This window comes from Lygodium microphyllum, chromosome 1, assembly GCF_053477565.2.
Source record: "Lygodium microphyllum isolate KBCC chromosome 1, Lygodium_microphyllum_v1.1.10, whole genome shotgun sequence".
Classification (NCBI taxonomy): domain Eukaryota; kingdom Viridiplantae; phylum Streptophyta; class Polypodiopsida; order Schizaeales; family Lygodiaceae; genus Lygodium; species Lygodium microphyllum.
Window position 1 is genome coordinate 156,220,161 of NC_141135.1, and position 72,089 is coordinate 156,292,249.

Here is a 72,089-nt window from a genome sequence, read left to right on the forward strand (position 1 = left end):
AGGGGGTTCATATAGTTAGGGGGGGAGATAGCTACCCACGTGGCTTCACATGCCTCCTCCCTCCCTCATGCACTCCACCACTCTAGCTTCACTCCCTCTCACACTCCTCTCCCCTGCCATGCATCGGCTAAGGGGGAGGGGTTATTAATAATAAAAATTTCCACAACTTTAACCATTTTTCCGTTTTTTTCCCCATGGAGGGTGTTCGTGTATGGGCTTACGGGCTTCAAACCACAGCCTCTTATGCACGTCACGAAGCCGGATTTTATCAATGCAAGCGGAGTAAGCACTTAACCACCACATTTACCGATGCGGGGGAATTATTTTAGTTTGCTCTTTGCGCAGATTACGTGTCTTCAATATTTCGAGGTGGAAATATTACATTCTCTCCCCCTTAGAGGAATCAAGATGTCCTCATCTCAAGAAGAGCTGGGGGTATTGTTGGTTGAGAGTACTTTCATCCATCCAAGTGGCATCCTCTTCGGGATAATCTTTCCACTGGACAAGGTATTCCTTCAAGGTTCTGGATCTCAAATGCCTCTCCCTAACATCTAAGATCCTGTCAGGCCGTAGCTTAAGGACTCCTTGGCTAGGCATTACAACTTGTTGATCATCAAGCATGTGACTAGGGTTAGGCACATACTTTTTCAATAGACTGATATGGAATACATTATGGATTTTTAGGTTTTCAGGGAGTTGGAGTCTATAGGCATTAGGCCCTGAGCACTTGAGAATCTTGTAAGGTCCACAATACCTTGGACTTAGCTTTTTGCATTCACCCAAGGATAGGGAACTCTTCTTTGGACGTACGCGAATGAAGACCATGTCACCTTCAACGAAGGATCTATCTTGACGTTTCAGATCCACGTAAGCCTTCTGTCTATCCTTGGATGCTTGGATGCCCTGTCTTATTGACTTGATTTGGTCATCCATATCTTCCAGCATCTGCTTTGAAGGTTCAACCCTCAAGGTTGGATCCGAAAAGTTTAAAGGACTGAAACAGAGTTGAGTCCGAATGGCTTCGAAGATAGCCGTCCAGAAGTGTGATGTGAAGAGAGAGTCACGATCACTAATGATTCTTCTAGGTAACCCATGTAGTTTAAATACCTCCTTGATGAATAACCTTGCAATGTCTGAGGCTTTATAGTTTGTCTTAACAGGGATAAGATGTGCAACCTTGGTAAGCATATCTACCACAACCATAATGGAGTTGTATCTCCCTGAACTTGGTGTAGGCCAACAACAAAGTCCACACTAATGAATTCCCATTCCATTTGGGGAATGTCAAGTGGTTACAACTTCCTTGGCATTTTGACATGTTCGACCTTAATGCATTGTCAAGACAAACAATTAGTGACATATTTGAGAACGTCACCTTTAAGCCTCTCCCAATAATAGCTCTTTTTGACTGCATTGAGGGTCTTGGCATAGCCAGGATGTCCTGAGATAGGGGAGTCATGGGCTTCCCAAAGTATCTTCTGCTTGAGTGACTAGCTTGCTGGTATACATAATCTCCTTCTATAGTAGACAAGTCCACTATTGATTAAGAATTCTTGATACTTTGCCTGTAGCTTCGGGTCTTGATCCTTGATGGGGATCTCCCTTAGCAATTTCTCGTAGGTTGGATCATGGCATGCCTCTTCTCTAGCTAGCTCAATAATTGGGTTGTTTGGCATGGATACCTTTGTGGCTAAAGATCTAGCTGTTGATGGATCTTGTAAAATCACAGAATTCAGAAATGCCTTGCGATTGAGTGCATTGGCAACTACATTCTCCTTTCCATGCTGGTATTTGATTTCGAAATCATATTCCTCCAGCACTTCAATCCATCCACGTTGCCTCATGTTGAGCTCATTCTGGGTAAAAATCCATTTGAGACTTTTATGATCCATCACTAAGGTAAACTTGTTACCCAGCAAGTAGTGTCTCCAAAGCTTGAGAGCATGGATGACATCTAACAACTCCAGATCATGGGTAGCATAGTTCCTTTCATGGCTCTTCAATTTCTTTGAAGAGTATGCTACAGGATGACCTTCTTGCATAAGCACACATCCCAAGGCAAGTGTGCTAGCATCAGTTATTGCTTCAGACTTCTTACTAAGGTCTGAAAGTTTTAGGATAGGTGCTGATACCAAGCTTTGCTTTAGTTTATCAAAGCTAGATTGTTCAGTAGTTGGCCATACAATTCGTGTCTGCTTCTTCAGCAGATCCATCAGAGGTGCTGCAATCAAGGCATAGTTTTTTATAAAGACCCTGTACCATCGTGTCAATCCAAGAAAACTACGTATTTCTTTGACAGTTGTTGGTGTTGGCCACTCAAGAACATCTCTGACCTTGGTCGGATCCACTAAGATTCCTTCTGCTGATACGATGAATCCCAGATATTCAATCTGTCGCTTGAAAAATGCACACTTCTTCTTCTTGGCATAAAGCTTGTGTGCCCTCATTGTTTCAAGAACAATGCAAAGCTGGGGTTCATGATCTTCTTCCTATTTCGAGTAGACTAGGGTAACGTCAAAGAAGACGAGTATAAAGTCATCAAGATATGGCCTAAAGATATCCTGCATTAGCCTATTGAAGGTAGCAAGTGCATTTGTCAGCCGGAATGACATGACTAGGAACTCAAAGTGCCCATACCTTGTACTGAATGCCGTATTAGAGATATCTTTTTCCTTGATTCTTATCTGGTAAAGACGGTCAAGAAGTTCATCTATTCTTGGAATGGGGTATTTGTTCTTAATGGTTGATTGATTCAACCCTCTGTAGTCAATACATAGACGAAGCATCCCATCTTTCTTCTTCTGGAATAGCACTGGAGCTCCCCATGGTGAATTGCTAGGATGGATGTAGCCTTGATCTAACAGTTTCTTGAGTTGCTCCTTCAGCTCAATCTCTTTCGGGATGGACATTCTGTATGGCCTCTTTGCGATTGGTGCAGGTCCTGGCGCTAGCTTGATTTCATGATCAACTTCCCTTTGAGGAGGAAGTTCTGTCAACTCTTCAGGAAATACGTCTGCATACTCCTTTAGCCATGAAGGTTCTTCCCTAGACTCGTGATTCTTATCTAGCTTATTTAGCTTAATCAAATAGACAGGTAGCCCCTTCCTAACTCCTTTTATTATCCGAGATGCTTTGGCTAGTTGAATTTTTGGCTTCCCAGCCTCTCCTTGAGTTGTGACCAATTCCCCTTCAAAATTTTGAAAGGAAACTTGGCCCTTTCCACAGTGAATGTGGGCATCATTAGGTTTAAGCGAATCCATTCTGAGCAAACACTCGTGGATACCTAGGTTCATAACCCTGAATCTGATGAAAGTCGACTCACCTTAGCACTTTGCCTGGTACAAGTGACCTCACGACCATTCGCTAATTCCACAAGTAAGGTAGGTGCATCTATTGTGGCTATTCCTAATCTTTTTCACAAGCTGGTGAAATAAAGGAATGTGTACTCCCACAATCAATCAAGGTTTTGAAGCTTTTATCTTGATAATCCGATGGGATTTGAATCACCGAAAATTGGCAATTCGGGCCTTTCTTGTGAAGAGCGGCATGAATTGTTGCCCTCTCAAAGTTAGCTTCCATGGTTGGGTCTTCTCCATCATACAGTTCCTTGTTGGCAACGCTAGAGGTTCTTCCTCTAGCCATGACGGCGGCTCCTTGGCCACGGACGGTTTCCTGGGATGGTCCTTGACGTTGTCCTTCATTAATCTTGGGACACTACCTTTTAAAATGACCGGGCTCGTTGCAATGGAAGAAACAGAGATTGCGGCCATTACCTTGGGTAGGAACAAAATTGTTGACAGTGTTAGCCCTGGCTTTCTTCCTTTGTCCAGGATTTTGGCCTTGCACTCTCTTCGCTTGGGACCTATACTCTCCCTTGTTTTGATCCTTATAAGACCAAGTCTTGTTATTTGTTGGCCTGGTTTGCACCTCCTATATTATGGGTGTAGCTCGAATGAGCGCATCCTGAAGGTATATTGGGCACATTCATTCGAGACAGGTGTTTATAGGTGGGTTTAATCCGGCACAAAACTTCGACACATGTTGTGTCGTATGCATTTGTGACGCATTTCAAAAGAGAGATGAATTTTGAATAGTAAGCATCAAGAGATAGACCAAGCTGCTTCAAATCACAGAACTTGTTCATCTTCTGCGTGCGGTAGGCAGGTGGTAGATATCTTCCTCGCACAGCTCTTTTTAGCTTCTCCCAAGTAATAGACCCTTCCGAGATTCCTTGGTCTGTGCACCATTGCTTCCACCAAAGTCTTGCTTCGCCGGTAAGCTTCAATTTGGTGAGCATCACTTGATTAGCGGGTGCAGTACCTGCTGCTTTGAAATAATCCTCCATGGATTCGATCCAAATCTCAGTATCAGTTTGGACGGTCCTTCCCTTGCCATCAAATTCTGGTGGCTTGATTTGCTTGAGAAGAAACTTCTTCTCCTGAATCACGGCCATACTTGGTGTAGGGGTCGAACTAGGAATTTGCACTTGAGGTTGTGCCTGGGTATTTAAAATTCTTTACATTAAAAACTTGCTAAACGTTTCCCACACTACTTTACATGCCCAGTTCAGCTTTCAGCCAAGTGACCTAATCACTTAACTTCTTTATCAATACTCAGAGTCAAGACAATCATTGATAAAAAGTCTATTTCATTCATATGGGCATAGCCCTTTCGAATACAATTATTTTTTTGGGAAAATGGAACAAGCTAATACATTAATTTGGGGAGAATAATATTGTGTTACATTTAGCTATGGCAACTGAGTAATAATATGGATTGGGATCATGGATTTTTAGGAATCGATAGGTCATAGGAAGATTAGGGTATCCTTTCCTTTGATGCCCGTTCTTTTCATAGTGTCCCAACACCTTGATTCTGTCGACAGGGATTATTCGAGTCACTTCCTTGTACACATACGTCTTCTGCTTGACCTTTCGACCGCCGACATGTAGTGTTGTGTTTGCGTGAGCCTCAACAAAGATGAACAACTTCACGATCTTTAAGTCTTCCATCCACTGGATACTCTTCAAGTTGGTCTGAAGGTATGCAAGTCCGTGGGGCAACTATGTAGTAAATTCCTGAATCACTCGTCCATCTCTATTCCACGTAGAGGGGTGAAGGATTGTAGATATGGTCTAGGATATTCATCATATTGAGCCTTCATCGATAATTCCAAGCACGCATCGCAGTCATAAACATAACTTGGAGCACCAAAAATATGTTCCATGCTTCGCGACTCTGTAGGTCAGCATCGATAAGTAAGTAAGGAAATGTTCTTAATAACAACATTTGCTCTATTTCTCCTTATTAAGTTTCCTTGTAAAAGAAAAATCCTTCATTGGTTCGCTCTGATACCAACTGTAACGTGTCCACCTGTTCACTTGTAGGACACGTCTTAGTAGCCCATTGAGAAGAGAGTCCAGAAAGCGCTGCCCAGCACTCCCACGGAATGTCACGGTGTTTACGATCTAGGTCTTCCCGAGTCTACCACGAAGCAGAAGCATTCCATCCGTTCCCACTTAGGACCAACCTGAATCAGGGTTTCTCTAGTGGTCAAATTCCTAGAACGATAGCTTGCGTCGAGAACTACTTTACGCAGAAATGTCAGGGTCAAAGCGGATCCATGATGCACTTCGTTCAAGCAGAATGGAAAACAAGAGGAATGCAAAGCTCGACCTCTCTGCCCATAAGGCATGGTCCCATTCCATTCCCCTAAAATAGCATAAATTGGGACTCTAGTACTCTAGATTCTAGGTCATCGTACGTTGCTGTCAATTTCCTTCGAGAAAAATTCCTGGCCAGCTTGGACCACCCTTTCGTAGGACGGACCCATGGTCACATCCACTGCACTTTCCTCGGGGTTGCTTTAGTTATCTAATTACCTATCACAATTAGTTTGATACGCAAAAATAACTTCTTTAATTAGCCAATTATTCACCAGCTCCTTCACTTAATCTTAGCACTGACATAGAAAAACAATGTCAAACAAGTTTCTTTTCAACAATTGATCTTATTTATCAGTCTTTGAAATACATCATATAATCCAGCCTGAAGGCTAATCCATAATCCGCTTGAAGGCAATTCATAATCTGCCCAAAGTTAATCCAATAATCCTCAAGGATTAGTAATCCAAGTTTCCGCCCGTAGACTAGTATGCGGGCCTTGAGATCCAATCCCGAGTCACGTTGGCCTCTTGTGCAGGATCCGGAGGCAAGGGATTTATGGCTAGAGGCCCCCCTAGCACCCAAGCTTCCTTCTGCTTCAAGTAGCACCCACGGAGAGACCTCTCGCGGTGGGTTCGGTCCATGTACTTGGCGCGGCTAACAACCCCCTTGGATAGGGTCAGGCAGATAGTCCGGGGTAACTGAGGCTGCCTCTCCCTCCAGGCCTTCAACCTGAAGCATTAATTATTTTTTCAGCTTTAATTCCTTGAGCAAAGAAGTACAAATAGTACTCCTCACTATACAAACACAATCAATCCAATGACCAACTGGTAAGGTGTGAATCTTCTTCTCCGAATGCATCCAACATTCAATTCGGGATCAATTGTGACTTGGCAAGTTCCCCAAGGGTTTTGTTGTTTGTTTACCCTTTTATCCTTGGGTTAGGGGTTATACCATGTTAACCCAAATTAACAAACACCTTATCTTCCTTACACTAAGACAGTATATCTTGGGCAACCTCGTGGCCCTAACTTGATTGGTCAATTGCTTGCTAGGCAATTCATAGTTACCCTAACTTGGCAACTCAGCCTCATAGAAGGGTGATGTAACAGGATGACTACTCATCCTCTTGCAAATTAAGCTTGTACTTAGAACCTGCTAACCTTGTTCCAAGGGGTGGCAAATCTATCTTGTGTTTTAAAAACAAAGCCATGCGACGTTGCAACTTGTTGCATAAGACAAATATCGCACCTAACTTGTGGGATCATTTCTCCCATCAAATGGCATTCGTTGGTCAAGAAATACATTTGGTCAAGATGTAGGGGTTGGGATGTCTTCTTGACCCAACGCAACCCTAACCATACTCGGCCGACGACGTTTGGCCCTAGGGTTTCTAATTTCAAATGGAAGTCTAGTATTTGGCCAATCGATCCTTAGGGTAAGAACCCTAGATCGTTCTTGCATTTAGCTAACCCTAATATTCCATGAATGTGGGTAGGATCCTTAGGAATTGGAAGTCTTGACTTGGCATCCCAAGTGCGATACTAGGCAGAATTTTTGACGTAACTAACCCTGCCTAGAACTTTGAGGTGTTCGTCGTACTAACTATTTATGATTTTATGAATCCCATGTGGATTATGCTGTTACAAGTGATTTACCTAAATTGATCTACTTGTCTTGCGATAAGAAACGATCTTTTCTTAGAGACGCTAATATTTGTCCAAAAAGGTGTAAATAGTTGCAAGACATAAGATTACGTGCAAATATGCGATTCATTGACTTTTTCCTTCTATGCAACTATAAAATGTAAAATGACCATTTCTTTTCCTTACCTAAACTATAATGATTGTCAATTTATGGCTAACTTGTATAAAACCTATGTTAAATTTCATCAAGAACTAAGCTCATAACCCTTCGCTTACTGCATTGAATTCAAGCTTTAATATGAAATTGCATTCTTTCCTAAAATACAATCTTTGATGGAAAGACTCCATGCATGAACGAATACCATGAGACCATTATCAATTCAATTCATCCTTTGACACTCAGCCCAACCTAGGATGTAATTATCACCGCATGCCATTTGCAAGGTACTTAAATCCCCTTCATGCAATGTGACTACTTAGACAACATTTAATGGACGTCAATGATTAACTCATATGAATCACAACTAGGAAATTATTGCCTAGATGCATTATACGCTTTTCTTTTTCATGAGGTAATCAAGGATGCATTTAGACAAGTCCACCTTTTAACCTATGCAATAGTATTGCACTTGGAAATGCAACCAATTTCAAAATGCACATCATACAACTAATTCTTGTACATCAACGACCAATTAAAATTTCCACACATGATTAAACTTACCTATGAGAATTGGATATTCCTAGTGCATTATCCCATGTGAAAATTCTTTTAAGAACCTGGGCATTGAGGTTCGGGGTGTTATCCACACGCGAACTTGGAGTAGAAGCTCCCGCGTGTGTGCCTCGCGTCTTTTGTTTGGGGGCCATGTGACATAGTAATTTCGTTCCAGCAACTCTCCTCTGAGTCACTCCATGTATCAAATCGACGTCTCTCCGTTATCTCCCTCTCCCGTGCAGGATTGGGGCCTTGGAGACTTAGTTTTAAATTTCCCGTGGAAGCACGGGGAAAGCAGGCCTATGGAGCCTTAAGATTAGAAGCTTCTAAGCTTCTGTCTCTGTTAGAAAACGTGAACAGAGAATGAGGAGATGATGATGAGGATAATGATGGAGATGATGATAATAATGATGATGATGGTGGTCATAGCGATGAAGGCGGCGTGGCGCCTGACGGCAATGGGTTGGGGGTGATAACAGCACGACGTGAAGGCAGCGATGGCAGGCAGCACGACAACTTCCTTCTCTCTCTTCTCTCCCCTTCTCAAGCTAGAGAGAGGGGGTTCATATAGTTAGGGGGGGGGAGATAGCCACCCACGTGGCTTCACATGCCTCCTCCCTCCCTCATGCACTCCACCACTCTAGCTTCACTCCCTCTCACACTCCTCTCCCCTGCCATGCATCGACTGAGGGGGAGGGGTTATTAATTAAAAAATTTGCCACAACTTTAACCGTTTTCCCTTTTTTTTCCCCGTGGAGGGTGTTCATGTGTGGGCTTACGGGCTTCAAGCTATAGCCTCTTATGCACGTCACGGAGCCAGAATTTATCAATATGCGTGGAGTAAGAACTTAACCACCACATTTATCGATGTGGGGGGATTATTTTAGTTTTCTCTTTGCACGGATTACGGGTCTTCAATATTTTGAGGCGGAAATATTACATCTATTAAGGTCTTGATCTTGCCTTGATGGGGTCCCTTCCCACCCACCCATCCTATTTTCACCACGTCCTAGGTCCGTTCCTTGTTTGTTTGTCTTTATCCTTTATTTTGTCGCTTTTCCATGTGAATGCATCCTACATTCCCTATAATTAAAATCTAACCTTATAGCCTTATTTGTCCCTTCAAATTAGCCACTATTCCTTTTTACAACCTTGAGTTTCAAGCCATAGATCATGAGTTATTAATTTTTGAAGAATTTTCTCCCAATTTAACGTGTTTCCATGTGAATGTTCTTTTTCACTTAAAAACAATGATCTGATATGAGAGACCTGACCCACATCTTTCCCTTGATATTTTTTCTTTTTACTATTCATCATTTTGATGTACAATTTGTCCATTGTTAATTTTTATGTATCTTCGGGTATTTTCATACATGATTTTGGTTCTTTTTCCATGTAAACTTGCGCGATTCACTTGAAATTCAATTCTCATTAGATAGCCTTGTTCAACTTGCTCTCTTTCACAATTTTCTTTTTCTCCATCTTAATCTATCCCACCGATTTTATGTTAATAATTTTATGTGTGTTTTCATGCTAATTTTTTCTATTTTTCCATGTGAACCCTCCCTAATGCCACCAAAAATGCATTCTAGTCTGATAGCCCTATCCCACAGATTTCCCATGACATTTTTCTTTTTTTTGCCTCCCATTCTAATTTACGGATCTTCTCGTATTAATTTGAATATCTGTTTTCATTGGTATTTTTGTCGTTTTTTCCATGCAAGTGCGCTCTACTACCCACCCATCCTGTCCTCCCTACAGACTTTTTTTTTTCATTCTTCTTCTATTTGACTACCTAATTTTTTTATATTAATTTTTTTGTCCATTTTCAAGTGTGTTTTGTCCTTTTTTCCCATGCAAATGGGCCTTATCCCTTTGTCAGAATTGTGTTCTGATGTGCCAGGCCTATCGACATATCATTTCGAATATTTTTCCTTCTAACTATCCTTCGTTTTGGTCGACATATTTTCCAGTATTAGTTTTCATGTATATTTACAAGCCAAAATTTTTCCTTTTTTTCATGTGAACGCCCTTCAATGTCACATTCAAGCCTTCATCAAACAAACAAAAAGCATTCCTCTTCAATTCTTAATCTCTCTCATCCATCCAATTTCTAACCTTCTTCCAGTTCATTGAGAGGTTAAAGAATTGTAAAATTTCTATCAAATTTTAGCCAATCATTGTTTAAATCCACCAATTCATGGAATGCATTGTTTACTTGATGCATATTGGATCCAATCAGTGAATTAGAAGCTTTTGATTGAAGTTTCAGCATTACATTCAATCTAATTGATTCAACCCAATTGATTTATAATATTACTTACTCTAATTCACTGATTTTCCGATGACTATTCATTCATGGCAAAGACATATCATAATCATTCTAAGAGGGTAAGTCCGTAGTGAGTCACTACATGGTAAGACCCTCTTCCCATTCATTTTGCCAAATCTCAATTTTCTTGCATTTCATGTAAAGGACAATGAAATTTTTTAGTAATGCATATTGTGTTGATTGTTTAGAGTATCATGCCACTACCATGTTGATATTCCCATTGAGAAAAAAAGTATATGCCAGGGAAGATAGTGGGACAATAGAGAAGTGACCCTCCCCCACTATTAAAGATCCCAAAGGGGTACAACCAACTAACCCAAGAGAAACTTTGCCCACCTTCCGGTGATTCGCAGCCCATATAGTGAGCTTGTCCTACCATTTTATCCCTCACACAAGTACAATGAGTGGAGAATTGAAGATTGAAGCACTTTCAAAGACTCAGTATCTTGAAGATCAAAACAAGGTGAAACAAGGGATTTACAGGATACTATAGGGTATATACAAGTTATAACAAGTACCATCTTCATCACTTAAGTATAGGTGCATATGTACTACAAGGTACAATGAGTGGAGAATTGACTATTGAAGCACTTTCAAAGTCTTAGGTACCTTAAAGATCAAAATAGGGTGAAATAGGAAATTTACAAGACACTGAAGGGTATATACAGGTTATTACAAGTACCATCTTCATCACTGAAGTATAGATGTAGATACTACAGGGTGCCCAACGATCCTATCTAGCTTTTTAAAGGGTTTGACAGCCATTAAGCACTACCATTTTGCTATCACAAGTGGAAACATGATACTTATAATTTTAAACAGGGTGCAGGCCTAAACAGTTCAGCCTTAAATATTGAATTGGAAAATTTTATGTCCTAAACTTGTTATGATGTACTATAGGTTATCTTGAAGAGGGCATTTTTGGCTCCAATTTGAATTTAAAAATTTAGGAATCATGGTTTCCTAGCTCAAGTTATAGCCAATTTTTTGATATGGAATAATGCAAGACTACACTACTATGCTAGGTCATAAGGGAAAGAATAAGGCCTAGGATGAGTATGCTCGGCAAATCAGAGGATCTATACTAGAAAATACACCTCAAGAGAGTCTTGAAAAGCCTCAAATGCAAGTAGAAATCAATGCACTAAATAATACCATGTGTGAACATGAGAATATCAATACTCAAAGACATATGGAGCTATTATCTAGAGTGGAACAACTGCTATTGTCTACTAATCAAACAAAGTCTTCCATTGAGAAATTGGTAGATTCCACTACCCAAAGAAAGACTTCAATTGACAAATTAGTAGAATCCAATGCTCAAATAATGGCTCAATTATCCCAATGGATGAAAAGGCAAATGGGAACCAAGGAAGCTAAGGAGAAAGCTCATTCAAATAGTGATCCTTCAAGTTCCATTTCAGCTACCTAAACAAAATGACAAGGTTATGGTATCATTGGACAAAGGGGTATTCAAAATAATCAATATAAATTAGGTGAGACTCCACAAAGGCATGATGACTATTTGGCAGGCTTGAATGGTGCTGATTCCCAAGCTTATGGGCTGAATTCCCAACCCCCTAAGGTCCTCTACCATCGAGAAGATTTCATACTAGTTCTCAATCACCTATTTGGAGGAGTACAATCTTATTTTGGAGATTCCATACTTACTAACCATGAGTAGCCTATTTTGGGACAACAACCCTGTCATGAGAGGGAGTTGAAGAATAAGATCATTTGGGCAAAGTACAACGGGCTTTCATCTTTACTATCTGATCTAGAGGGATGGATTTCAAAATTCGAATCCTATTTTGATATATTCCCTAAAACAAATTATATGAAGATTTATTTTGTATCTTTACATTTGAAAGGACTTGTGTATACTTGGTGGAGATACATAAAGAAAGAAAACATACTTGTAGAGAACTTAGATGTATTTAAGACACTTATGGCTGAGGTCTTTGTCTCACCTCTTGAAAAGGAGAAATTGGCACAGAGATGGTATGGATTAGAGCAAAGAGGCCTAAGTGTATGGGATTATATATACCAATTTCTCAACATTACCATGTATGTAGAGAGCATTAATGATGAAGCTAAACTCCACAAGTATATGCATGGTTTAGAATCTTCTTTATCCATTGATGTGATGCCACAAAACCCTACCAATCTTTTCAAAGCTATTGAGCTTGTGGAACATTATGGAAGGAAGTGTAGAAAGGAGTCCTTATTTCAGCCTAGTTATGGATAACCAAGGATAGACTGGCAATATTTTTGGCAACAATCATGCACCAAGTGGGAGCCTAAGAGTACCTTATCCATCATTCAATGCCTCAAGACCTCAAAGCAATTTCAAGATAGCAAACAATCTAAGAGTTGATCTTAAACAAGGGGACAACATGTTTAAATCCACTTTTGCCAATGTAAATCTAAAGTCTATTCCTATGGACCTCTACAAAGAAAGGAAGAAAAAGGACTTATGCATCAAATGTGGAGAACAGTATATAGCTGATCATGCAAGAAAGTGTGTATATAAAAATGCAAAAGCCAAGATTCATAGTATGTTAGTCCTTAAAGATTCAGACGATGACATTGATGAGGACAATGTGTTTGTGACTACCATTGAAAATGAGGATATTGAGGAGGAAGCTAGGCAAGAACGCTTTTATGATTCTGTCGACACTTTCCCTTTTGATCTAGGCAGTAGTGTTCCTTTTGATCTTTGAGAAACTCATGATGAGCTGCTTCCTGCTACTTTTAATTGTTCCATTTTCATAAATGCTTGGATAGGTTCTAAGAGCCCTAATACACTTTGTATAAAGGGCAATATTCATGGTGGGAAGGATGTTTTTATCTTGATAGATAGTGATAGTACACAATTTTCATTCACTCCATTATGGATAAATTGAATTGTCTTCCCATTGATTTACAATAGTCCATAAGAGTTCAAGTAGCTAATGGTGAAGAAGAAATCAACACTCAAATATGCCCACATGTTTCTTTACTCACCTGGCTGAAAATTATGAAGCAACTGATAACTTTTGGATTGGGACCCATAGATGTTATACTTGGGTGTGATTGGCATCATGATGACATTGGGCAAAATTACTGCAGATTTCTCACTACTATATATGGAGTTTATCTTTGATGGATAGCTCATCCATTTACATGGAAACTCTAGTAAATTAAATTTTTAGCTTATCACCATTCAACAACTCAAGAAGGAGTACAAGAGGCACTCACAAATTTTTGTTTTGCACCTGAATAAAGAGGTTGAAGATCTATCCAAAAATTCAATAAATCATCCATCTTTGAAAGATCTTCTTAATGAGTACATGGATTTGTTTGAAGTACCTACTTCATTGCCTCCTAAGAGAGCAGTAGATCATCCGAATGATTTGGAGCCCAACTCAAAGTCATTTAATTAATAATACATCCTATAGATTTTGAGTTGAACCTAGTTCTTCACCTTATGCATCTCAGTCTTATTAGTGAAGAAGAAAGATTGAGCTTTCAAGATGTGTATTGATTACAGGGATCTAAACAATATCATACTGAAAAATAGGTACCTAATATCCAAAATTGATGATTTGCTTGATGAGCTCAAGGGGGCTAGATTTTTTACAAAGATTGATTTGAGGTCAAGGTATCATCTAATATGTATGCAAGAGGGTGATAAAATCAAGACTGCCTTTAGGACTGATCTGTTGAGAAACACGGACCTAGAACTAGATCGGCTATGGTGGATGCAAGTCAAACACATGATACATTATCAAAATAAGGAATTGTAACTCAAGTGAATTAGGTTCCAAGATAGATTAGCTTGGACTCATAAACACAATCTTGAGGGACTCAATTGATAGTACCATTACGTTGAAATGAGTGTCAAGTACATGCCTTTATAGCCTTTTGAATAGTACCACCCTCCTCACTGTGCATATGGGATTCTGAACCCTCTTCCTAGGGCATACATCATTTTTCTATCTTCTAGCCTCTTCAAGGCATACATCTAGCCTCTATGGGAGATCATCATTTGCTATTCTCAACACCCCCCCTGAAATGATGAGTCTCTATCCTTGCTGGCTTTTTCCCCCCCCTTCATGTGAACATGGACCAGGAGACTAGCTCTTTGGCAGCCTAGTCAAGTTAAGGCTTGAAACTTTACATCTTGGTAGGGTTTTTACATCCACTATGGGAAGCAGATCCACTCAGGGAATTCGAGATCCTCTATGGGAAATTTTTGTAAAACATTTTGTTGGTTTGTAGCAGCAGAAAATATTTTCTTCATTCTTTTTGTTTTGTTGCTTCTTTGGCAACCTTTGATCTTCTTCGTCTTTTTGGACTTCTTTATCTTCATGCTCCTTGGCTTTTGTTGTGCTCCTTATCCCTTTTGTCGATGTGTGGTACGTGCTTTTTACTCCAGTCTTCTTGACACGTTCTTTCTGCTTCATGCTTTTACAAATGGATACACTGATGGGTATATGGGCTTGGTTTGACAAACTTTCATACATTGAAGTTCGGGATATATGAATTTCTTGGATTTTAATGGATAGACAATCACTGAAAGGGCTTGACATGGCAATGGATTTTGGAGAACTGCAGGTGTGAATAAGTAAGTGTGGGAGAGAAAGGATGAGCTAGTGTGAATGGACTTTAAGGCTAGGGTTTTTTTTTTCAACCTAAAGTTTAGACTTTAGGATGAAAGGAAACAAGGATAACGTCGAGTAGTAGGTGACGAATATGGCGAGCTGCTTCATTAGGCATGGCACTATGCTCTAGCACCATGTTGTGATGCCTCTTTGCCACATAGTCTTCACCTCTCCCACTCACACTCCCATTCCCCTTCTGTCATAAGAATATATGTTAATGGCTATGGAGGAGAGAGAAAGATTACATTTTTGGAGAGAGAATGATTGAAATTTTAGATTTGAAAATACTAAAAAACAACCCATAACAGTGGTATCATTGCATAGAGGGTGACAAGTTGACTACATTTCTATATTCACATGCTTGATTTGTATAGTATTGGAGGAGAAGAAGTGAAATATGATCTCTCTCTTTTTCTCTTTCATGTTATTTATCTTGCTATTCCTCTTCTTCCTCATGCCATTCTTCCTCTTTTTAGGTACTCCTTTAGTCCTATTCCTTTTCAATTTTGGCCAAAATTGGGAATTTAAATGTCCTATAGGCTATCCCATTGCTTTTCCCATAAATGAAGGTTATTTTAGCATCAACTTTGATCTAAAAAATAGGCTTTGACTCAAAATTGATGATTGGACTACCCAAGACTTCTCCTAATGTAAACTTTATGCTTGCTTTGTCTTTAGCTTTAAAATGTCCCATTATATCTTGTGCCTTAGTCACCTTGCAAAACGAGTTACATTTGAGCCTTAAATCTTCATTTTTCCCATCAAATGGCTTACAAATCTGCTTGAAATGCTAAAATCCTACAAAATGTGCCTTTTAACTCTACTCTCATTGGCAATCACAAGATAGGGTGACCCAACCTATCAAATCTATAATCAAAATATGCCAAAAGAAAATGCTACGTAAAGTATATTGACAGAAGGAATAGGGCTATAAATCAAATAGAAAATGAAACACTCATCCCCACAATATAGATTTAAAATCCAAGACTAGAACTAAGAAATGAGGGTTCCCCTAAGGCAATCATATCGAATAACTATCTTTACTATCAAATGATCACGACGTGACCCAAGGATATCCTAGCCTAGTTGGACATACACTTAGGGAAGAACCCACCCTCTCATAAGACTCATGAGCACAAGAAATGGTCCCAGGCCAACACCCTGCCACTTAGAAACCCCTAGTGCAAAAGATAGTAAGACTAGTATACCCTTTAATTTTTCCAGTCCATTAAGTGATATAGTCACTTGTATTTATTAGTGGGGGTGGTTCGTTGACCATTTCTTTTCTATAATGCCCTAAGGAGATCAAGGCATCACCACTCATACCCAATAACCTATTAGAACCTTGCATTTTATTTCTCATTTTTTATTTGCTTGATATCCCACCGCTAGGTTTCATCCCAAGAGGGCAATGCATCAACAAGGGACCTCATCACTCAAACCTGGAAACCTACCTAGCCCTCACAAGCTGACAAGTATCTTCTAGTACTTATACTTTTACTTTTTTCATGATGGGACTCTGAATTAATTTTAAAGCCCATACGTTGCACTCAAAACTAAGCCCCTCACTCACCAAGGGACTTTATCATGTCAAAAAATCAAGTTGTAAACTCTTATCTAGGCTTACAGCCTCAAAGAAGGAAGGTGAGCCACCTATTGACCATCAAACTAAGGAGAATCACTTGCAAGATCTACCTATGAGCACCCTCAAGTAAGAAACTAGTGATTGAGGCACCCCTTTGTGAGACATGATAGGGTAGTGCTCATGCTACCCACCATGACTTGCAGGGAAGCAAAGAATTCTTCTACTTTAGTTGTTCATCATAACATTTCACAAAAAATAGAAGCTTCTTTTGTAAGACATGATAGGGTGGCTTGTTTGATGCCTTTTCTGGTCACTCAATGTTGTATGAGAGTTTTGAATCCACTATGTCCTTCGAGGTCTTAAGCAGTCATGTATCCACAATGGCAAACTTTAATCCATTTGCAAGTCATTGTGGTGTCTAAAGCCTTAAGTGCCCATGCTACCTATAGTGGCCAACTTTAGGTCCTAATGCTATCCAATGTTGCAAAATTTTAGCATGCTTCTCTCTAAAATAATCCCATTTTGATTTTGTTATTCTTATGTCATACTATAGGCCTACCTTTTCAAAATCCTAAGCCTGTGCCTCCCTAGAACAAACTCTTTGGCCTTAATCCTAATATTCTAAACCCTAGTTATGAAGCTCTTAGAAGCTTGTTTCTTAAAACCTTATCTAATACTTTGATATCTCATCAACTAAACCATGCCCCTCCAAGCCTTAACTACTCATACTACCAACCATGGCAACATGAAAGCCTAATGCTATCCACCATTGCAAACTCTTAGTGTGCTCCTCTCTATAATATCTTGTTGCATGCCATTGTGTGCTTATTTTATGAGACATGACAGGATGGTTTGTCTAATGCCTTTTTTTGTCACTCAATGTTGTACATGAGTTTTGAAGTCCACTATGTCCTTTGAGGTCTTAAGTACTCACGTATCCACCATGGCAATTTTTAATCCATTTGTATGTCATTGTGGTATCTCTACTTTTTTAAAGATGATTTTGTAGATTCATTATCAATAGCTATCAATAATAAAATGTTTAATGGAATTTTAAAATGAAATGAATGCATTGTCTTAAGATTTCCTCAAACTCCAATCAATATGGGATTACCATATCAAAGAACTTGTAGAGAGTATATATATGTTGCATGTCCATAAACAAGTGCTCAATCCTACAAGGTTTAGACAAAGACAAATCGCTAGACTTAGGGTCTCAAATGGTTAGATTGCAAATAGAAAATGCCAAGTGTAAGCAAGCAAAGAACTCTTTTGCTACCATTGCTCAAAATAACATTTCACAAAGAAGAGAAGCTTCTTCAATGAGACATGATAGAATGGTTTTTATGATTCCTTTTTCTACCACTCAATATCATATGGTAGTTACTTATTTGGGGAAAAATGTTCAAAATGTTATTTCTCATGTGAAAATTTCTAATGGAAATAACAAAGTAGATGTCCTTATGCATGAAGCTCCAACGTGATTGATAGATGGCAATGGTGGAAATGGGTAGATTCAAGAGAATCTTTTAGTAAATGGCTTCCATATTTCTCTTACATTTAACCCTCAAAATGGTGGATTTTTCTCTATTTTATATGCTCTACCTGCAATGGATTTTCATCCTGCAAATGTAACATTATTATTTTAAGACCTGAATGTGCATTCCATTGGGGGGGTCTTTCTGAGTTTTGTTAGCGATGCTTAGCCAAACCTTGGAGATGTAAAACACAAATGCATTAATTATTTTTGTATGGAAAATATTGTTATCAAAATGGAAAAGTAATGTTAGAACCATTGCAGCATCCATTGCAACCCCTGCATGATCTATTGCATGGTGTGCACCCTCAGAGTAAAGTGTTCAAAAATAATATATCGAGCATATAATAGTGCTCTTGTATTTGTGTTTCTTGGTGCCAATATTGATGAGCTTTTAAGTGTTGCTAGAACTACTTATACCTTTAGAGTGCATGGCTTCATTTATCATCGTATAGGTATTGTCTTACCAAATATGTAGTGGCAAGAAAAGCCAAAGTTGGCACAACTTTATGTTTATGACATCGAGCATGATCTAAGCTATCTAATCACTTGGGGAGCTTTTAGATCTGTATGTATGCAATTGCAACATAGTTCTTTAACCAGAATTGAGAGTAGCCATCTTTATTGTTTTACAAACTAACAATATGCAATACTCAATTCCAATAGGAATTGAGGTTGCAGCTATCATGCTAGGTCAAGGTGATGAGGATATTTTTAATCATTGAGATATTCATGTTTATACTTCAAAAGGTCATTGTGTTTCATTTCAAACTTGCATAGAACATATATGCTAATGTTATATGTCTTTCTTTTCCCCTAAGGTGATGATGGGTAGCATATCAAAATTCCTTATAGTTATGTGGATATTTTTGTGCATGCATATGAAATGCCGAATAAATATTATGTTACTCAAATGCAATTTCATGCATTTCAACTTCAAGTGCATGAAGACATTGTGTATATTACATGGTGGTTGACCACTACAACTATTTATTGTTGATGTTTATTGTAGCATAAAGTAGTGTAGGTTGGCTTGGTGTCTTCAAAATCAAGTCGTATTATATACATAAGTATATAAAGGGTTGATAGATATAGTAGAGTGATGGATAACCAAAAAACACATTTTATTGGTGCCTTTGTGGATAAAAGGGTGGTTTTACCATGTTCCATTTATTGATGGACCAAGGCATATGTACTAGCGATATCAAGATGCGATGGCCATAGTGCAAAGTAAGGTAAAACTTGATCTTTTCATAACAATGATGTGCAACCACTACAAGGGAATGGGGCGATAGTGATGGCTAACACTGACCAAAAATTAGTGATGTCACTATTAGCATCCCTAATAGAGTCACTATTTGTGTTGCTAGCCATGTTAATAGCGACGCCTCTCTAAGAAAGAAATGCAACAAAAATCCAAGCACAGCATATATATATATATATATATACATATATATATATATATATATATATATATATATATAGAGAGAGAGAGAGAGAGAGAGAGAGAGAGCTCATCGCCGCTGCTACCGACACCAGTAAGATACGTGAAGAAGAAGGAGAAGTGAGGGAAGCCACAAAAGGGAGGCACAAAGGGTTTCATCTTTGAGTCTTTGAGATAGGCACATTACCTCTTCCTGCTTTGTTTTTGTGTTTTCTTCTTTTCTCTCTTTGTTTTTGTTTGTGGAGAGATGCATTGAGAGAGAGGAAGAGAGGAAAGGAGAGAGGGAGAATAAGGAAAGGAGAGGAAGAGAGAGAGAAAGGGGAGAAATGATTCAAAGAGGGAGGGGAAGAGAGAAATAGAGAGATGAAGAGAGGGAGAGAGGAGGGTGAGTAATAGAAACAATGAGGGAGAGAGAGGGGGGAGGTATAAATAAAGAGAGAGGAAACAAAGCGAAAAAGAGAGAAATAGAGGGGTGGGGAGAGATAGAGAGGGAGGCGAGATAAAAATAGAGAGGAGGAGAGAAAAGGAAGTGAGACAGAGGGAAGGGAGAGACAAGGAAGGAAGAGAGAGGGAGGTGGTAAAAAGAAGGGCAAGGGAAAGAGAGGAAGGGGAGTGAAAAGAAGAGAGGAAGAGGGAGAGAAAAATAAAGACACACACACACACACATGTAAGAAACAATAAAAATAGAGAGAAAGAGAGAGAGAGAGAGGGAGAGAGAAATACTAAAAACAATGAGAAAATGAGAGAAAGGGGAAAGAGAGAAAAGTAGAGGAAAAGGGGGGAGAGAGATCAAGAGAGGAAAGGAGACATTACTTTTCATTTTTTTGTTTTTTAAGTTTCTTGTTTTCGCTCTTTAATTTTGTTTATGGAGAGATGCGTTGAGTGAGAGAGGGGAGAAGGAAAGGAGAGAGAAGAGGAGAGAGAAACAAAGAAAGAAAAAGAGGGAGAGAGTAGAGAGATAGGAGAGATAAAAATAGAGAGAGGGAAGAGAAAGAGGAAAGTAGAGAGATGGAGGAAAAGAGAATATATATATATATATATATATATATATATATATATATATATATATATATAGAGAGAGAGAGAGAAGGGGGAAAGAGAGTTATAGAGAGATGAAAGGAGATAGAAAAAGAGAGATGGAAAGGAAAAACAAAAACAATAAGAGATAGAGGGAGGGAGGGAGGGACAGGGAAAGAGAGATGGAGATAAAGAGCAAGATAAAGAGAGGGAGGGAGACCTTGCTTCACATTTCTTTGTTTCGAAAGCTTTTTATTTTTTCTATTTAGGTCGATAAACCCATTGGAAGGCATGCTACTAACTACGCCCTCGATACCAAAAGACATGGTGGGCCTTTCAAACCTTTCTCGAATCTTGGAGCTTGAGATGGAGACAATGATCGATACATTACTTCCCATGGATGTGGAGTTATCTAATCTATTGAGAGAGGAGGTGCCCCTACCATTATATGATGGGTGCCGATATCTCACTTAAGGATGCTACTTGCAATCCTAAGTGTATAGGCAAAGTATGGATGACGCAATGCGAGTGTGACCGAGTTGTTCAGGTATATACTATGGTCCTTTATCTTTGACTTCATTATTAAAAAAATTTCATGCTCTTCAAAGGTACTTGATTTTTTTTTCAAGTTGCTAAAACATGACATGTTGCCACCTAGAAATGCAATGCTTGACTCTCGTGAAGATGCACGATTGGTGCTACTTACGAATTATTGGTATAGACTACAACAACATCCATGCATGTGTCAATGATTGTGTGTTGTTTTGAGGAGACTATGAGACTATGGAGACATGCCCAAAGTGTGGTGCTCACAGCTACCATCGATAGGACTTGTAAGGGCAAACCATCTCTCAGAAGGTTCTCAGACACTTTTCACTTATACTGCATATATGTCACATGTTTTGTATATTAGGCATGGTAAGCTTAACAATATGACATACACAAAATAGATCCACACATTGAGTCCAATGAATATCATCACATTCATGTGCATGGAGCCACATTGACTCCACCTTTCCACTCTTTGTTTGAGAGCCGAGAAATCTTTGGCTCGATCTTGCTATGGATGTGTGAATGCATTTGGTCTCTGCTCAATGTCTTACAGTTTGTGGCCTATAGTCCTTGTAAACTACATCTCACCATGGCTTTCTATGAAGAAAGAATACCTAATCATTAGCTTGCTCATTCCTAGAGGTGCTATAAAGTCAAGAACATGGACATCTATCTCCATCCATTAGTTGATAAGCTCATGATTTTGTGAGAGGAGGGGGTCATTGTGGAAGACACTAGTAAGCATAACGGTCGGTGGTCTGCTAATATACAAGCCATTCTTATGTGGACCATGCATGAATTTCCAGGATTCAGGGAGTGCTCAGGTAAGTGGACTTCCATTCTTGTTTCTGATATCTAATATAGCTTGTTCAAGTTTGTGTTGACTAGATAGGGATATTGTGACACGTCTAGTTACCTCAAGTTATCATGCATGTCCATTGTGTAGGCAACATTTAGACTCTCGAAGGTCACAAACCATGAAGAACTCATGATATATCAAGGACTCATGTAAGTTTGATAGTTTTTACTCTAGAAATACGCTTGGCAATTTATAATTTGTCAAATTTAATGCAATGAATCTCAGAGAAGGAGATCAATATATCCTCTATTGAATCTGCAAGGTGAGGAGTGATGGAGATGGTCTCTCTCCTTGAGAAGTACTTACTCACAAGCATAATCATGATACAAACTTACCTCCTGGTACATCTCTTGGATGAAGTGGACATTGTAGGACCTATCCATATGCCATGGATATTCTTCTTGGAGTGCTTTTCATGAAAACCATCGCGGCGAAAAGGTAGCATGGCTAAAGTTTTGACTAGTACTATCGAAGGCATTAGTGCATATTTCAGAGTGGCCACCACCAATGGTAGATTCAAATAACAGTATGCTATGGACAATGAATGATGATGATAGATTGGCAAGAGATGTGGTGATTGGAAATGAGATAGAAAAGTGGATGGACAATGCTATGAAGGAGAAAGTGAATTGTTTCTGTAATTTGCATCATGCATCCATGGAGAAGTGGCTCAGTAAGTATGAGCAGGGAAAAAGAGAGGGAGAGGGAGCATGATCAAAATTTTGACATAGTACACACCATCGACTTGTTTGATATTCCAAGGGCATGGAGGATATACAATGGTTTATGCCTATGAGGTGGTTGCATAAATCTTTGACCATAGTACTTACGCACATGCAAAGGGGTAGAGGTCTCTAGGGAGGAGCTAAAATTCTCGAGGGGATGTAATCCAAAGATGACCGTATGCATTCTTTGTCCTTATATCTAGATTTTATACACAATAACTAACCTAACTATTTTGAGATACATTACAAAATCTATAGTGTAGCAAGGTGGCATGGGCAATATTTTCAAGTTGAGCACATCGACAAAATATGCTCCTCCACAATGGACTGTGGTGTCAGGACAAAGTTTGAGCAAGAGAGCCAGCTACAGACCACGAATCTGAATACTCTAGTAGATGAGATGGAGTATTTTGGCAACTTGTAAAGTATTATCTCAGTGGATTACCATAGCTTCTCCATGATCATATTCGATGTACAATGGTTTTAAGTGGTATTAGAAGGAGTTGGGGCAATTGTACAGTGAGGTCCATCTAGATTTCTAGAGGTAGATTTTGAGAAAATATGGAATGATCTATACAACATGTTTGTCCTATTGAGTCGTTGTGAGCATGTGCATTACATTTTTTATTAATTTTTTCATTGTATGGAATAGTCACAAATGTTGATTCAGTCTTTGTAACACACTTATATGTGATATTGAACTTGTAGTCTTCTATCCAAATCCTTGGCAACCTTGATGGTGGCATGTTGTGCCATCAACACCTCAAAGTGCATGAGTGTATGATGAAATCAATGTCCCCAGCATGGACAAGGAGAGTATGAAGGTAGAGGGGTTGGTGTTGCAGGGGGTGGACGGCAAGGAGGGCTTAGAGCATGCAAATGAGACAAGCACGGGTAATGCAGATGAAGAGACAACATGCCAAGAATAATTTGAGAATGAAGTAGAATCCTCTTTCTTTGGAGACCTATATATAGACCTTCTAGTGTACGCCGAGCGATGCCAAGAGTTTGACATGGAGCCATAGGTCCAGTCCTATTTGCATTCACTTGCTCAATTCATTGATAATTTGCTTTTAAGGATTATTTAGTGTATGTGTTTTAATTAACATACTTTTTTGCATAGTTATATTATTGTGCTTTACCTAAATCCTTATATTGATTATTCTAACATCATTTTCTAACTTTGCAAGTTACCTTTGATGATATCCACAAAAAAGAGTAGGATGAGTTGAGGGATGATAGATGAGGAGCTATAAGATATCTTCACATGTATATCTCTAGATTAAATGGTCTACTTTAAAGATATGGTAGGCCATGAGTTGTCTTTGTCATCATCTAGTCATTGTACATGGTCTACCTTAATATGCTATGATGCTTTGATCTCCACTAGATAGAGTCAATGCTCTAGTCTGGCCCCGAAGGGAGGGAGTGGTTCTAGGATGTACTACGAAGATGCAGATTTGTGACCGGTGGTTGCTACTCCTCACTCTTGTAAGAGAAAGGCTCGTGTGGGTGTTGTGGAGGCACCGATACAGTTTCCCTGCCTCCTTGGTCTAGTGAATACTTGTTACCTCTAGGGTTTGTCACACATGTAAGGATATCTATTCTCGTGACTCCAGGTTTTGCCCAATCGCCCAGCACTTGTGGTACCCCTTACGGGTGCTATTCGGAGAGATACCACCCCTCCAGGTATGTAAGATATATAAGAATCCCATGGCTATGCCCAAGAGCATGGTTGTAGGTGAAAGAGAGTGTACCTTAGACATATCTCAGTAGGGTACAGATACCTCATAGATGAGAAAACAAAGTGTTGTAATCATGAATGTTGAGGGGAGAAGGATAATGGCTTGCATGATAAAGTTGCGCCTCGGGGAAGTTACTATATGTATATCCTCTACATCACGTACGTTCAAGGCCTATTTATAGATATCCTTATATATGAAATTTTTCTAAAGAAAATATAACCATTTTTATTAAATATGTGAATAGCCCCTTTATATTACATCCTTTTGTATATAAAAAATGTATAAAAATGGTATTTGAAAAACACCTTATTTTGAACCCACGTGATGCACACATATATTCATGAGTAACTTACCCGAGAGTTACACCAACAAGTATTTAGGCACAAATTTTTAGACTATTGAAAGAATATACCAAAGGGGAGCAAGGACTATATTGTAGCATCCTTGCATAAGGAGTTTTCAATACCTACGATGACAGAGGTTTTCCACGGAATGGATGATGGATTGTATGTGTGCATATATGTCACATAGACAAACTAATGCATGCAAGGCAATCAAGAGTGGCACCTCAAAGCGTGAGTAGTTAGACATAGAGGATTAGTGGAGACTATGGGAGAGGCCATAGACTCTCCAAGACAATGGTGACAGCAGACGAGAGGCAGTGAGGGTATGATTGGAGGCAAGGGTCATATATCATCTGGGGAGTGGCGACCATAGAACACAATATTAGTGAGTTTGGGTATCTCCCAGTTCCCATTTTTTGAATACTAAAAATATGGCACCTTGATAACATGCCCATAAGTTTCTCAAAATCATATGACGTGACCTATCATTGGTTGAAAAATGGAATCTATTGAGCTATGGAATACTTGATTTGGAGTTAAGTGTTCAAGTTATGACAAATCCAAAGATTTGACCACGTGTCCCAAACTTATGGGAAATTCCCATATTCCCCAATATGATTTTATAGCACTTATTTAGAGGATTTTGTAAGTTTTCTTTTGGTTCTTCTCACTTTCTTATTTGGAATATCACTTGTACTAACAACCTTATTTCTAACAATGCTACTTTGTTTTATTTGCAATACTCCGCTACAAACCACGATTCTACAGGTTTGGAGATTCTGTATGCAAAGAGATACGGTCTCACTGCACTTATCGATAAATTGTATGAGCACAACATCCTAGTAAGTTAAGCCACTTTCTTGTTTGCATTCATTAGCTTTTTTATGATGCATTATGTATTGTGGATTAATCTTTGGTTGTTTATATTGTACAATATATTCAATGCTCCATTGCATCAGGACAAGCTTTCAAATAGTGAGGAGCTATAAGATTTGCTTGGATTCATGGAGTGCACATCGTTTTCTTTTTTGGCCCCATGATCCATGCAGGCTCTTTCCATGTATCATTTCTTAGATATGATTTCTCATCCTTTATATAAACTTGCATTTGGTGATATTTATAGATACATTTCCATGTTTGTTTTGGACTCTCCTCTCTATGGTTCCATGTAGTTCTATGATTTGTCATAATCAATCTTGTACTTATTTAAATATTGAATCAATGTACTTACTTAAATATTGAATTAGTGACCTTTTTTTTCAATATCTCATGATGCACTTGTCTTAATGACGATTGTGTATTCAATATGTAATTGCTTCATAGAACATTATTCAACACACATGGTGCTGGAGGTCACAGGGCATCATGCCACCTAATTTTTTTCTCTACAAACTGTGCCTATTCATGTTGCTAATTTACTGCACGTTGTCGTGCTGCTGCGCATCCGAGTCGTATATACCTCCATTTCTTTTGTTGTGCATTTGTGTTATTTTCTGCGTGTGATTCATTGTGTGTGTGATGCATTTCGATAATCCGCATCCAATGTATATATTCCCTTAGTGCAAGTGTTCGATTTTGTTTGGATGCATAATGTGTGTGTGTTAGAAAAAGATGAAAAACTGATGCCAAAGGATAATGATCTCTAAGAAAAGTGCAAGGAATTATGGAATCAAAGAGAAGGTTTATCCCGAAGGAATCCATTTGATGATTCTTTGGGTCGACAGACCGATTATCTTTGATGTCAGAGACCTTGGGTACCAATTACAATGAAAGAGTTTTTCCGTCCATAATTTATGAGACCTTGAAGGCAGCTATAGCACAGTGTAATGCAACCAGCTCATAACACAACGTGAGGCTGTTAGCAGAGAGATAAGGAAAATTCTTACCCAGCGGGCTGCAAATTTCAATATTGCACTTGATGATGTTTCAATTATTAACCTTACTTTTAGTAAAGAGTTTACAACTGCTATTGAAGCAAAACAGGTGGCTGCTCAGAAAGCTGAGAGAGCTAAATTCAGAGTGGAGAAAGGGGAACAAGATAAAAGAAGGGCCATTGTTCGAGCAAAAGGGGAGGCGAAAAGTGCTCAACTTATTGGGAAAAGCTATATTCAACAATCCTTCTTTTCATTACACGGAGAAAAAGATGGAGGCTAGCACAAAAAAATAGCGGGCAATATATCCAATTCAAAAAAAACAGAGTCTTGGAGAGAAGAGGGAGGGAATCTTTTGATCGTGGGAGGAAAAATCCAAATATTTTTGGCAGGATATCTTCTCTCTCGAAGGCGGCATTGCTTTGCTCATGAATCATTACGGTTTGCGCAGGTCTAGTGAAATACCGAGAGGGGCAATCAATCGGTATTATACCCCCTGGTGTTGATGCCAATGAAAAGCCTCACAAACTTCGACTCTATTCTATTTCTAGCAGTGCACCAGGAGATTTTGGTGATTACAAAACTCTGCGGCATCAACGGAATTGGGCGAGACATCTGTTCTCTTCGCCTTAGGAAAAATACTCGACAGACCTGAATGGACCTTCAAAACAAGTATTGGATGCTTCGTCACGGTCGGAGCATTCCCAATCAGAACCTGATTGAGTCACATCTGAGAAACGGTATCCTAGAAGAGCTTGGGATCGCTCCCCAGGGTGTGGAATAAGCTTGAGTAGCAGGTCAACTCTTTAAACAAGCAATTGAAGGAGAAAGCATCTCCTTGGACAAAGTGCGAATTTTTTTTGCTCCCCCTTCATCAGAACGAGAGACACGAATGAGTGACACAGGAAAAGAAGTCGTGGATGTCTTGAAGATTGATCCTGGCAATGTGCAATTTGTGGAGGTTTTACGAGAATGTATCCAGAAATATGGGCACGATGTTTACTGTAAAAGAGCGACAAACTTGAAGTCAACGAAGGCGAGCTTGGAGGAATATATCATTGACAGATGCTGTGGCCAGTATTCGCTGTAGATGAAGAAAGCCGAGGAGGAGACAGACAAAAGAATAGCACTGATAGAGATGGCGTCCTCGAGCTCTTCCTGTACGTTCGGCTTCTCCAGCCCTATGGGAAGTCCCACGGCTAGATCTTCCTGGCTCTGCCCATGTTTCCGTTGATCAGCAGACCATCGTCGCCCCTGACCTTTACTTCGATGAGCACGTCGTCATCCACGGCATCTTCTGAGCTCTTAACCCGGACTTTTACATGTTCCCTTCGTCCTCGGCTGTCAGAACTTCACCCTTTCCAGAAAATTAAGCTTTCACTGTGCGTGTACGGAAGAAGAGTTTGGGAGTCTGGAAAAGTTATGAGTCCGTAAGGATTGTATAGCTTCACTTAGATGTCTTGTTATGGGGATTGTATTACAGTGATTAAGATAGTGCAGAGTGAAGGCACCGCAGGCAGATCTTTCGTGGTCTGATGTGATGCTGAATGTGCAAACTAGACAATATTGTGGGTGGAACTATGTCGTGTCCTAAAACCGACAACATACTGTCCACCAGTAGGAGAATTAATCAACCAAACAGTGCATGCCTTCATTCAGTCAGCCTTGAACATTGGTAGAAGGAGAGAAGACAACAATGTTGCTGTTTGCGCTGCTAAGGAAGAAAGTTTGATGCTTTTGACGGTGCTTTAAGCTCCACAGTAGCTTTGCAGAACAGGCTTCTTCAAGTGTGCTGGCTACTGATCCTGGTTTATTTTGAAAATCCTAAAACACAACATTGGATTGCTGTTATTTCTGGGTGTGATTGACAGCATATTGCACTCTTCAGAGGTCTTATCATGATTATGAAAGAAGCTCACATGCATTAGCTAAAGAGAAAATAAATCAGATTTTCCTGAGACAAAAAGGAGGGACTTATCAAGTATGGTTATGTTGTTTTGATAAAGCAGATTACTATGTTCATTCAGACCATTATCATTCTGAGTTTCATGTAACTCATTTGACCTGAAATATAATGTATTTTGGCATCAACATTTCAAAGTTTCTTCTTGGTAGTCTCTTCCATTGCTGTATCTAGAACCCCGTGTTCTGCAGCCCTTGCGTGAACTCTACGACATTTCTGGTGAACCTGACGTGAAAGTGCTACGTCATTTTTCAGCAAGATGGGAGACTCGCAAGAAGAGATGACAGATGATAATGTCATGAAGAACCTGTTTCAGTCATTTACCATGTATATGCAGCAACAAGCTCATGCAAAACGAGACAGTGATGCTATGGATGCCTTGAAAGCTGTCCAACAGGAGTTGAAGCAGTTTAATGGCCAGCAAGTGTCCACTTATCTGCATTTGTATGAAGAAAAGATGAAGTTTTTTGGGGTTTCTCAAGATGTTTGGAGCCGCTACTTCTTGCGGATCGTGGTGCGCGCTCTTGAAGGTCGAATTGCAGAAATTCAAGAGGCACATGCAGGTTGGGCTGAATTTAAGAAGGCATTAAAAGATGAATATTTCCTGGAAGATACAGGTCTTATGAATCGCAGGAATTTTTTAGCATGGGTTTCTATGCCTAATAAGGGACTTTCTGTTACCGCTCTTCTGCGAGAGTTTGAAAGCCGTTATGATCAGTTGGATGGGACTGAACATCAAGCTTTGGAAATGCGAAAAGTGGAGTTATTTTTGCAAGCTGTAGATGCTGATTTATAGAAAAAGTTGGATGATCTTTTGGAAGATCAAGCTACTGATTCAGGTTTAAAGACTGAGTGGAGACATGTCATTGATGCTGTGAATGCTCTTGTTAAGAAGCAGCGCAGGAGAGTCAGATTGCATCGAAATACAGGATCAGTTCCTGAAAAATCCTTGGAGACTTCTTCTTCTACCCCTGCTGCAACTTCTTTGCCTAAGCCTACTCCTCCTGTTGTGAATCCACCAGTTCCTGCTGCTCCAGTGCCCTTATCTGTAGATGATGTTTTTAAAGGCTTGGCGGATTTGACGATTGAAGCAGTCAAAGCTGAAGTTGGTAAGTTAAAGGAGCAACTTATGTCAGTACCTGTTGTAGCACCTGCTCCAGCGACTACTTTTCCAGCTGGTCAAAGAAAAGGGCGACGATGTATTTGGCGTGATAGTACAGAGCACCAACACTGCAGAGATTGTGATGCTTTTTAGGAAGCACGTAAGAAGAATGTAGTGTTCTGGGGACAAGATGGGAATATATGGCTGACAGAGACTGGCGCTCCTCTTGACACGAACTTCGGTAAGGGAGGTATGAAGAAGCTTGTTGATGATATGGCTGCGCGATCAGCTTATGTGAGTGTTAGAGGAGATGCTTCAGCTTTTGGAGTCCAGGTTGAGCAAAAATCTGATGGAGACTCTGCTTTATGGTCTTCTACCTTGGAGATAGCGAGAAGAGGGAAAGTTCAGGTATCTACTATGACTTGTGTGGGCTCTAGCATCCGAGGAGTAACAGGATGGGATTCTCCTGTTGACAGGTATTCTATTTTTGCTTATATGGCTAAAACGCAGGGTTTAGATGCCATGGTTGAGGAAAAGAGAAGAAGAGATGAGGAGGGTCCCAGCACCTCCAAAAAGACTAGAGGGGGTGACTTTGTTTCACCACCTGTTACAGCTCCACCTATGTCAAGTTCTCCAGCTCAATCAGGTCCTGATCAACCAATGGGAGACAAGCAGAAAGAAAAGAGGCAACCAAGAAAAGAGCTAGAATTCAAGCTCTTGTCAGATCTTGAAATGCAAACGGATATGAGTAAGATTTTTCATGAAAGAATTTTGAATAGTGAAGTTACTTTTACTGTTGGCGAAGCTCTTGGGATTGCTAGAAGAGAAATACAGGATCAGATGCAGGATCTTTTGCGGAGGAAACGACATGCGATGGAAGGACCTGCTTTACAGGGATTGTGGCATGGAGCTCTTGGGGAAGAGCATGATGATGCAGTGATGGTTGAGAATGCTTCTGTTAATCCGCAATTGGAGAAAATAGTGCAGCCTATGCAGTATGAAGATGATGAGACCCCTATTCTCATTCCTTGCAGCCATTTTTCACGAAGTCATTGGGCTAGAGCAACCACTGAGACAGTGGTAAGGATTGGAGAGAAAAAAATTCCCTTGGTCGCTTTAGTTGATCATGGTTCAGAGATTAATCTTATTGCTCGAGGTGTTTATGAGAGTGGCAAGTGGCCTATGGATGCAGAGCATGGCTAGCGCATGAGAGCCGCCAATAATACTTCTGGTGATATGTATGCTGCTTGTCCGAGTATCAGAATTTCTATTGGTAATGTTGAAGAGGATTATCATTGCTTTGTTCAGGATTCATGCTCTTATCCGATTATTCTTGGGCAGCCTTTCATTACAGAAGCAAGAATGGAAACAAAAGTGATGGATGACGGGTCAGCTTATGCGCGGATACGAAGTAAAGATGGTATGCAAGCTGTTCAGTTTATGACTGTTGGGGTAAATCATCCGAGAAACAGGGACTCCTTGCGTGAGGCACCACTACCTGCGAAGGAGTTGGATTTTCATTAGGTACCGCTGTCTTGCGAGACGCCAGTGGTACGGAGCGGAGAAAAGAGGAGATCTCGCCTCCTGGCAACTAGTCTTTCTCCAATAATTTTGTTGGTTTTTCTTCAGATAGTTCAGTGAGTTATCAGAAAATTTCAGATTTGCCTAGAGCTGCCAGGCAGTACATTGGTCGTAAGGAGAAAGAGTTGAAGAATGCAGGTATTTTGCAAGTAGAAGAGCATGTGGATGGATTGTATGAAGGAATGTCTTATGCAGATACTTTGTTTGAGATGAGAGCAATGCTGAAAACTGATGTATGTAAGGGTTCAAAGATCATACCTGTGCAAACCTTGGATATGTTTCAGGAAATTTCTGGTTTTATGCTGCAAACAGAGTTAGAGGCTGAGAGAACTCAGCAAACTGAATTTATGGCTGATCTTGATCAGCTAACAGAATTGCAGAGGGCTGAATCCATTCAGCCAACAGAGTTGAATGCAGAAAAATTTCTGCATATAGAGTTTCAGGATGCATCTATGCAGTCCATAGAGCCGAGGGCTGAATCCATTCAGCCAACAGAGTTGAATGCAGAAAAAATTTCTGCATACAGAGTTTCAGGCTGCACCCATGCAGTCCATAGAGCGAAAGGCTGAAATTTTTCAGCCAACAGAGTTGAAAGATGCTGAAAATTTACAGAAATTGCAGCAAAGAAAAGAGTGCTTGAATGATGCCAAGGTTGACACAAAATATAAAACAGTTGATAAGAAGGTTAAGCCGGTTGCAGGCCCGCTTCCTTCTGATAGTGATGAACAGATTGAAAAAGCTATGAAGCAGCCTATGTTGAGGGACCCTGCGAATATTGAACATAAGTTTACAGCTGAAACTCTTGCAGAATTGAAGATTGGAAATGATGATTTTTTGCTTCTAGTGGAAAAAGAATGTTTTAGAGAGATGCTTGGACGTCATGGTAAGGCATTTGCTTTCTTTCCACATGAAATTGGCTGCATTAGTCCCGAATTGGTTGCACCTATGGTCATCTTCACTGTTCCTCATGTAGCATGGAATATACGTCCTATACCTGTGCCTAAAGCACACTTGCCAAAGCTGATAGAGTTGCTGAATGAGAAGATTAAAATGGGGATTTTGGAACCCTCTTCTGCACCCTACTCTAACAGGTGGTTTACTGTACCAAAGAAGAATGGTACTTTGAGATTTATTCAGGATATGCAGCCCGTGAACAAAGTGACAATCAGGAATGTGGGAACAGGTCCAGTTGTGGATGAATTTGCTGAGGCTTTTGCAGGACGAGCCATCTATTCTCTAGGTGACTTGTATTCAGGTTATGATCAGTTTCAGCTTGCCTTGGAAAGCAGGGATATTACTACTATGCGGACACCTATTGGTCTTGTGAGGATGTGTACCTTGCCTCAAGGTGCCACAAACTCAGTTGCTCATATGATGAATGCTATGCATAGAGTTCTACGAGACTATATTCCACAGTATACCATGCCTTTTCTAGATGATGTGCCTATTAAGGGTTGTGCAGAGGAAGAAAAGAATGAAAGTCTTGATTTGCGTGGATGTAGACAGTTTGTGGCTGACCACTTGATTGCTTGTGAGCAAATATTGACACGATTAGAGGAGGTAAATTTGACACTTTCAGGGCTGAAATCTGTCTTTGGTGTTAATGAAGTTATCATAGTTGGGCATATGGTTGGATATTATGGCAGAAAGCCTTCTCCTGCAAAGGTGGATGCCATAAATAGGATTGCAGAGTATTGCTCGACTACTTCAGAGGTGCGGAGATTTGTGGGAGCTTGTGTATTTTACATGATTTGGATTCCTCATTTTGCTCATATAGCAGATGTTCTTTATCAGCTGCTTCGAAAGGGGCAGAAATTTCATTGGGATGAGAAGCATTCAAAAACCATGCGTAAGCTCAAGAAGCTGTTGCAATCAGCTCCTACTCTACGCAAGGCGGATTATCAGTGTGGACGGCCGATCATGTTGACAGTTGATACTAGCCCTATCGGCATAGGTTGGGCTATGGGATAGGATGATGCTGATGGAAATAGGTATGCTATCCGCTTTGGAGCTAAAGTTCTTAATGAGCGACAAAGGAGATACCCGTAGATCAAAAGAGAGTTGTGGGGAGTAGTCACTGCACTGAAGTGTGACAAAGGGTATTTTATTGGAGCTTCAGTTGTTGTGGAAACAGATTGTTTGCCTTTGCGTGGCATGATTACTAGTTGCTCGACTCCAGATATAGCGATGCTTCGGTGGATTGCCTATATTAAATCATTGAATCCAGAATTTCGACACATAGCAGGGAAAGATAATCCAGTTGCTGACATGCTATCTAGAGCGAGATATGAGGATGAGGAGTCAATGCTTGCAGAAGATGATGAGACAGAGTTTGCTGCTTCTGTCCTTGTTCATGATTGTCATGTATCTACTGTTGAAGCCTTTATTGAAGAACTTTATGTTGATGAGTGGCTGCAAATTGGACAGTATCTAAATTCATTGACTCGAAGAGCTGATTGGACTGATGATGAATTCAAGAAAATCAGAAGGAAGGCTTATGGGCATTTCTTAAAAAATGGTTTTCTTTGGAAGCATCCAAGAAAGAGAGGAGGCTTGCCCCTGAGAGTAGTTTGTGATGTAGCGATGCAGATACAGATTATGCGAGAGTTTCATGAGAGCTCATGGGCTGGACATAGAGGTGTGTGGGCTACTTATGAGAAAATCAAAGAAAGATACTGGTGGAAAGGGATGTATAAAGATGTTTCTCATTTTGTGGAGACTTGCAAGGACTGCCAACTTTACTCTTTAGTGCGACATCGTGATGAGTTGCATCCAACTTATCCACTATGTATGCATTATAAGTGGGTAGTAGACTTGGTTACTTTGCCAGTGGGACTTTGGCAGATGAGATATCTTGTCTTGGCTAGGGAGGATCTTACAAACTATGTTAAAGGCAGACCGTTGCGGACGAAGACCACCAGTACAGTATGTAAATTCTTGTTGGAAGAAATATTTTGCAGGTATGGATGTATAGCCAAGATTACAGCTGATCGTGGAGAGCTAGATGCAGATGAAGCTAGAGAATTCTTCTCACGGCTTGGGATTAAATTGGCTCTTACTACTGCCTATAATCCAAAGGGAAATGGAAAAAGTGAAAGAGGACATCCGCCAATAGTTAAAGCATTAGCAAAAGCTTGTAGAGGTCGGATTGGAGATTGGCCGAGATTACTACCTTTTGCATTGTGGGCTAATCGCTCTACACATAGTGTGACTACTGGATACATGCCTGTGGAGTTGATGTATGGGCAAAAACCTGTCATGCCTACTGAAATTTGTGCTCTCACTTGGCGTGTTCTTCCGTGGCATGAGAATTTATCAAGGGAAGAGCTTCTAGCCCTTCGGATTCATCAACTAGAGAGAAGGACAGTAGATGTGCAATTAGCAGTTGATCGTTTGAAGGCAGCCCGTCTCAGAAACAAGGACAGGTTTGATTTAAGGCATCGCTTGAGGCCTAGAGCCATAAAAGAAGGAGATTGGGTTCTAGTCTACGACAGTAGTCTAGAAAATCAGCATAGTAGCATGAGAAAAATGGTTCAAAGATGGTTTGGACCGTATGAAGTAAGGCAGGTTTTTGACAATGGTACCTATGAGCTGGCTGAATTAGATGGAACAGTATTGAGGGTGCCTATTGCTGGAAAACGAGTCCAGATTTTCAAGAGAAGAGAAGATGAAGAATATGCACTTGAAGCATTGACAGAAGAAGAGCAGGTAGAAGAAAGACAAGCAGAAGAAACAGAGAACATAGATGATGAAGCTGATGGAGAAACAGGTCTACTAGAAATAGATGATGGACTTGACCTGTTTGTCGATTTGAATGATCCTGGATAGTTGGCACATCCGGAGGATGCGTAGGTTTAGAGGGGGTGGATGTCGTGCTGCTGCGCATCCGAGTCGTATATACCTCCATTTCTTTTGTTGTGCATTTGTGTTATTTTCTGCGTGTGATTCATTGTGTGTGTGATGCATTTCGATAATCCGCATCCAATGTATATATTCCCTTAGTGCATGTGTTCGATTTTGTTTGGATGCATGATGTGTGTGTGTTAGAAAAAGATGAAAAACTGATGCCAAAGGATAATGATCTCTAAGAAAAGTACAGGGAATTATGGAATCAAAGAGAAGGTTTATCCCGAAGGAATCCATTTGATGATTCTTTGGGTCGACAGACCGATTATCTTTGATGTCAGAGACCTTGGGTACCAATTACAATGAAAGAGTTTTTCCGTCCATAATTTATGAGACCTTGAAGGCAGTTGTAGCACAGTGTAATGCAACCAGCTCATAACACAGTGTGAGGCTGTTAGCAGAGAGATAAGGAAAATTCTTACCCAGCGGGCTACAAATTTCAATATTGCACTTGATGATGTTTCAATAATTAACCTTACTTTTAGTAAAGAGTTTACAGCTGCTATTGAAGCAAAACAGGTGGCTGCTCAGAAAGCTGAGAGAGCTAAATTCAGAGTGGAGAAAGCGGAACAAGATAAAAGAAGGGCCATTGTTCGAGCAAAAGGGGAGGCGAAAAGTTCTCAACTTATTGGGAAAAGCTATATTCAACAATCCTTCTTTTCATTACATGGAGAAAAAGATGGAGGCTAGCAGAAAAAAATAGCGGGCAATATATCCAATTCAAAAAAAACAAAGTCTTGGAGAGAAGAGGGAGGGAATCTTTTGATCGTGGGAGGAAAAATCCAAATATTTTTGGCAGGATATCTTCTCTCTCGAAGGCGGCATTGCTTTGCTCATGAATCATTACGGTTTGCGCAGGTCTAGTGAAATACCGAGAGGGGCAATCAATCAGTATTATAACCCCTGGTGTTGATGCCAATGAAAAGCCTCACAAACTTCGACTCTATTCTATTGCTAGTAGTGCACCAGGAGATTTTGGTGATTACAAAACTCTGCAGCATCAACAGAATTGGGCGAGACATCTGTTCTCTTCGCCTTAGGAAAAATACTCGACAGACCTGAATGGACCTTCAAAACAAGTATTGGATGCTTCGTCACGGTCGGAGCATTCCCAATCAGAACCTGATTGAGTCACATCTGAGAAACGGTATCCTAGAAGAGCTTGGGATCGCTCCCCAGGGTGTGGAATAAGCTTGAGCAACATGTCAACTCTTTAAACAAGCAATTGAAGGAGAAAGCATCTCCTTTGACAAAGTGCGAATTTTTTTTGCTCCCCCTTCATCAGAACGAGAGACACGAACGAGTGACACAGCAAAAGAAGTCGTGGATGTCTTGAAGATTGATCCTGGAAATGTGCAATTTGTGGAGGTTTTACGAGAATGCATCCAGAAATATGGGCACAATGTTTACTGTAAAAGAACGACAAACTTGATGTCAACGAAGGCGAGCCTGGAGGAATATATCATTGACAGATGCTGTGGCCAGTATTCGCTGTAGATGAAGAAAGCCGAGGAGGAGACAGACAAAAGAATAGCACTGATAGAGATGGCGTCCTCGAGCTCTTCCTGTACATTCGGCTTCTCCAGCCCTATGGGAAGTCCCACGGCTAGATCTTCCTGGCTCTGCCCATGTTTCCGTTGATCAGCAGACCATCGTCGCCCCTGACCTTTACTTCGATGAGCACGTCGTCATCCACGGCATCTTCTGAGCTCTTAACCCGGACTTTTACATGTTCCCTTCGTCCTCGGCTGTCAGAACTTCACCCTTTCCAGAAACTTAAGCTTTCACTGTGTGTGTACGGAAGAAGAGTTTGGGAGTCTGGAAAAGTTATGAGTCCGTAAGGATTGTATAGCTTCACTTAGATGTCTTGTTATGGGGATTGTATTACAGTGATTAAGATAGTGCAGAGTGAAGGCACCGCAAGCAGATCTTTCGTGGTCTGATGTGATGCTGAATGTGCAAACTAGATAATACTGTGGGTGGAACTATGTCGTGTCCTAAAGCCGACAACACACTGTCCACCAATAGGAGAATTAATCAACCAAACAGTGCATGCCTTCATTCAGTCAGCCTTGAACATTGGTAGAAGGAGAGAAGACAATAATGTTGCTGTTTGCGCTGCTAAGGAAGAAAGTTTGATGCTTTTGACGGTGCTTTAAGCTCCACAGTAGCTTTGCAGAACAGGCTTCTTCAAGTGTGCTGGCTACTGATCCTGGTTTATTTTGAAAATCCTAAAACACAACATTGGATTGCTGTTATTTCTGGGTGTGATTGACAGCATATTGCACTCTTCAGAGGTCTTGTCATGATTATGAAAGAAGCTCACATGCATTAGCTAAAGAGAAAATAAATCAGATTTTCCTGAGACAAAAAGGAGGGACTTATCAAGTGTATGGTTATGTTGTTTTGATAAAGCAGATTACTATGTTCATTCAGACCATTATCATTCTAAGTTTCATGTAACTCATTTGACCTGAAATATAATGTATTTTGGCATCAACATTTCAAAGTTTCTTCTTGGTAGTCTCTTCCATTGCTGTATCTAGAACCCCGTGTTCTACAGCCCTTGCGTGAACTCTACGACAACGTATCACTATGTGCATCGGTATATGTGTCAAAATGTGTCACTATTGGCATTGTTATTTCGGATTTGTAGAGACGTATATACCGATGCTTTTAGCAATGATAGGGGTATATTTCAAAATGAATATTTGCATCACTTTAAATGTCAATATGTGGCATGTATCTTGTAGTGAACCCAAACTGGTCAAAGATAATAACTGATGATTTGTTCCTTGGACAAAGTACATAGGATCGTTCTGATTTAATAACTCAAATTTCCATAAAAAACATTCTAGTATGATGCATACACTATGGAAAGAGAAACCCTTTAGGAATATCATAGGTTATGTTAGTGTGATTGAGTTTCAAAAGTAAATGTTACCACATTCTCATACTTTGCTAATCTACGAGCACCCTTTCAAGCCCCCTAAAGTGTCTCACTATGACAAATGGGTTTGTGTTGAGTTACTTGATAAAGTAAAATTTCCAACAATACTTGAGACAATTTCAAAATGTAATATGCAAGGCCATTTTCATGCATTGAATCCTAACGGTCCTTGCATGCGTGGTGTTGATGTACTAAAAAAATTGCTTGAATATTTGTTCATACAAAGATTATTGATGATACTAACTATCCCATTTGTAGAAGGCAAGGTGATATAATGCATACATAGGGGTCTACTAAATAGTGGCTAATATTAAATATTTGTATAAATATATATACAAGGGACATGATGTGCAATGATACTCTTCTGGGGTGGCTTTAATTACAAATTAGATAAGTGCTCATGAAGCAGATAAAATAGAAAGCTATTAGGTTGCAAGATATGACTCTACTTTTGAGGCATGTTGGCAAATATTTGATTTTCCATTGCATAATGAGAAACTAGATATAGAATTTTTACAAGTGCACTTGCTTGGTGAGAATAATGTGATGTTTCAGGATACATATAAAAATGTAATAGAGAGTATCCAAAAGTCTAGAACTATTATTTTTCAAGAATTCGTGATGTATTGGGTATGGAATACACAATGAAAGGTTTGGATCAAGAGAAAATGTGCCAAGACATGTGTTGTGGTACCCAGCTGTGGTAAGTGTTACTACTTACTAATGCTTTTGACAATATCTCAAGGTTGTACTTCCTTTGAGGATTTGCGAACTATTGAAAATGTGATGTATGACACTTTAAGGAGGCTTGCATTGCAAAAGGCAGGTTGGAGAGTGATGATGAGTGGACTCTATGCTTAGCAGAAGCTCCATCCATGTAGACTAGTGTTCAACTTCCTGCTTTGTTTGTTGTAATTTTGGTCTTTTGTGAGCCTACTCAACCTGGCCAACTTTGGAAAAGGTTTTTGGAACCAATGAAACATATGATATTTTATATAAATTACACTAATAGTATGGGTATGTCTCCAATTCTATTCTACAATAAGAGGATTCAAATAGAGCATTATTGTATCTCAAATATTTATTACATTAGCATGGACAAAAATTGTCTAACACTACAACAGAAACGAGGCATAGACGCAGATGTTAGACGCGCAAAGTCGGGCGCGTTTATCAGAGCGTCTATAAGTGCGTGTAAATAGACGCGAATTTTGTGTCTATATATCTGCGCAAACAGATACTAATATAGACGCGCCAGCAGACGCACAATTATTTAACCACCTAAAATTAGCAATTCACATAATTAAAAAACCAAAGTTAATCATTATTTAACCACTTGAAATTGATTCTTGAGCATGCACATGTGCGCATGATAAAAACCATAGAATTAAGAATACACATTGAATCATTGAATTAAAAAAATAGAGTTAATAATTACTTTTTCATTGCTCTCTAATGAATGGCAGTTCCTCCAGTTGATAAGCCTGATATAAGTAATTAGCGGCAAGCGACAGAAACCTTACAATTAGTAGTAAGCATTGGAATATGTATCTCGTAATTTCTCTACGTACTTGAAGATGATAAAAGATACTTCTTTTTTATTATGGAAAATTCAATTTAGCTTTAAAATTGACTATTGATTCTTGAGTATGCACGTGTGCGCATGATAAAAAGCATAGAATTAGGAATACACATTGAAAATTAAGTATGTTACAGTGAATGATCCATCTCATCTTCAATGAGATCAGCCCTTGCTAAACTATCTACTTCTAGGTCTATGTTACCAAGAGGTAACGAAACAAATAAGTCTATCCCACTATCAGATGTGTTGCTATATTGCTCAATAACTTCATCAATATCATCGACAATCACATTATTGTCTTCTTCTGCGTTTCCTTGAACATCCTCGCGAGGTTCATCTTGTACTATATCACGCATATCATCCATTATGGTGTCATCATGCACATCATCATTAATTGTTGGATTGTTATCTGCTATCTCCATGTCGGTAATATTACCATATAGTGGTTTTGAACAATTAGATATAGGGATGACATACCACCATTGGTTATTGTTTACCATTGGATGATACATAACCTGTATTTGAAAAACAAAAGCAAAAAACTTAAGTACTTATTATATTGTGTATATGTATCACATGTATACATATAAAAAAATTAGCGTTTGCATATATACATGCTCGCATTGTTGAGGTAGTACTAATGTGTCATTCTTGTTTTGGTGAAATTTTGTAGATTCAATGGTTACAAGACCACTTGGATGACGTCTGATTGTGCAATGCTCACCATTTGTTCCCACTTCACATCCAGTACATATATAAAAAATCGTCTGAATTCAAGCTTCAGAATATCTTGGATCAAGCCACAATAACCTTCCATGGTACCATTGGCAGCCTCGAAGTGAGCAAAGACACCACAATCTTGGGTATTTCTCTTTTCATCTATACATTGAATTCGAAGATGTTTACCCTCACACCAAAGTGCATTGAATAATGTGCACTAGTAGTAAAAGATAAAAGATCAAACATGTCAATTATTTATATAAAATAAAACTTATAGAAATAAATTAATTGATAGTATGTCTCACCTTTGATAAGCAACCTCGTGCGTATTCCCACTCTTCTTGAGATATATTAATTTCCTCCTCTTTTTCCATTCTCTCCATTTCATCATGTAACCAATCTATATCAATATGATGTGGGAGCGCATTTAGATGATCTGGAATGAGACATTACGTCCATATCTAGTGCAAAATTCTTGTCTTTTTCTTTTTCTTCTTTCCCTTGCTTCATTATATAGTGTCACCCATTTGCTCATTACATCACTATTGAGCACACAAAAACTATTTAACTTACGAAGTTCTTCTTTTGTTAGCACTTTACTCATTCCTTTTCCTTGAGATACTATAGAGGTCATCCTCAAGTCTTCATCATCTTTCCATAGTCGTGGTTGAGAGGGATCCACTTCAGCAAGATATTCAGGGATATAAACAAGGGATGATTGCACTAACCAAACCTCAGCCATGCTTCCCTCAGGCCGTGCTTTTTGCCTCACAAAATCTTTCAAGGTTTTCATGAAGCGCTCAAGAAAAAACATCCACCTTACATGAACTGCCCCACAAAGTGCGATCTCATCAATCAAATGTACGAGCAAATGTAATTGAGTAGTCAAAATGGATCGAGGAAAAATTTCCTCCACCAAACAAACCACCTCAACAGATAATACTCGAGCATCTTGCAATGTGTTTGGATCAATTTCCTTCGAGCTCACGTATCTGTCAAGATGTATTTGAGAATTGTTTATTTTTGTGTAGAAATTCAAAGATATATAATGAAAAAATACAATGTATACACACCTCACAAGCTCTCCCATCTTGTAAATGATATCACGTACATCTTTGGAGGCACAATGGGATATGCTAGTAGGAAGTACGAACTGAATGTAAACAATATTCATAGATCAAATGATTAGCTGAGGGAAAAGTCATCATACCCCAAAGTTTACACATAGTTACTCCACTAATTACTATATTCATGGTTAGAGATACCCTTACTTGAATCATTTTGTGCCAATTGTGGGACTTCAAACCAGATAGTTGCTCCACACCTCTTTTCTTTTTCTTTATGAAGGCTCCCTTGAGACATCTCATACATCCTGTGGGTGTTCGAAAGCTATATATTTGTTCCTTCACTATTTTTTCCTCGTTCTTTGACAACATCCAAGGTGCATGGGGTAGCTCAATCTTTCCTCTGGGTCCAATGCGTGGCCAGGCTCGTCTCATGCGACCAATGTTACGTAAATCCTCCCTTACATTAACTAAATCACGAGCCCCTATCAAGTGATCCCATAATGTAGATACAACATTTTTGAATATGTGCATGGGGTTGATCTTGAGTTCAGTCCACTACGGAAGACGAAAAAATATAGAGAACCTAACAAACAAACAATATATTATGTAAATAATTCATCATGCTAAATACTTTAAAGTCAATCGAGAGAAATGCACTTCTTACCGACTCATGCCGAGTGGAGGGTGGCTGTCGGCATTAATCCATCTCTCCTTCCAATCTCGAATGGTTAGAGGTTGTGGAGTCATTCCATTAGTAGGGAGAACATATTTAGGATGGTCAATAGGAAGAAATCGATGATGATTGTCATAGATAACCTTCTTTAAACGTGGAGCATAGCGAGGAGGGGGATAGCGACGCTAGTAGCCATGGTGGTACTAGCGAGGATGTTTCCTTTTCAGATGCGTAGAGGAGCACCATACCTCCTCGTGAGGCCTTCTTTTCTTGTATATGTATGGTATCTCTTTGAGCCTACTGCTTGCGGCCACGCTTTAGGTCGCAAGCACTTAAACCTCCCTTGTAAATGCTTTGATATATAATAAATAAATGGACTTTTATTTTCAATTCTCGTGCCCATAAGATACATTGTCTTTTTCCCAAATACACAATCAAATGTATGGGAGGGGCAAAAAAAAACCAGAGACAAAGCAACCACATGCTCTCTGGTTTTTTTTTTCTAGTTCTGTTTTGCATGTCTATCAGCGCGTCTAAATTGTAGATAATTCGCGTCGCGCATCTATAATGCAGACTACATGCGCTTATACACGCGCTTCATAATTCAAATTAAAAAAATAAATTAAATATTTTTTTTTCAAAATGACATTTTTTTTTCCGTTCAAGCGTCTACCAGCGTGTCTATATGCGCGTGTATATGTGCATCTATTGTGCGTCTATTTGTGCGTGTAAATTCGTTGATACATGCGATTATAGACACGAAATGGTAGACGCGCAAATAGATGGGCAGATAGACGCGCCCGTAAGAATTTCTCTATATTCAAAAATCGCGTCTAAATGTGCGTCTACGAGGCCTTTTTGTCGTAGTGCAAGTTTCTTGGATTGCTGAATATTCATAAACCAGATGCTCGATTGCATATCAATCCCCTTTTGTAACATAAAAATGCATATGATATCATAGAGCAGCAAAGTGTTTATGTTTCTATGGAGAACATGTTGAATAATGGACAAATAATTGCATATCGTATAGTAATGAATGTTGTGGAATCAAACTCTGGAGATATATGATTTCTAGATGGATTGAGAGAATATAGAATGGCTTTTCTTTATAAGTGTTTACTAGCTAAGTTACGAAATAGTCGTCATATAACATTGGCAACAACATCATTTGGTATTCCTACCTTGCTCCTACCTAGAGATCATACTGCTCATTCGAGGTTCAAAATTCCATTGGAATTAAATAATAGATCCACTTGTAATATTCTTGTTTAAAGTGACTTGGCACAATTGTTGAGACAATCTAGCCTTATTTTATGGGATGAGACTGCTATGATGAATTGATACACCTTCGAGGCAGTTGATAGAACTCTGCGGCATATTATGAGATGCAATAGACAACTTGGTAGAAATTTTTTTTTGTTTGGGGGAGATTTTAGATAGATATTGCCAATTGTAATTAAGGGCTATTGTAAGGATATTTTTAATGTAACTCTCTACTACTCTCATTTGTGGCAATATGTAATTAAGGTATTAAGGCTATCCAAGGATATGCATATATTTGCAAATAGTGGTACAAAGAACAGTGATTTTAGTGCCTAGATTCAAGGCATAGGTGATGGAGTTATCATTACAAATGATTGTGACCAGTTACACATACTATCTAGTATGACCTTGGAGGTGGAATCATCTTTTACACTTGAAGATAAATGTACTAATAATTCTTCTCAGAAACTTGAATCTAAGAAACTATGATTTTTGTAATTGCACAAGACTAATATATAGGCAAGGCTTTTAACAAAAAGATAATAGATGCTAAAATAATATTAGGGACAAATATAGGGGAAAGGGTTTTTATTCTTAGAATTATTTTCATTCCTAACAAATTGTGTAGAGGCCAGCTCAAGATCAACCCCCAAGACCCATGGACTGCTTATTGTTTCAAGTGTTTCAAGCCGAGCACTAATGGCTACCTCTCACATAGCCAACGCACTATCTCTCTCTACAAGTTTAGTGAGCTTACCTCCATGCCTAATCGAGTTGCCTCCTCTCCTGATCACTCCAATAGCTCCACGATCTAAGTGCAAGCTTCAAGCAAGCTCAATCCTCAAGCTCCACGCTCTAAGCTCATTGCCGGGGAGAAGTATAAATTTAAGGATCTAAGTTACTACGTAACCTTGCATTAGGGTGACATAGCACCTACAACATGGTCAATGATTAGTAAGCCAAGTATTTTTATACTATTATTTTCTAATCAAAATATAATATAACATTTTTAGTTGATTTTACTTTGTTTTATTATAGTCTAATGATCTTTGTTATTGTTACGTGATTTTTTTTTTCATTACATGTGTAAGAAAGTGAGGGACGACTAGCATCTCATCCACCATGCTAATACACAAGAGCAGATTGCAACTTTGGGTACTACTTCTCCCTTCCATATTTTGCATGGAGATAGAGTTTATCCAAATAGTTCCATGAGAAAGAAAACCCTTCACTTTGAGTAGATCTATCAAAGAAAGTCTCCTTCATCTTTTTGACATTGAATCTCTTTTGTATCACTTGGATATAGTTTTTACTATATTTTATTGTTGATGCCAAGAGTTTGTCTACATGTTTTAACGTTCTCGCTTTAATATACCCTTATGTGTATCATATGGTTAGATTTGCATGCAAGTAATTCAAGTGATATAGTTTTGACTCTATATGTGTGTGTGTGTGTGTGTGTGTGTGTGTGTGTGTGTGTAGAGAGAGAGAGGTATAGACTTACATTACTTCTTTCAAAATACCGCTTCATGATAGCTTCACGTGATACACCTTTGAAGCTGTCGCAAAGAGGCCTAACAATTGTTGCATATAAATAATATATGTATTAATATTAGTAAAAATATCTATATTTTTTATTTTGGCCATAGTTTGTTAATGTGCGAGAAGCGCCAAAATGATGCCAAGCTTGATTCCTGAACATAATTTAATATTCCCCAAGAAAGAGCTAACTAATAAATGCTTCTTGCTCGTGGGTTCTCTCTCTCTCTCTCTCTCTCTCTCTCTCTCTCTCTCTCTATGTTGTGCAAGTAGCCATACCAGAACACACATACTCTCTCACGGCGTCACAATGGAAGTAGGGCTAAGAGCCGTTGCTTTCTCTCTCTCTCTCTCTCTCTCTCTCTATGTAGTGGAGGAAGGGCAACGTCTCTCTCTTTCTGTCTCTATTGGTGAAGGAAGGGCAAGAAGAGAGAGAGAGAGAGAGAGAGAGGAGGGATAATGATTAGAAGAGTGTGAAACTACACAAAAAAAAGAGGGGGGAGAGAGAGGTGAGAAGAAAAAAAAGAGGGGGGAGAGAGGTGAGAAGAGAGAATAAAAATAAAAAGAGAAAGTGAGAGGAGAGAGAAGAATTTGAAGGGAAAGAGAGATGAGAAGAGAGAAAATTTAAATAATGTAAAAAGAGAGAGAGGGTGAGAAGAGAGAGGAGGGAAGGAAAGAGAAGAGAGAGAAAAATATATAAAAGAGAGGGAGAGAGAGAGAGGAGGCAAAAGAGAAATGAGAAGAAACGAAGTAGAGACACAGAGAAGGATAAAATAGGAAAGAGAAAAGAGAAATAAAGAAAAAAGAGGAGAGAGAGAGAGAAGGAAAGAAGAGGGAGAGAGGAAAGTGAAGTTACGTTGCATATGCCAACGATGAGTACTAACTCATTCTGTATTGAAGGATGTCGACATTCGCGACTTGAAAACGACTCAAGAATAGCTGCGCACTGCGCCCGACAGTACTAACTCATGATATGAGAGAGCGAGAGAGGAAAAGGCGATGGAGGAGGCAAGCGCATGGCTGACTGAGGCTACCCTGTGGAAGGCCGCGGGCTTACACGCGAACTGTCAGCTCGGCACACACACCCACCTCCCTCTCTCAGACCCACCCACCTCCCTCCCTCACTCTTTCCCTCCCTCCTTATAAGAACCGCTGCCTAGCTCCGTCTTAGGTATAACTGGCAATAGCTAGCTAGCTAGCTAAGTATACAGAACTCTACATTCATAGTGCCTGCAGGCGCGACAGCTGCTGCTTCCACTTCGAGCTGCTGTGGTCGATCATCGGTAGACGTATCATAATGGTGTATCATCATAATGACGCCATCTGGTTAACATCATCATCAGCATGCGGCCAGCATAACTACTATGATAATGATCAGTGTTATACTTCTATCATGGGTTTCCATGAATTAGTGACAAAGTCCCGGCAGGGCGACGGTGATGACGACGATGACGCGTCCCCCGGCATCGCCCCCGCCGCCGCCAGACTCCAACTGCTCCTCTCATATTAAGTCGTGATCAATCTAGGCTGTAATGAATGTATTATTAGTATAAGGCTGCCATAGAGCTTCCGGAATCCGGATGCCACTGTGTAGTAGTGTCGTAGTGGTCGAAATGTTTGAAGTCTATAATCTGCATGCATCACTATTTCTCTGTCATATACGTTTGGGGAAGAGAACTCGACGTTGCGTCAATGTGATCACATGCTGGACATACTAAAATCCGGCTTGCAGATCAGTTAGTTTCTCACGACTCAGCCTGTATTTCCTCAAATATATATAAAATGTGCTATTTACCGCTTGAAGCACCAAAGCTAATCAATTTTATAGCGGCATGGTAATATTGAAGGTGGCTTTTTCACAAACATGTAGTGGTTTTTTAACGAACTTGGCACACATAAAGGTTTTTCAAGATTTATGGTTCACACTTAAAACACTTGTAAGATCAAAACTTTACTTCTATGACCAACAACTTTACTTCGAATATTTGTGCACCTATTTGCTACATATGTTGTAATGTTGGGTGTCGTCTCTCTTTAATTCTCTCTCAATTATGCCATGCACTGTAGTTGTACTAATATAAGGACAAACGTTTTGATCATAATTACTAATTTTGTCTAATATATATGTGACTTCTACAATATTGATTCTATACCTCAATCAAGATAGTTAGATCATGAATATGTTAAAATGGACTCTTACAGATAAGGGAGATACATCCTTGAAGATGTTTGTGCGGTTCTGCCCATATGCTATAGTTGATAACAAAGAAATATTCTTTCTTGGTCCCAAGAATGGACACAACTTGCATATAAGCAAAGGCATCTCGACTTGGGAAGACTTGTGGAATCCTTATGATTTGAAATGGATTCTTGCAGATGATGTAGCAAGGAGTTATTCTCTTTCTAACAAGGAGAAAGAATGGTTAATCCTTATCTCAGAATGGTTAATCCTTATCTCCACCGAGATTAAGGACAACTAGCTTTACATGGAAATTTCCTTCCTTCTCTCCACCAAGATTAAGGACAATTGGCCAACTTCTCCCCAATTACCATATCAACCTTTACATGGAATTTTCTTTCTTGAATGATGTTCCTTTGACTAAAACAAAGAATCTACCTTCATTTCAGAAGGAAGATTGGATCCTTAAAGTGCATTGTTTTTGGAACAAATCCAATCACCCCTTTTCCATTAAGAAGTTCAAGAGTTTAGTCTTAGCCTCTTGGAATGCTACTTCACTTGCTAGGCACCATCTTTTTCTCAGAGAATTATCACAGTCAAAAAACTCAAAATACCTACCGAAGATGAGATCATTGGTTGGATGCATCTTGATAAACACTATCTTTTGTGTTTGGGATTTGAAGTCAATGTAATTCACCCATTATGGGCCTACAAGTTACTTAGGAAGCTATGGAAAAAAATCCAAGATTGAGGCATATATGGTAGATCATCAAGAGTACGACCCTCTCCAACTCTCTATCTCTCATTCTATCTTGTTTATCTCTTCCTAATTAGTCTCCCTAGAGAGTAGCAACATATCCAAAATTAGCCCTTTTTTGCTTGTTAATATGACCCCTTTATAACCTTTTCAAGGCTCTAATCTACCTCGTCCATTCTTATATGGCATGGGCTACCTACTAGGCACCTAAACTATCCCTTTCTCTCGTTTTACACGGTGACAACTACACACCCATAAATATGATTCTTACTCCTCATCCACTACATTCATATGTTTGAGGGGAGATGGTTAATTAGTAGTTGCACTCATGATGATTACATTGATGATGTGGGTGATTGCTGCAAGATTGCCAACTTTATTGGTATCGTGGTCTGATTCAATTTGATTCCTCCCCAATCAAATTCATAAATTTTAAGGTGCTTTTATCCTTATAAGGATTCGATTATTCTTAACCCGTATTCATATATCCCATAAACTCACGAATGAGGTTGGGGATATTACATTAGACTAGCAAGTTTAGGAAGAGCTAAATGTTTGGCTGTCCGAGATCATCATCATAGAACCTAACTTAACATGTTTTTAGGACATCGAAGTGAGAGTTTACTATATGGGCAAAGGGGTTGATGCATTCAACTCCCCCTCATTTCTCACTCTCATTGAACCAAGTGTGACACTAGTTTTCTTTGGTTTAAGATGTTTTATATAAGTAGCTACCATGGACTAAAGTTCAAAATTCTATTAGGAGACCTTACAAGTTAATTAGAACCCCCTTTTCACATTGATGCATGTGGCCTAGACATTCCTTTTTGTGAGGGTAGATTCAAGTGATTCTAGGTCACAAAGTTAAAATATTCCTCGATAGTTTTAGATAGAGTTACCTAGATGCATCCCTTAATGCACTAGTTAGAAAGTGCTATGAGAAATTTGTCAGATAGGCATGTTACATGTGTCTCTCTTTCTTCCTCTCTACCCCTTCCTATTCTATTCCTCCCTATATCTCCTTCTATCTTATGTGTCTCTTCCTTACTCTCCCCCAATGGTAGCAACATGTACAAACCAGCCCTGTTTGGCTTGCTAGCAAGTCCTCTTTATATGATTTTCAAGGCTCTAACCTACTACATCCATTCTTATATGGCATGGGCACCTTGGCTAGGCACTTGAACAATCCTTTTTTCTCTCTCTTTATATGGTGATGACCATAGCAAATCATAGCCATAACTAAACTTCTTTCTCCTCAACCACTTGGGTTCATCTCTTCAAGGGAGGTGGCTAATTAGTAGTTGCATTCAATGATGATTATGATGATAACTAATATGGGTGAGGATTACAATGATTGCCATATTTTCAATGGACATGGTATGATTCAGTTAGATTTGTGATAAATTTGAAGGTGCTTTTATCCTTATAAGGATTTGATTATTCTTAACCCTTGTTCATATGTCCCATGAGTACGAGTACTGTGAGGTTGGGAACATTACAATGCTATTCTAGGTCAAGGGTACCTTAGTTAAGGGAGGACGAGTTAATAGCCTCTATATTTTCCCACTCACAAATTTCATTCACTTAAATATATTTCGAAATTCCTTATCTCAAATGACAAATAAAGATATTTTTACTTAAAGTCTATTTTACTTAAAGTTATATTTTATTTTATTTAAGATTATTTTACTTAATGTTAAAATCATTTTACTTAATAAAATTGAAATTTAATTTATTAAATTTTAACTTAAGTATTATATTATATTTAATATTTATTTATATTTAATGGTTTTATTTATTCATTATTTCACTTATATTATTTGATATGAGATATAAAAATATACTTAATCATTTGGATTTCTTAAACTTGATCCCATAAGAGATGCTTGAGCTATATTTTATATTGAAATAGCACATTGTAGCTTATTTATTTCATTTCTTTATCATTTTCATTACAATTCCTTGGTTATAGAGAGGGTGATCATTAGAAATGGAAGTGTAATACAACCCCCACTTTTACATGGAGTTTTTATATATAAACAAATATTCATAAGAAAAGCTCTTTCATATGAAAGAATGTTTTGTAAGAATCACTTTTTTGTTCATTTTTTCATATGAAATATTTTTCATGTAAAATTTTTCTTCAACTAATCATTCTCTTAATCCAATATAGTAATCACCATATTTGCCAATGTGTACCCCATATTTTTGGGGGTCAATATATAGTAGTCCCATATTTTACATATTGTATAAATCTCATTTTCATATTAATGCAACCATGGTCTAGGCTTGGCTCCGATAGACGAGATTGGGTAGACTTGGAACTTCTAAATAGTAGACATGCCTAAGAGGGGAAGACATTGAGTTAGGCCTACTTGGTAGTGTGTAACCTTACATAGACAACAATAATGCATTGTTGATCAAATAATCATGGAAATAGTAAAACTTAAAGGAGTCATGGATTGGTGTAAGACAATTATAGGTAGTAAATAGTCATGGGAAACTTTTTAGGATAAGCCTTTGTGCAAATAAGCTTGCCTAATTGAGGGCTAGTAGTCTCTCGAAGCACTCTTTTGCTAGCTTGAGTAAGATAAAGTCTAAGTGTGTTAACTTAGTCTTATGCAAGCTCATGTATAGCAGATTGTATGTATAGGAAAGCTCATGTTCATTCTTGAGTATGGATAGGTTTGATTCTAGGTGGACGAGATGGGTAGGCTCAATGGTAGGAAAGCCTTGAGATCAATTATGGTGCATAGATCGGTCGCCGTATGCGTGCGTAGTGAGCGTCAGAAGGTCCCCAAGAACAAAACTCTACTTTTTACACAAAAACCAATGAAGAAAGCTTGCACGACATGAATAAGAGACCAATTGGGTGCAATCTCCCCCCATGCCTTGTGTGAGCGCTCCACAAAGCATGTATTTAATATATTATTCATCTTCAAGCTCAAATAATAGCCCAATTTACAAAATAGCATGCTTTTGCTTTTGAGTTTGCTTTTGTGCCACTAAAGAATTAAAGCTATTGGGCGCCCAAGAAGTCAGGCGGTACCCAAATACAATGTCCAATACAAGTATTTAAATCGTGCGTCCATGCGCATACAAAAATAATAAATAAATATCAAACGCTTTAATAAATAAGCGCGACAAAATATAGACGCCATGCCTAAGATACACGCCCATAAAAAATTGATGATAATTTGAATGCACGCTATCCTCCAATGCTTCCCAATGTCACCACTGCTCGCTCTACACATCAACTGAACCATTCACAATTGTTAGAAAAATAGTACAATTAAATCGACAAAAGTGAATACCTAGTAGTCTTCAGCTACAAAAATAAATTGGTTAGAAATCAATCCTAACCTTAATTTATTACGAGTGTGCACTCTAAACTCATAAATATTTATTAATTTAAATATGTATTTTGTGGAATCACCCGCTATGGAATCACCCATGTACACATTAAATTAACAAAACACCCGAAAAGGATAGGCATCTCCATCAACTTTTCGCACAAAGAATCCACTTTGTGTATGAGCCCCGATAATAATAATTTTACGGAATTCACCGCAAAACCTCACGGAATCCACCGTGGAATATGCCAGGAAGATCATCTATCCTAGGAATCAGATATCTATTTTTAACAGTAATTTTATTTAGGGCACGATAATCAATGTACATGTGATAGGTATTATTTTTCTTCTTCACTAATAAGACAGGTGCACCAAATGGAGAACTACTAGGTCGAATTAATCCTCTATTAAGCAATTCTTCTATTTGATTTTGAATTTCTTTCTGTTCAATTTGGTTATGTCTATATGGTGCTTTACATGGTGGTTGTGTTCCAGGAATTAAATCTATTTTGTGATCTTTAGGACGTGAAGGTGTAATCCAGGTGGTAAATCAGCAGCAAAATAATCTGGAAATTGGACAAGAAATTGTGTATATCTAGGATGCATCTATTTTTTAAGCTTGAATTTCATTCACCCATATTAAATAGGATTTGCTACTTTTATGTAATGCACGTTTAGCCTGAGTATGAGTAAGCAGTGGAAAATTATTGGAAGCGTGCATACCATGCAATGTGATTTGTTTTCCTTGAAAATAAATTTTAATTGAATGCGTAGAATAATCTGTATCAGGATTGTATTGATGACGCCAAGGCATTCCCAAGATAATGTCACTAGACTACAAAGGTACAACTAAGAAATCTCTTCGTTCAGTATAATCACCAATTTTAATTTCTAAATTATGCACCTCTTCTGTTCCATTATATCTCGTACCTAGAAATGCAGCCTTGATGCGATAATGTGTAGAAACAGTTTGTAAATTAATTTCTTTGACTAATTTTGCGGAAATAAAGTCGTGTGCTCCCGTCATCATATAAAGTAGTCTTTTCTTTACCATGCACAAAACATTTCATTGTTAATAAAAAATTGGGGAGTTGGCATACCTGGCAAAGTATCCGAAGTACTACCAATATCATCATCATCTTCCGTAAAGTCCAGCATTTTCTCATGTTCTTCGTCTTCTATTGCTCCCAGATAATTGATATGAACAGATGGCTTTTTGGATTGACAATTGGCTGCTAGATATCCAGGTTGATGGCATTTGTAACAAACTATGGGTTTTGCTTTGGATACATTATTGGTAATGGTAGGAAGTTTAGGAATGTTGGGATTTGACTGTGGGGATGGCTTAGGGTTTGGATTTGTGTTTGATGGCAAGGCAAGTGGTCGTGTTCAAGATTTATGGAATGAAGATGGAAGAAAACGACTTTGTTTGAATCTTCAAAAATTTGAATTGAATTGTTTGAAACCATAGTTACCATTAGTTGGAAATTTTTGTGGTCGCTTGTCTTGTCTGCGAATTTTGTCTTCAGTGTCATGGGCCAAGGAAATTGCATCTTCAAGTGTTGTTGGCTTGAACATATTGACTTCCGCATAGAAATGTCCAAGTAGGCTAGACATAAACTTGCATTTATGAGTTGCTTCATGTACATCTTCAAGCATACGTAGTTGTAGTAGAGCATTCCAGAAACGTTCAGTGTATTGGGAAATAGGCTTGCGATGTCTTTGTTGTAGAAGATCCCATTGCTTGATGGCTTTTTCATGGAATTGAGGAGGAAGGAAATTCTGCAAAAATTTACTTTGGAAAGTCTCCCAAGTAGTGGGACAATCAACGCTCTTGTGGACCACAGTCCACCATAAAGATACTCGGTCAACTAAATGGTTAGTGACACATTTAATTTTGTCTTTCTCTGATGCCAGGAGGCATATTCCACGGTGGATTCTGTGAGGTTTTACGGTGGAATCCACAGTGGATTTCGTGAGGTTTTACGGTGGATTCCGTAAACTTAGATGACCGGGGCTCATACACAAAGAGGATTCTTTATGCGAGAAGTTGATAGGGACGCCTATCCTTTTCGGGCGTTTCATTAATTTAGTGTGTACATGGGTGATTCCATAGCGGGTGATTCCGCAAAATGCATATTAAATTAATAAACGTTTATGAGTTTAGAGTGCGCACTCGTAATAAATTAAGGTTAGGATTTATTTCTAACCAGTTGATTTATTTATGTAGCTGAAGACTGCTAGGTATTCACTTTTGTCGGTTTAATTATGTTATTTTACTAACAATTGTGAATGCTTCAGTTGATGTGTAGAGATAGCAGCAGTGGCGGAGGAAAGCATTGGAGTCTAGCGGGTTTTTTACTCTTGGACTAGATTTTGATAGGCACCACGCCTATATTTTGTTATGTCTATTGAGACATCGATTATTTATTATTATTTTGTATGCGCTTATGCGCCTGGATATGTTATTTCTATTTGGACATTGAGATTGGGCGTGCCAGACACTATGGGCACCGTCCATTAGCTTTATTTTACTATTTTTGTAGAAAGCAAACTCAAAAGCTAAAAGCTTGTCATATTTTTGTAATTGGGCTATTATTGAGCATGAAGATTGGAAATATACATAAAATACATGCTTTGTGAAGCGCTCACACAAGGCATGGGGGAGATTGAACCCAATTTGTCTCTTGCCTCTTGTCGTGCTTGCTTTAACATGGGTTTTTGTGCTAAAAAGTAGAGTAGTTTGTTCTTGGGGACCTTCCGGGATTCACCACGTGAGCTATCTGCGACCGATCTGCGCATCAGTGGTATCAGAGCGGAGCAGAGATCAAGAGCTTCCAATCGCTACCAATCTCGGGCGAAGGCGGAGCTCCAGGAACAAACGGCCTCTACAGTCAACCTCGTCGCGAACCGTCGATACAGGCAGACTTCTGGCGATCAAGAACCCCTGTTTCCACTGTCAGATCGCGAAGGACCAAGCTCTGCAGGCGGAGGACCACTCAAACACTTCCATCATCAAGTCGTGGAGTTACAGAGATAAGCTCTTCTCAAATCCAACTTAATTATTCTATTAAAGCTTAATCTTAAGCTTAGAAGCTTTAAAAAAGCTTCAAACTCCACAAATTTGAGTCGTCATATCAGGAAGTACCCCGGAAAATTCCGCGCAGGCAAAAACGTCCCCCCCTCAACGAAAATTGACGTCGTTGCTGCCCATTAATTCCTCCTTCCATACCTTAAGCTATTAAGCTTAAGTCACTCAACTCTTATCAAGTCACACAGGGCAGAGAAGTCGATAAACTCCGGGTCTCGCACTTCTGAAGTCAAGTTCCGTAAGTCGACGGTAATCAAGTTCTGCAAGTTCTGCAAGTCGGCCTAAGTCCAGCAAGTCAACAACTCTGCAAGTCTATTAAGTCTGCAACTCTGCAAGTCAGACTAAATCAGAACTGATTAGTGCTTAAAACTCATAGAAGACTTGTTCGTATGCAAAAACTCTGAACTGGAAAGTTGTTCGCAGCAAGCAATTCTACCTATCTACAAGTTCGTTGAAGTACTTTCAGCAAACGGAGATAGAAATATTGCAGAATTTCTGAAAATTGAAGAAGAAAATACCCAAAAATACATAGCCTTGTAACCCCAAATTTGAGCTACGCTCATCCTGCTAACTGATTTTGAGTGAGAAAGGTTTGTTGAGTTTTACAGGACGACTACCCCACATATGGATGATCCTATGGCTGAAGACGATCTACCCGAGCCTACCATGGAACAAAAGCTGGATCTTATCATGCTGCAATTGGAAGAAGAGCGAAGAGCTAGGCAAGCCTTGCAAGCGCAATTGACAAAGCTACAAGGAGCGTCCACTGACAAAGAAGAACCTCAAGCTGAAGATTTGATTCGCCGTACCATCGACGCCACTCTTGAAGCACAAACCATTCGCAAGGAATCCAAGATAAGTAAACGAAGTTTCAAGTTTCGCACTTTCAATGGCATAAGAGAAGGAAAGACTGTTTTATCATTCATTAGTCAGTTTGATGACTATTTCCATGAGGAAACTTATCCCGAGAAAGATAAAATCAAGTGTGTTACTAATCATCTGATAGACAGAGCATCACTTTGGTGGACTGTAGTCCGCAAGAGCATAGAATGTCCTGCTACATGGGAAGATTTCAAGAAGAAGTTCATGCAAAATTTCCTACCACCGCAATTTCATGAAAAGGCTATCAAGCAATGGGATTTACTTCAACAGCGCGATCTGAGCCTATTCCACAGTATACAGAGCGTTTTTGGAATGCACTCCTACAGCTACGCATGCTTGAAGACGTACCAGAGACGACACATAAGCGGAAGTATATGTCTGGACTTCTTGGACATTACTACGCTGAAGTGAACATGTTCAAGCCTGCTACCCTTGAAGACGCCATCTCCTTAGCCCACGACACTGAAGATAAGTTACGCGGAAGAGATCGACGACCACAGCCATTCCAAGCAAACGGTAATTATGGATCTAAACAATTCAATTCCAATTTCAGAAGGTTTAATCCAGGTCGTTTTTCATCACCATCTTTCCTCAAGAATTGGCCTAAACCACCTGCATTACCATCCACTGTCAATTCAAATTCTAAGCCTATTCCACAAGCAAATCCAAATATACCCAAACTCCCAGCCATTGCAAATAATGTGACCAAAGCCAAGCCAATAGTATGCTACAAGTGTCACCAGCCAGGGCATCTCGCAGCAAATTGTCATTCAAAGAAGCCATCAGCACATATCAACTACCTTGGAGCTATGGACGAAGACGAGCATGAGGATATGCCGGATTTCACTGAAGAAGAAGATGATCCTACTACTACTTCCGACACTTTACCAGGTATGCCTACTTCACATTCATTGTTGACTATGAAATGTATGGTGCATGGAAAAGAAAGAACTATATTGCATGATGACGGTAGTACCCATGACTTTATTTCAGCAAAATTGGTAAAGGAATTGAAACTGCATACTGTACCTATGCACTATCGCATAAAAGCTGCATTTTTAGGCACTAGGTACAATGGCACACAAGAAGTTCAAGATTTAGAAATTCAAATTGGTCCATATATTGAAAGAAGAAATTTCTTAGTTGTCCCATTACAGTCTAGCGACATTATTCTAGGAATGCCATGGAGACACCAACATAATCCCAATATAGATTATTCCACACACACAATGAATATAAATTTTCAAGGAAAATCTATTACATTATTTGGTATGCATGCATCTCATATTTTTCCACTGCTTTCGCATACTCAAGCAAAACGTGCACTATGCAAAAATACTAAATCATATCTCATTTGGGTAAATGAATTGTATGCAAAGGAAAATCATATGCACCCTAGGCATAAGGAATTTCTCGCATATTTTAAAGACTGTTTTGCAGAAGACCTACCACCAGGTTTACCTCCATCACGTCCAGAAGACCATAAGATTGACCTAATACCTGGCACACAACCACCTTGCAAAGCACCATATAGGCACAATCAAATAGAGCAAAAAGAAATCCAGAGTCAAGTTGAAGAATTACTAAATAGAGGCTTAATTCGACCTAGCAGTTCTCCATTCGGTGCACATGTGCTCTTAGTCAAGAAAAAGAATAATACTTATCGGATGTGTATTGACTACCGAGCATTAAACAAGATCACTGTAAAGAATAGGTATCCTATACCTAGAGTTGATGACCTTATGGACAAACTGCAAGGATCTTCTATATTTAGTAAAATTGACCTTAAGTCTGGATATCATCAGGTGAGGCTAGATAGATCCGACATATTTAAGACCGCATTCAGGACACAATTTGGCCATTACGAATTCTTAGTCATGCCATTCGGATTAACTAATGCACCTGCCACTTTCAGTAGAATGATGAACCTTATTTTTCTAAAATATGAATATTGTGTGATTGTTTTCTTTGATGATATTTTAGTGTTCAGTCAAAGTGAAAAAGAGCATTATGAGCATTTATCATTAGTTTTTTCAATTACTGAAAGAAAATCAATTGTTTGCAAATCCTGACAAGAGTGAATTCTTTAAGACAGAAATAGAATATCTAGGTCATATTGTATCAAAAGAAGGAATAAAAGTTGATCCTAAGAAAATTGACGCAATATTGCATTGGCCTGTTCCTAAAAATGTACATGAATTATGCTCATTCCTTGGTCTTGCTAGTTTCTATAGGAAGTTTGTACGTAATTTCTCATTACTTGCTTTACCATTGACCAAACTTCTTAAGAAAGGCCTTGTTTATCAATGGACTGAAAATCAGCAGAAATCCTTTGACTTACTCAAACGTGCATTAACCAATGCCCCTGTTCTACAATTGCCTGACTTTAACAGATCATTCTTTTTAGTTGTGACCGATGCTAGTGGATCAGGAATAGGAGCCGTGCTAATGCAAGACAACCATCCAATAGCATATTCTAGTTCTAAGCTGAAACCCTCTGAGCTTAAATATTCCACTTATGACAAGGAACTCTTAGTAGTTGTCCAAGCATTAAAACAATGGAAGCATTATTTAATGGGTTCAGAATTCATGATAAAGACCGACCAGCAAAGCATTAGACATCTACTTAGCCAATCCCAAATTTCTGACCGTCATATCAAATGGGCTTCATTCATTCAAAGTTTCCATCCTATCATTCAATACCAACCTGGAAAAGAAAATGTAGTTGCTGATGCATTGAGTAGAAGACCTGCAATTCATAACATTTCTATCATATCTTTTGATTCTTTGATTGCTATGAAAGACACATATCACCAGGATATTACTTTTCATTCTGATTGGCAAAAATTAGTTCAAAATAATTTCATTCCTGTTGATTCATTGTCATATAATGATGGATTCATGTTCTTTGAAAAGAGACTGTGTGTTACTATTCCATTCCGATCTTTTGTTTTGAATGAAATTCATTGTCCCCCATATCAAGGTCATAGAGGTATCATTTCTACATTACGCATGTTAACTGAAGATTTTTATTGGCCGCATATGGATGCAGATGTATCTAATTTTGTTTCTGAATGTTTGATTTGTGAAAGAATAAAGAGACATCATGGTAAACAGTATGGACTATTAATGCCTTTGTCTATTCCATCTAAACCTTGGGAACATATATCTATGGATTTCATTACTGGTTTACCAAATATTAAATCTAACCATGACATGATTTGGACAATTGTAGATAGATTTAGTAAGCAAGCATATTTCATTGCATGTAAGAAAACTTTAACAGCATCACAAGCAGCACAGTTATTTTTGAAAACTGTTTTTACTAACCATGGATTGCCGAAAGTGATTATTTCAGATAGAGATTCTAGATTTTGTAATAATTTTTGGATTACACTGTTTGCAAATCTAGGCACAAAGATTGATTTCTCATCTGCATTTCATCCAGAAACAAATGGACAAACAGAAGCCACAAATAGCACCATTTTAGATCTTTTACGTGCATACACTATCTCTAAACCTCAAACATGGGATACTCATTTGCATTTATTACAGTTTGCATATAACAATACACCGCACACATCTACAAAGAAAGCACCTTTTGAAGTTATTTATGGACATAGATTATCTACACCTGTTGCATCTTTGTCTAATAGAATACAAAGTGCTGATGATATTGCTGTTATGCATAACACTATTTTTGATGAGGTAAAGGATATGATTGCTAAAGCCCAACAATCATATACCAAACAAGCCAACAAGAAAAGACAAGCCATGAATTTCAAAGTTGATGATTATGTTTGGCTTAGAATAGAAAAGCGTAGACTGCAAAGTGTAGATAGACATCCAGTTGTCAAATTAGCTCCTAGATTCTACGGACCATTTAGAATCATTCATAAGATTAATGACAATGCATTCAAGTTAGAACTGCCATCTCATTGGAAAATTCATAATACATTTCATATTAGTTTATTGAGACCATTTAGAGGCCAATTACCTATCCACCCTGTCTATGAAAACCCACCTTTATTAGAAGAAGAGACTGAAATACTTGAACCAGAAGCCATCATAGACACTGACTACATGACCACTAGAACTAGCCGAAGGTATTCTAGATATCTAGTCAAATTTAAGAACCATCCTGTAGAGGAAGCACAATGGATGCACGCTAGATACCTAAATGCTTTCCCCACTCTGTTAGCTCCACATTGAGCTAATAGCAATTGAGGTCAATTGCTATCCCACCCGGGGGGTATGATGCCAAGAGGCATATTCCACGGTGGATTCCGTGAGGTTTTACGGTGGAATCCACGGTGGATTCCGTGAGGTTTTACGGTGGAATCCACGGTGGATTCCGTGAGGTTTTACGATGGATTCCGTAAACTTAGATGACCGGGGCTCATACACAAAGAGGATTCTTTGTGCAAGAAGTTGATGGGGATGCCTATCCTTTTCGGGCGTTTCATTAATTTAGTGTGTACATGGGTGATTCCATAGCGGGTGATTCCGCAAAATGCATATTAAATTAATAAACGTTATGAGTTTAGAGTGCGCACTCGTAGTAAATTAAGGTTAGGATTTATTTCTAACCAGTTGATTTATTTATGTAGCTAAAGACTGCTAGGTATTCACTTTTGTCGGTTTAATTGTGTTATTTTACTAACAATTGTGAATGCTTCAGTTGATGTGTAGAGATAGCAGCAGTGGCGGAGGAAAGAATTGGAGTCTAGCGGGTTTTTGACTCTTGGACTAGATTTTGATAGGCGCCACGCCTATATTTTGTTATGTCTATTGAGACATCGATTATTTATTATTATTTTGTATGCGCTTATGCGCCTGGATATGTTATTTCTATTTGGACATTGAGATTGGGCGTGCCAGACACTATGGGCACCGTCCATTAGCTTTATTTTACTATTTTTGTAGAAAGCAAACTCAAAAGCTAAAAGCTTGTCATATTTTTGTAATTGGGCTATTATTGAGCATGAAGATTGGAAATATACATAAAATACATGCTTTGTGAAGCGCTCACACAAGGCATGGGGGAGATTGAACCCAATTTGTCTCTTGCCTCTTGTCGTGCTTGCTTTTACATGGGTTTTTGTACTAAAAAGTAGAGTACTTTGTTCTTGGGGACCTTCCGGGATTCACCACGTGAGCTATCTGCGACCGATCTGCGCATCATTCTCAACACATGTTTCTTCATGGAAGTAATCATCAAATTGACTGATAAAAGCAAGTACAATCTTTCCATCGCGTGATCCATTGCAAGTATGAAATTTGAAGTTTCTTTTACTTATCTTTGTTTCTTTGCGAATGGATTGGGCTTCAAGTGTTGCATCGATGGTACGTCGTATAAGATCTTCAGGTTGCGATTCATCTTGGTTGGTGGTAGATCATTACAGATTGGCCAATTGAACTTGCAAAGCTTGTCGGGCTCTTCATTCCTCTTGAAGCTACATCATAATCAAATCCAACTTTTGCTTCATTTTTTGTTTGGGTAAATCACCTTCAGCCATAAAATCAACCATGTTTTGTTCAGTCATCCTGCAAAATTCCAAAAGACCTCACACACTCGAAATCTTGTTAGCAGGATGAGCGTAGCTCAAAGGCGGGTTTACAAGGCTTGTATATATTTTGTTTGGCTTTTGTAGTATCTCTCCTTTACGATTGCAGTATTCATTGTCACAACCGTCTTCCAAGAGAATAGTGTTACATATAGACTGCGTATAGTCTGCGTGTGAACTTTTGCTTTTGCTGAAACTGGTTCAGCAAGACTACAAGTGTGAATAGGGACTTCTCGAAGCTCCAAAACTAGTTCAGCTTACACGCAGTATGAATGGCCACTAAGAAGATAAGTTTTGTTGATTGAGTAAGTTGAAAGCTTAGTGTGACTTAGGTGATTAATGGACTTAAGCTTTATGAAGCTTAAGTTGTGTCACCGTTTCGTTTTTTTTAGGGGGGGTGTTTTTCACACCGTCGATTCTGACGACGGCATACCGCGGTAGCAAATCGACGATTTGAAAGGCCCTAAGCTTTTAAATCTTAAGCCTTAAGCTTAACACTTTAATTGTTTTAAAAATTCTCTTCTTTCTTCTCTGTAACAAAACGACTTGATATAGAAGCTTTACCGCCGGTCCTTCCCCTCGGTCCTTCGCCTATCGAGAGAGGTCCTTCACGATCAGAGGGTACAGAAGGGGGTTCTTGATTGCCAGGAACACGCTGCTATCAACCGTTTGCCACGAGACGGACTGTAGAGCTGGATCGTTCCAAGAGCTCCGCCTTCACGTGAGATAGTAAGCGATTGGAAGCTCTCAATCTCAGCTTCGCTCTGATACCACCACAGATCAGTCGCCGTATGTGCGTGTAGTGAGCGTCAGAAGGTCCCCAAGAACAAAAGAACTCTACTTTTTACACAAAAGCCAACGAAGAAAGCTTGCACGACATGAACAAGAGACCAATTGGGTGCAATCTCCCCCCATGCCTTGTGTGAGTGCTCCACAAAGCATGTATTTAATATATTATTCATCTTCAAGCTCAAATAATAGCCCAATTTACAAAATAGCATGCTTTTGCTTTTGAGTTTGCTTTTGTGCCACTAATGAATTAAAGCTATTGGGCGCCCAAGAAGTCACGCGGTATCCAAATACAATGTCCAATACAAGTATTTAAATCGTGCACCGATGCGCATATAAAAATAATAAATAAATATCAAATGCTTTAATAAATAAGCGTGACAAAATATAGGCGCCATGCCTAAGATACACACCCATCAAAAATTGATGATAATTTGAATACACGCTATCCTCCAATGCTTCCCAATGCCACCACTGCTCGCTCTACACATCAACTGAAGCATTCACAATTGTTAGAAAAATAATACAATTAAATCGACAAAAGTAAATACCTAGCAGTCTTCAGCTACAAAAATAAATTGGCCAGAAATCAATCCTAACCTTATTTTATTACGAGTGCGCACTCTAAACTCATAAACGTTTATCAATTTAAATATGTATTTTGCGGAATCACCCGCTATGGAATCACCCATGTACACATTAAATTAACAAAAAGCCCAAAAAGGATAGGCGTCCCCATCAACTTTTCGCACAAAGAATCCAATTTGTGTATGAGCCTTGGTAATAATAATTTTACAGAATCCACTACAAAACCTCACGGAATCCACCGTGGCATAAAATCCATCGTGGCATGAAATTCACCATGGAATATACCTCCTGGCATCAAATTAGGTGGACTTGAGTCCTATCGATGTGAACAATAAATGTGGAAAAAAATGTCAAAACAAGGTCAAAGAAAAGTCAAAGTCAAAGTGTTAGATTTTGAAGCTTCAAGATATTATTTTTGGGTATTTATTTTACTTCATATGGTGGATACATCAATTTATTCATTATGATATTATTTCATGAAAGCTAGGCTCATATATATTTCCTGCAACTATATCTAAAGCACTTTTGATTGTTGTGTAGATAATCTTCATACTCTAAAATAGGTCCAATTGAACTTATGATAAAGTGTTAATTAGAAATTGAATCCTAAAAATGCAAAAGTGAAGTGTAAACCTAGTTCCAAAAAGTGGAACACCGGGTGTCCAAAAGGTTGTGGAAACCCTGAAAATGCAAAAGTGAAGTGCAAACCTAATTTACAAGGGGCCCAACGCTAACCCTAATTTTGGTATATATAAGGATAGGAGAGATCAGTTGTAATCACCCATGTTGATATATCTATGCTACTGAAGATCTACCAGTGCAAGTTTTGAGCAATCATTCTCTTCTTCTATTCTATCATCTTGTATCACCATTGTTTAAGAGTGAGGAAGGGGAGAGATTGAGAGCTTGTATTTGAGTAAGGGATTGGGGATAGTAAAGCTCTTCACCATCTTCTTGTGTTTCTTCTTCTTCTTCTTTCCATTCTTAATAAGAGGTGTGAGTTTGAGGTTATGTGTGTAGTTGTGAGATTATAAGAGAGTGAGGAATGTGACGAGATAAAGCTCTTCACCATCTTCTTCTTCTCCTTTTTATTCTCTGTTTTCTTCTCTCGATGTGGTATACTTAGTGGTGTGGACATGAAGGAGCGAAGGCTTTGGATTGTAGTGCTTTGGATCCTGGAACCATATTTGAGCCTTCAAGCCATTGAACTACAATGTGGGAAGATAAGTTAATGAGTTCAGTATACCTCAAAGCTAGACTTGTGTTCTAGCTTTCTATAGTCAAAGGGAAAGATACAAGGTTGGTTAGTGAAGGTCCCAACTGATGTACGCTTATCCTAGTATTTTCTCTTGCTACTATCGAGACAAAGGGTGGTGCAATTGCTCAGGTCCTCACACTCCTATCATGTGACAAACTAAGCAGATTAACATTGGAGTGTGGACTGAGTGTGGATTGGATTAGCCAAAGGATCACTCACTTGGCACTCATAGCTTGCATGATCCAAAATGTGTATGACTAGGTTAGGAGGGATTTAATTTGTAGAAGAATAAAGAAACAATTTTGTCCAACTTTTAAGGACAAAATACTAGGTTAGAAAAAACACAAAAAGTTAATAAATAAACCACAAGAGGAAACAATAAGAACACAAAAAAAATCATGCGCCTCTGAAAATAGAAACAAAAATCAACTCATCCTTATAACGCACCACAAATTTTGTTTATTTTTCTAAGAAATTATTGTAAATAGAAGGATGGTAATTGAAGTAACAAAACAATTATTGTTGTGGCAAGAATGAGAATTGTTGTAATGGCCAAATGTTGATCATCAATATTGTGACCTCCATCATGCTACAATCACAAGGTCTTACCATCTTCACCCAATCTCATCATCTTCTTCATTAATCATGAATGCTACTTTTGTGCTCCTCTTTGTAATCATTTCTTAATGGTTTCCATGCATGTTTCATCATTGTTGGAAGAATTAGATGTAGGTTTTGTGTTTGCTTTATACTAGCCTAAATATTGGTAGAATATGTAGGCATCTTAGTAGGGACTCAATACGTGGCACAATCATTTGGATAAAGTTATTTGCATGTTGGATTGTAATGATTAGGATAATTAGGGTTTTGTCAAGCTAGATGTGAGAACCCTCTCCAACCTTGAGGTGCATGCTTTGAGAAATTTCGCATGAGGTTGCCTCATGCCACCAAGTTAATAAATGCTCAAGAAATATTAAATAAGTAGACTCATCAATGAAATGTAAATTCTTGAAACATTGGCATATTTTGATATTATTAACTATGAGAAAAATTAAAGTAAATTTAACCTATAATGTTAAAATATAAGAAAATCCACATATTATCTTAAAATGGACTCTTTGACATTGAGTCTATAAAAATTAGTAGTGTATATATGTTTACTTGAAAATTTATCATTTTGTAATTTTACAATATATTTATTTAATATAGGACTATGTTAGGCCTTATCTATAAGAAATAGGGAGAAAAAGTGCTTTTAAAAAACTTTTAGTCTACCATATCTATGAAGTGTGCCAATCTGATTCAGAGGCAAACCCCTAAAGTTCTCCTAGAGCTCCTCATCTATCGTCCCTTAGCTTACCCTGCTTTGGATTGTCTATTAAGACTTGCACATCCAAAAAATGATATTAGTATAATCAATAGAAGAGTGAAGGAGAAGCACGATAATATATATTTGCAAAGGAGGATGTTAATTTAAAAATATGTAATAAAGTATCAATATAAGTGAATAGTTAATGAACTTGACAAGTGGATGCAAATATGACTGGTTCTACAACTCCATGAAAAGCTCTTGACATATCTCAACACAGATTGAAAGGTCTTTGCATAGATCCCCACAAAAAGAGGAGTCTGCTTCATTCTCAAAGTATTTTATATGCTAGTCTCTTTGCCAACATTGCCCATGATTGTTTCCTCCACACACTCCAAGCCCTCCTCATCCTCCAACCCCCACAATAGCAACTTCCCTACTTGCATACTCTCCTTTTGTATGCTAGGGATATTTCTTTCATCATATACTCGAGTGCTCTGAGGTGTTGATAACACAATATATCACCAACCAGATTGTTGTGGATTTGGGTAGAAGATTTCAATAATATCAAATAAGAGCCTATCACAAAGAATTAAAAAGTATTTGTGGCTATTTTGTATTGTGGAAATTTTAACAAAAAGATCATGCACCTGTTCATAGTGACCTGACAAGAAAAATGTGTCACATAGATTGTTTCATCTTTTCCCGGAGTCACCTCCAAGAATCCAAAGTGTCCTTACCAAAGGATTGCCTCTCCTCCTTCCAATAACACTTTAAATCATTATATATCAAATGTGATAATGGGAGAAACTATGGTAATCTACTAAAATAATACTTTACATATTGCCAAAAATACTCCATCTCATGTGTGACTATAATGTTTGGATCTATGGCGGTCGTTGACTTTCTTGCTCAAACTTCACCATGATACCATAGTCAGACGTGGAGCATATTTTTTCAATGCACTTAACTCAAAAATGTCGCCCATGTGACCATGCTACACAATAGATTTTGTACTATACATTGAAATTCCTAGTGGTTAGTTGCTATGTACAATTGATAAATACAACAACAAAGAAAACATGTGGTTACCTTTGGACTACATCCCCTCGAGAACTCCAACTCCTTGCTAGAGAATGCCATCCCTTGGCATGAAGGCACGATCAATTCATCATGAAACTATCTCATAGACATGAACCACGACATCTCCTCTATGCCCTCGGAATATGGAACTTGTCCTGGCATGTACTCGGTTGAAATTTGATTGCGCTATCTCACATTTTCTTTCAGGTTACTCATGTCTATTAAGATGCTTCTCCATGCATGCATGGTTCAACATACAAAAACAATTCACTTTCTCCTCCATGGTGCCGTCCATCCTCTTCTCTATTCCATTTTCAATCACCACATCTCCTCTTAGTCAAATATAAATGAGCAATGTGAGATATCAATAACAAGCATGAAAGCTTTTTTACCTTAGCACTTTTTAAATATCAAAAAGCTATGCATGGCCCACATAATAATGACTCGTATATTAATAGATTGCCTTCCAATATTGTAACATGTCCACTAGTATCATCCAGGACACGTCTTAGCAGTCCATTGGAAAGGATGTCTAGAAAGCTCCGCACGGCACTCCCATGGAATGTTACAAGATTTGCGATCTAAGTCAACGCTTTTGTTATTCCTGTCTTTTGACGACCATCCTGCTGTTCCTCATGATTTAAGAAAAGTTCCCGGCCAACCGGAACCACCCATCCGTAGGACGGACCCATGGCCCATCCTCCGCACTTTCCTCGGGTTGTTTTAATTATGTAATTAACTAACACATTAGTTGGACATGTAACAATCATCTTCTTTAATTAACCCGTTAAGCATTGGTTCCTTCACCTAATCTTATCACTTGACATAGAAAAACAATCTCAGGCAAGTTCTTTATTAACAGATCAACATATTTATCTTTGAAATACAAAAGTTCTGCCCGTAGGCTTATCCACAATCCGCCCGAAGGCTATCTAGCAATCCACAGGGATCACTATTCCAAGTTTTTGCCCGTAGACTAGTATGCGGGCCTCGAGATCCAATCTCGAGTCATGTTAGCCTCTTGTGTAGGACCCGGAAGGTGAGGGACTTACGGCCAGATCCCCCCCTGGCACCCAAGCGTCCTCCTGCTCCAAGTAGCGCTCAACGGAGAGACCTCTCGCGGCGGGTTCGGTCCATGTTCCTAGCGGGGTCAACAACCCCTTCGTTAGGGTCAGGCAGGCAGTCGGGGGTAACTGGAGCTGCCACTCCCTTCAGGCCTTCAACCTGAAGTATAGATACTTATTTATTTTGTAATTCATTGGTCAAACAAGTCAAACAGTGCTCTAAGATCTCTAGCAAGCACAAACATTTCCATTGATCAATTTTGTTGATGGCAAACTGCTAAGGAAGGAATCTTTCCTTTCGAATGCATCCAGCACTCGATCCGGGGTGTCTTGCAACTTGGCAATATCCCTTATATTCTGTGTTAGGGCGTACCCTATTAATCCAACTTGGTCAAACCCTAAAGTTCATTGGATACTTCAGTTTCCGGTTTTTAATCTTCCTTACTTAGAAGGATATCAAAGTATACATCCTTTGCAAGATAACTTGCGTAAGGATCCGCCATCCTTGTTGTGGGAATTTAACCTTTCTTCTTGTGAATCGATCACAAGACCATATGACTTCCTACTTGCCGCGCAAGTCCTGCATCGTACTATGTGATAATGGAGTTACGAAACAATCCATTTTCAATTTCTTTAAGCTGATGTTGTCAGACCTAGGGTTTCCTAGCTTTATTATTTTCTTTTAAGAAAGTCAGGGACAAACCCTAGTTCTTTTTTTTCGGTTACAGTTTACTGACCCTATTTTCAGGGAAGGTAGACAAGTATTTAAGGTATAGACGTTTCTTGGAATTTTAATTCACTCCCAGCGAATATTTCGCAGCATTTTAATTTAGTTAACTCTAGAAGGTAATTTCAAGATTACTTTCGTATGATTTGTTATTTACGTGTCAATTGACTTTTCAATCTTATACTTCATCGAATTGAGGTTAGGTTAAATCCAACTAATCTTCCCTTTTCTTTGCGAACAAACTCATGCTAAATAAGCAATCTTTCCCTTGCTAAGTTATGCAGTTAGCAATGATAACTTCCTAGAGTTTAAGCGTCGCAAGAATCCTTTCATGATTTGCACTTTCCATGATGATTTGTTGTAAAAAGGAATAGGGGTTAATAGTGCAAGATGCAATTTTATACCTTCTAGACTTAACCGAAGTATACTACTTTAGTGGTTAAATAATCTTGCTCATAATTCGTTTCAATGCATAATGCTATTTGAAGAAAAACTATGTTTATACTTTATTTATTTTGCATGTTCTATTAAACTAAATTCATTCGTCGTGAATAACTAGGACAAAATATATCTTATCCCTAACAATTCATCTTGCACAATTGAATTAAAACCAATATAAAATTAAGAAGGAAAAACCTAGGTTTGGGGTGAGATATCCACATGGATACCGGGAGATAACCCTCTTGCAGCTACTCCTTGGACTTTCTTAGGAGGCATCGTAGTTATAGTCCTTCGAATGTGGAAGCAGCTTTACACTCCTTTTCAGAATTCCACCGTCGCTCCCTTGTACGTCAATACTCTTCTTCACTTTTTCGAGTAGGGGAGAAACCAAGTCCCAAGGGTATTTTGGAAAGGCAAGTAACCGTTAAGGGTTTAACCACGAGGAGGGGGTAATAAGACCTTTAAGGCCTTAATTCTTTTGGGAGGGAAAGGCTTACAAAGCCCAAGGAAAAGGCCCTATAGGGTTTTACACACAGGGGGGGGGAAGTATCAAGCCCAAAAGAAAGGGCTTAAGGGTTAAATACGGGGGAAGAAAGGTTTACATTACGGGGGTTCCAACACCCATGGGATGAGGGGGCTTAAAACACGGGGGTGTGTGTGTGTGGTTCTGAAGGCATAAGAAGGGGGGCCTTGTGAGATTTTTGGGCACGGGAGTGAAAGATATAGGAAGGGGGAATTAAGGAGGGATTTTAGGACACATGGGGGTGTAAAAGGCCTTAGGGGTTTTAAAACCCAGGGGGGAAAGATGAAGGGCAACACAACGGGGTGAAAGGCCCTTAAAAAGATAAAACCGGGAGGGGGGGAAGAAATAAATGGGGAGATGAGGGGAGTAAAAGGCCCTTAAAAAGGATTAAAACCGGGAGGGGGGGAATAAAAGGTATAGGAAGGGGGGCTTAGATCCCTCCCCTTGGAAGCTTCCAAGAAGCTTCCTGGAAGCTTCTATAAGTGGGTTTATAACACGTGGAGGAGAAAGAGGATGTTTTGACGGCGGCTTGCTAGCGGGCAGGGCCAATTTGGTGGCCGTGATGGATCTCGGTGGCGCTCCTCCCTAAACCAGCAACAACTACAGGCGGTGGCCATGTGGGTGTGTGAGGTCATCGAGCTCTCCCTCCCTTTTGGCAGACGGCGTTTAGCGTCGACTCCACCCCCTCTCTCGTTTAATCCTGGTGGCGTATGATTTCTCCCTGAAACTGGCGGCCTCACTTCTCATGGCTCCCCCCTTCCAACTCCCATGGTGAAGGGTTTTATAGGGAGAGGGAGAGGTACCTCCCTCCCTCCACACGCCATTTGCATGGCATTCATCTTCCTCCTTGGCATCCAGCGTGATGCTGAATCAACCACATTCGCTCATCCATGACCTCCTTTGCAAGCTTACGTGCCCGTGCTTTACTCTCCCTCCTCTAACACAACCTTTGGCTGGGGAGGAATAAAAAGATTAAAAGAAAATGTTTTCCATAAATTCTCTCAATTTCCTCTTAACCTCCTCCCAAGAGGAGGTCCCCACGGAAATATGCGGTTACAATAAACCATAGTTTCGGTTCTACAAATGGAGATTATGATACATCATGTTTTAAATTCGCACCGTCCGTGACCCAATGCCAGCTTTGTCTTTTGCCTTTTGTCCAGGAATTCTCATGGCTTCGTAATATATCTTTAGCAGAAATATTTCATTCTCTCCTCCTTAGAGGAATCGAAATGTCCTCATCTCGAGATAAATTGGGGATATTGACGGCTGAGTGTGCCTTTATCTATCCAAGTGGCATCCTCTGAGGATAATCCTTCCATTGGACGAGGCATTCTCTCAGGGTTCTGGATCTTAATTTTCTCTCCCTAACATCTAAGATCCTATCAGGCCTTAGTTCAAGGACTCCTTGAATAGGCATTACAATTTGTTGATCGTCAAGCACATGGTTAGGATTAGGTACATACTTTTTCAATAGGTTAATGTGGAATACATTGTGAACCTTTAGGTTCTCAGGAAGTTGCAATTTATAAGCATTAGGTCCTAGGCATTTCAGGATTTTGTATGGCCCACAATACCTTGGACTTAGCTTCTTGCAATCTCCTAAGGATAGAGAGCTCTTTTTAGGGCGTACGCGAATGAACACCATGTCTCCTTCTTCGAAGACCCTTTCTTGATGCTTCAAATCTGTGTATGCCTTCTGTCTATACTTGGCCGCTTGTATGTCCTATCTTATTGACTTTATTTGATCATCCATGTCTTCCAACATCTGTCTTGAAGCTTCAACCCTTAAGGTTGGATCAGAAAAGTTTAGGGGACTTCGACAATCATGACCATACAATGCTTGGAAAGGGGTCATCTGAATGATCTGCTGGTAAGAAGCATTGTAGGCAAATTCAACCAAAGGTAAGTATTGAATCCACCTCCTCGGCTCAAGACAGCAGTATGCCCTAAGTATATCCTCGATGACTTGATTTACTCATTCTATTTGGCCATCTGTTTGGGGATGGTAAGCGGTGCTAAAACAGAGTTGAGTCCCAATAGCTTCAAAGATAGCTCTCTCGAAGTGTGATGTGAAGAGAGAATCACGATCACTAATGATTCTTCTGGGTAAACCATGTAGCTTGAATATCTCCTTGATAAACAATCTTGCAATGTCTGAGGCTTTATAGCTTATCTTTACTGGAATAAGATGTGCAACCTTAGTAAGCATGTCAACCATAACCATGATGGAGTTGTATCCTCCCTGGACTTGGGGTAGGCCTACAACAAAATCCATACTGATGAATTCCCATTTCATTTGGGGAATGTCAAGCGGTTGCAGTTTCCTTGGCATCATGACATGTTCGGCTTTGATACGTTGGCAAGACAAACACTCAATGACATATTTGAGAACGTCACCTTTGAGCCTCTTCCAATGGTAGCTCTTTCTAACTGCATTAAGAGTCTTAGCATAGCCAGGATGTCCTGCAAAAGGAGAATCATGAGCTTCCCACAATATCTTCTGCTTAAGTGACTTGCTTGTTGGAATACACAGCATTGTTCTATAGTAGACAAGTCCACCATTAATGGAAAATTCCTGATACTTAGCCTACAACTTTTGATTCTGATCCTTGATAGAGATCTCCTTTAGCATTGATTGGTAGGCCAAATCATGGCATGCTTCCTCTCTAGCTAACTCAAGTATAGGGTTGCTTGGCATAGATACTTTTGTAGCTACAGATCTGGCCATTGATGGATTCTGCAAGATTAGGGAATTTAGGAATGCCTTGCAACTAAGTGCATCGGTAACTACATTCTCTTTCCCTGGTCGGTACTTGATTTCAAAGTCATATTCCTCCAACACTTCAATCCACCGACGTTGCCTCATGTTGAGCTCGTTCTGGGTAAAGATCCATTGGAGACTCTTATGGTCGGTTACTAGAGTAAACTTGTTACCCAACAGGTAATGTCTCCAAAGCTTTAGAGCATGGATGACAGCTAGCAATTCCAGATCATGCGTAGCATAATTCCTTTCATGACTCTTCAATTTCCTTGAAGAGTACGCTACTAGATGACCTTCCTGCATAAGTACACACCCTAGGGCAAGAATGCTAGCATCAGTTACTACCTCGAACTCCTTATTGAGGTCTAGAAGTTTTAGAATAGGTGCTGATACCAAACTTTGCTTCAATCTGTCGAAGCTATTTTGTTCGTGAGTTGACCATGCAATGGAAGTCTGCTTCTTCAGTAAATCCATCAGAGGTGCTACAATCAAAGCATAGTTTTTTATGAAGACCCTATACCATCCTGTCAATCCAAGAAAACTAGGTATCTCTTTGATGGATATTGGTGTTGTCCACTCAAGCACATCTCTGACCTTGGCTGGGTCCACTGAGATTCCTTCTGCTGATACTATGAATCCCAAATATTCAATCTGATGCTTGAAGAATGCACACTTCTTCATTTTAGC

At 39.1% G+C, this 72,089-nt stretch overlaps 2 pseudogenes; both read left to right on the forward strand.

Moving 5' to 3' along the window:
• Window positions 1-26,445: 26,445 nt before the first annotated feature.
• LOC148041860 (prohibitin-1, mitochondrial pseudogene) lies at window positions 26,446-26,977 on the forward strand (annotated as a pseudogene).
• Window positions 26,978-35,404: 8,427 nt separating this feature from the next.
• Window positions 35,405-35,936, forward strand: LOC148041861 (prohibitin-1, mitochondrial pseudogene; annotated as a pseudogene).
• Window positions 35,937-72,089: the final 36,153 nt, after the last annotated feature.